We start from the raw sequence: 70,489 nt of genomic DNA on the forward strand, positions 1-70,489 counted from the left end.
ACGAATAGAAGAGTGTTTAACTACAGGAGAAAATATTTCCTTATAGTCAATTCCCTCTCGTTGACAATAGCCCTTAGCTACTAACCTGGCCTTATATCTAAAATCCTGATGACTGGCTCCCTCTTTATTCTTGAAGATCCATTTGCAGCCTATTGCCTTCTTGCCCTCTGGTAATCTGACTAATTTCCAAGTCTGATTCTTCTCTAAAGATTGTAATTCTTCAACCATAGCCATGGTCCATTGTTCAGCCTGCGGACAACTAATAGCCTCCTGATATGTGGTCGGCTCATCACCAATAGTGTCTGCAATGCTCAGAGCATAATAAACTAACCCAGCACAAGCTGAATCCTCAAAACCATACCTTTGTGGTGTTCTGATCTGACGCCTGGGTCTACGAGTGGCAATGCTATCAATCTGATCCTGACCTTCCATGGTAACCTCCTCCTGAGTCTGTATCTCTGCATCTGTCTGCTGTTGCTGCTCATTCAGAATTAAAGTATCTTCATTTGCCTGCTGCTGCTGTGATCTGATAGTCTGATCAATATTCATAACAGTCCTATCCATCTGATCCTGACCCTGATCTCTCTCAGAAGAACTTGGCTGTAGCTGCCTTAAAGGAGTAGCTATCTCATGAAATGTCACATCCCTACTGACTAAAAAACCTTGGGATCCAGGCTGTGTGCACCATAATCTGTAGCCTTTTACCCCAGATGCGTATCCAAGAAATACGCACTTCTTAGCCCTAGGGTCCAACTTTCCATCTCTTACATGTGCATAAGCTGGACACCCAAAGACTCTGAGTACTGAATAGTCTGCAGGTCTTCCTGTCCACATTTCTTCCGGAGTTTTCATGCCCAATGCTGATGCTGGAGATCGGTTTATAATGTAGCAGGCTGTGTGAGCGGCCTCTGCCCAAAAATCTCTAGTTAATCCAGAATTAGATAGCATAGATCTGACTCTCTCAATTAGTGTGCGATTCATGCATTCAGCCACACCATTCTGTTGAGGTGTACCCACTGTGGTTCTGTGTCTGACAATGCCCTCTAATTTGCAAAAGTCATTAAACTCAGTAGAACAAAATTCTAATCCATTGTCAGTTCGGAAGGTTTTCAACTTTCTATCAGTATGCCTCTCGACCATAGCCTTCCACTTCTTGAATGTGTCAAACACATCACTCTTATTTCTGATAGTGTATATCCAGACTTTGCGAGAGTAGTCATCAATAAAAGTGAGTAAATACCTAGATCCACCCTTGGATGTAATTGGGGCTGGTCCCCATAGGTCAGAATGAATATAATCTAATATACCAGCTGTCCTGTGCACGCCTGTAGAAAAGCTGACCCTGTGTTGTTTTCCGAACACACAATGCTCACAGAATCCAAGTGCACCAACCTTCTGACCACTTAGCAAACCACGTCTGCTCAGCTCCTGTAAACCCTTGTCTGAGATGTGGCCCAATCTCTGATGCCACAGGTGTGTCAACTGCTCAGTAGAAGACTGTACTGCTGAAGCCTATCCAACTATTGTACTACCATCCAAATAGTAAAGGGTCCCACACAATTTCCCTTTCAATAAAGTCAATACTCCTTTATTGATAGTTATTGATCCTCTACCCCATCTGCCCTCGAAACCTGCACTATCGAAGGCATGTACTGAGAGAAGGTTTCTCTTTAGTTGAGGAACATATCTTACATCGTCCAAAGTCACCACAGTGTTTGCATTAGATTTAATTTGAACTGTACCAACACCTTCCACTTTGCAAATACCATCATCTCCAAGAAGAACGGTGCCCCCCTCACATGATCTAAAAGAAGAGAACCATTCCTTATGAGGTGTCATGTGGAAAGATGCTCCAGAGTCCACAATCCAAGTATCAGGATGACTGACACTGCAAGCAGCTGTAAATACTGCATCATTATCATTACTGTTGTGACCTGCTGATGAAACTGCAACCGTTGCCGAATCTGAGACGGTTCCTTTATCCTTTTGTTCCTTCTCTTTCTTAGACTGTAGTAGTCTACATTCTGATTTCCAGTGGCCTGGTTTCTTACAATAGTGACAAACACCTGGTCTTCTGGACCTAGACTTTGATCTGGTTTTGGATTTGCTTCTACCTTGTCCACCTTTCTTCTGCTCATCTCTACCTCTAACTATAAGTCCTTGAGCTGGAGTCTGAACTTGATGTTGTAACTGTACTTTCAATCTAAGCTCATTGGATAACAAAGTAGCTTCTACCTCTTCAAGACTTATTGTCTCTTTTCCATAGAGCATAGTAGTAGTAATATGCTCAAAGGACTTAGGCAATGAGTAGATAAGGATCAAAGCCTTGTCTTCTTCATCTACTTCAACACCAATATTTGATAAATCAAGTAGGAGCTTATTATACTCATCCAAGTGATCTTTGAGTGAAGTCCCTTCTGCCATACGAAATGTATGCAATTTTTTCCTCAAGTACAATCTATTAGTAAGGGATTTTGCCATATATAGACTCTCCAATTTTTCCCATACTCCCTTAGCTGTATCAAGATCCACAACATTTCGCAGGACTTTATCACTCAAATCCGAAAACAAAGTTCCTAGTGCTCTCTCATTAATCTCTTCTTTGACAGCCTCATTATCTCCTAGGATTGCATCCATACCCTTGAGGGCTTTTGCTACACCCTCTTTAACCAACAAGTATTTCATTCTTACCTTCCATAGTGAGAAGTCTCCTGTGCCATCAAATACAGCCACTTCATGCCTTATGGTAGTGGAATGAGAAACAGAAGCCGAATCGTTAGCCCTAGATGAATTTTGTTGCCCAACAGTAGCCATAGCTCTGATACCAATTGTTGGGATTAATGGGCACAAACTCACTGTATCCGGCTTACCAATTAAGAATTGGACTCATTCAGACATTCCATCAAACACATCACAGGCATGAAAAGATAAGCACAAAGACACCAAATTTACGTGGTCCGGCAGCAAGTGCCTACATCCACGGGGAGGAGGAGCAATCCACTATATCAATCTTCCCAATAGGGTACAAACATAGATACATAAGAGCCCAAAATATGGACTGCCAAATGATCACAATATGAGGCAATATAAAACCAAATATAAAGCAAGAAACAACCTGATCGGATCACCCTTCTGCAGCCACAATGATAGATCAAAAGTGTAGTATGCAAATCAACCTTTCTACGGCTCCAATGGTAGATCAAATGAGTATCAAAACCATACCTTCCCTTGTTGCAATTTCTGTGAACAGCAAAGAAGAAAGGGGCTCACGGAAACAGGGAAGCCACAGGAAGAAGCCACGGTTGAAGAAGGAAGAAGGAAGAAAGCCTCCAGCGAGTGAAGACAGAAGGGAAACCAAGTCAGATGTTGCCAGGAGACCGAGAGCGTACGAGAGGAAGAAGATGGGAGCGGCGGCGGCTGAAAAAACCCTTTCAACCTAAAAACAAAACAAAGCCCTTCATCCCACGGGAAACAGGTAACATGTACCTTTTATATGATGAAATGTCATTTTGCAAATAGGTCCCTCTCAAAGCCAATATTTGGAGCAAAGTCCAAAATAGTCAACAGTGAGCTAGGTTGGAATCATGCTTGCCTCGCGCATGAGTTGCATGTAAACCATTCCATGAAAAGTTTATGACAGTTCTTTTTTCCCTCTTGAAATTCTTAGTTCTTTCTCATGTCTAGATTATATGGATTTCAGTTGAATTCACTGACTTTGGTTACAAAAGTGGAATGCGGGGAGAAGATACCGAATGGATGAAAGCGGTGCTTCGATGTCCCAATCCAATTCATGATGATTGGATTGGAGTGTTCTCCCCTGCAAAATTCAAGTAACTCGCTCAATATTTATTATCCTTTCAGATTAAATAAGGTACCAAAAAAATAGGTTTGGAATTAATCTAAAAATCATGTAGTATGAGCGAACCTTGATAAGTATTTTATCTTATATTCTTATGTTTAGTAAATGAGAATGGTTATGCATTGTTTTTTCTATTTCTCAGTTCATCTACTTGTCCTGCCGAGAATGGTAATGGCAGAGAGCAAGAGCCATTGATATTCTCAGCTCTTCAGCTTTTCAATGACCGGTCCAATCTTTGTAGCAGCAAGCATGGAAAAATGTGACACAAAATCAAGTGATTGCCTCCATTTCTTTCTGATACATGATTTCAGCTGTGGCACGCCTTACTTCTTGCTGCACACATATTTTGGTTTTTTTGGTGTGCCGAGGCTGCTTTATCATGTCAGGTTCTGTGTTGCTAGAACACCTGAGGTTCTCTCTTTATTAGCCTTTTTCTGTGCCTTCGGGTTGCATGGTTCGACTGACTTTGTAGACGGGTGTGGACTAGTTTTCCAAATCTCTGTTTCTAAAACCTATTCAAAACTATGAAAACGTAGAGGGGGAGGAGAGAAGAACTTTGAGAATATTGTCATATATTTTGTATATTTCAACGAGTACAAGAGCCCACCTTTTATAGTTGAACTCATCTAATCAACCCTATAAATAATCAATTATAGCTTATATACACCAACAAAATATGGCTAAACATGGCAATCCTGGATCATACAGCTCATATACACCAGCATCCTCCTTCATACAACTCATATACACCAACACAATATAGCTAAATATGGCAATCCTAGATCATACAGCTCATAAACACCAACATACAGCTCATATACACCAACATTCATCCTCAAACTCAAGATAGTAGCGAAGATGCCAACTTGACTTTGCTAACCAAATCACGGTGATGCCCTGATAGATGGGCTTTCGTAAAAATATCTGCAAGCTGATCCGCAGAAGCAACATATATTAATTAAATAGTGCCCTGCCTGATATGATGCTGAATGAAGCGACAATATATACACTAATGTATTTTGTGTATAAGGAAATGAAATCAGATAATACTCCTTTCTTCCTGAAAACTCTATTCTTTCTCTTCTCTTCCTCTCATGCACGTAAGTCGCCATCTTCAAGAACCCTAGGGCACGTAGCCATCAAAGGAGAAGTCCTTCACGTCCAAGGACTTGAACCAACCATCAGCTGCGCGGCGGTAAGGGAGAAGTCCTAACCTGAATAGGACTTGTGTTCGGCTATAAGCAAGAAGAGCCTATTTCCGCTTGGCTCTAGTTCTCTTCCACCATCAAAGAACCAGTGATCCATACCTCAATCAGCAAGGGGATGCCCTAGGTGCTGAGGTTTCAGAGGCGGTTCATCCCCCCACAATTGGGATCATAGCTTTCTATTTCCTACAAACTTGAGATCGTTGGCGTTTCTTTGCTCATTCAACTCGATGAGATGGTACAAGAATGACAGCTTCCATGTTGAAGGTAAGGTTGAAAGGTGGCTCCTTACTTGGTGTCCGTCGAGTGGTATAGTAGGCCCACAATATGATGGGCAGCTCGTCCACCCATAGGCCTTTAGCTCGATCAAACCTAATCTTTATCATAAAATACTCTTGATCCTAAAAAATACTGTAGAAGATTCTGTTATGCATGTTAGTCATATAGATCATGTTTCTACCTCTTCATTATCTCTAACTAACATTTATTTAATTCCTAAACTTACTTTAAATCTTATTTTTATCTGTCAATTGTGCGAACTTGGTCTTGATGTCTATTTCTCTGGTAATAGTTATTGTGTGCAAGATCATCAAATGGGTTAGCCTCTTGGGACTGCCCGTGTGACTGGACACATGTTTGAGCTCATCAATCTCCACATTCTTCTCAATTAGTTGCATTTACCTCATCTAATTCATCTTTGATTTTTTGGCACTCTCATTTGGGCCATGTTTTTTTTTTGAATAAATTGCGTACTTTATTCTCCACTGATTTGTTATGGTCAGTTAAAATAAAAATATTGATTGTTTATCTTGTCTACTTGTTAAAAAATTGTTTTACGCTTTAATAATAATAATTCCGTTTCTTTTGCACCATTTGATTTGGTTCATTGTGATATCTGGAGCCTTTCGCCCCATGCTATCGTAGGAGAGTCAATATTTTATGATATTTGTTGATGATTACTCTTATTTTACATAATTATATCTCATGCATCGTATATCTAAGTTACCTAACATTTATTATGATTTTATCTATAGTGTTAAATCTTAATTCTTTTGTCATATTAAGGTATTTCATTCAGATAATGCCATAGAAAATAGAGAAATAGAATTTCTTAACTTTCTTCATTAGCAAGGCATCATTCCTTAATGTTCTTGTCCAAGAACATCCCAACAGAATGGGAGTGCTTAATGTAAACATAGGCATATCATCGAAACTATTTGCGCCTTGCTCATATTCTCTTCTTATCTTGAATGCTTCTAAGGTGAAGCAACTCTTATTGTTGTCTAGACAATTAATTGCCTTTCTTCATTCAGATAATACCATAGAAAATAGATAAATGGAATTTCTTAACTTTCTTCATTAGCAAGGCATCATTCCTTAATGTTCTTGTCCAAGAACATCCCAACAGAATGGGAGTGCTTAACGTAAACATAGGCATATCATCAAAACTGTTTGCGCCTTGCTCATATTCTCTTCTTATCTTGAATGCTTCTAAGGTGAAGCAACTCTTACCGTTGTCTAGACAATTAATTGCCTTTCTTCATTCAGATAATGCCATAGAAAATAGATAAATGGAATTTCTTAACTTTTTTATTAGCAAAGCATCGGTCCTCAATATTTTTGTCCAAGAACAACTCAACAGAATGGGAGTTCTAACAAAAACATAGGCATATCATGGAAACTATTTGCACCTTGCTCATATTCTCTTTTTGTCTTGAATGCTTCTAAGGTGAAACAACTCTAACTATTGTCTACACAATTAACTGTTTTTCCTAACTTATCCTTGTCAACCAATCTCTATATGAACATCTATATAGTACCCCTCTTAACTACAGTACTCTTAAGGGCCCATTCTTTTGAGGTTAAATATCATGGGAAAGTTCATCAACTTTCCCATTAACCAACTTATCCATGTTCTTAAGCTCCTCCCAAAATAGTGATGTTACTAAGTTACTTTCTCATAAGGAGCATTTAACCATGAAATGGACAGAAACACCTACCCAACTGAAAGATAGGTAAATTGGTTTCCCATCAGCCAGTAAGGTGGCCCTATTTTTTTACTAAAATACCCCCTTTATGATGATACACCAACAAATCTTGACCTCTCATTTACTTTTTTCATCTGTAATGAATTCTAATCCAAGTAGCAACGCTGTAATCCCCAGCCAATTTTTAGCCATAAGATCGGTGGATTCCGATGAGTCTTTCATAGTTTTTAAGTTAAATTTTTATGATTGATTTGGTGAGATTCTACCTTTTTTTTAAGTTCTATTTCATAATGGCATTCAGTCCTTGAAACCTAGAGGACTAGTATTTTGTTGTGAAAAGGTCACTTGAGAAATGATGATATGTTCTCTTTTAGTTTCTTTCATACCTAAGCATTTTAAGTTCTATGTTAGACATTCTCAAATTTGTACAAATGTCCACTTCTTGGCTCATTGTTGTAGCTCTTATTTTAGTTTGGAAAACCTAATATGGGTTGTAATTTTTTACTTTTGGTAAATCCTAATTCTAGATGGGACTTAAATGTCACGTTAGAAATTTTTTTAAAAAAAATTGACCAAACTAGCCTTAACTGATATAATATCTATCTATGGAGGAGAACAACTGTAAGGCACCATGGGTTTCGAGTTTAATTTTGACAAACCATCTAAAAAAAGCCATGTGCTAAAGAAAAAGCAATCTAGATCTCTCAGGCAAGTGCATGCCTCTAATATTTTCTGCTATAGAGAGCTTGTGTCAAGAGTTTTGTCACTTGAGCCAGCCTGTTCATAGTCCATGCCAGGCCATGGAACAACTGATGCACCCTTCAAAAAGAAGGGTTCTCACGTATCTACTAATTTGGATCTTTTTGATGACACACTGCCAAAGCTATCATAGTTCCATTTATAGACATAGAAATCTTTATCCACAACGACAATATTAAAAAATCATGTCTATGGTATTGGACAAGTAGAACTAGGAATTAACAAATAATGTACTAGCATCTCCAATCTCTATGACGTGGTAGATGGACTGTGAAGTGAGAACAAAACCAGATCAGGAAGGACACCCGTTGTTGGATGTTGGTTAAGAAGGATGCTCGTTGTCGGATGCCGGTTGGAAAGGAAGCTTAGTATTGGTCGCTTGTCGGAAAAGGACGCTTGTGGTCGAGTGGCAAAGCGAGAAAGAAATCTTAGTTACCCAATCTCGAAAAGAAGAAGATTCTTGAAGACGGAAGACTTCGAAGAGATCCAAAAGTCAAAAAAGTGAAAGAGGAGCCTTATTTTTTTTATAGAAATAATTTTGACTTTTCACAATAGATAAATGGTTTCACTAACATTATAAATTTAACTAGGAGTATGTAAAAGTTTAAGTATAATAAATCTAAACTTTAGAGGGTTTTTGTAATTTACTCATATATTTTCTTATGTCCTTAAATAGTTGTTACATCACGTAGGGCTATTTTGGTTAATTATTTTTTTTTGAGGTGGCATTTGAATTTCATTAAAAGTTAATGTTTGACTAACGTTCTATTAAGTTATGGATTAAAGTATTGGATAAAAATAAACCTAAACGGATAATTATAGATTTTTTATATTATTAGGTATAAATATAATTTACCTTGAAGATTTTTATAATTTATTTTTTTTACTATGTTAAATGTTATTCTGCTATCATATACCAGGTTAGATATGAGATCGACCAAAATTCTTGGGAGGTGAAAACTGTTGTGTAAGGGTTCTGAATGAAAAAAAAAACCTCTACGTAGGAGGAGATTCCCATACCTCAAGAGGTCAGTTCATATTTGGCTCTGGTTCATAACACCAAAGATTATATTATCCCTTTAGCAAAAAAAATAAATAAATTATATTATCCATGTGAGTCATTGGACGGGGATCTTAGCAGCACTACAGGAAAACCAACTTTTTCCGGCGCTTTTGGCGACCTTTAGCGACGCTAATAAGCGTCGGCTAAAATACCACTGACGCAAACAGAAGCGTCGCCAAAGCGTTGGCAATACTGAAGTGGGAAAAATTTTTCCCGACGCTCTTGAGAAGCGTTGTAAAAGGTGGATTTTTAGCGACGCTTTTTAGCGACCCTTAAAAGCGTCGCTAAAACTACCTACGCCGACGCTTATAAGCGTCGGCTTTGGCCCCAAGTTTTTTTAAAAAAATATTTTTCATCAGGGACTTGGTGTCCCCGATGGTTGTTGGCTTAACTCCCTTCCTCATAATGGCTATCCTCTCATTTCCAGCTGCAGCTCTCCGATTTCCCATCTTCTTCCTCGCAGCTATCTCCAGCAGTAATGGAGATTGTGTGGCCAGCACCAGCTAGTTGAAGAGGGGTTTGGGGAGAACCAGACTGGGAAGCACTCTTCTGTGAAGCAGAATAGTGCTCCTGGGGAACCCATAAATCTCCCATAACGACAACAGGATGGTTCACTGCCGTCGAAGCATTCGGCACCCTTTAAGAAGCAAGAAGCAAAGAGGCAATCAAATTGAATCCAAACCTACCTGCAAATGGCTCTTCACTTCATCATTGGTGAGCCCGTCAACCTTCATCAGTTCTCTGATCTGCTTTGGGGTAGCCACTGCATCAAGAGAAACTTCAATCAGATCAAAAGAACGGAATTGCGCTGTTCTAATTACTGGGAATTGCAAATACCTTGGTGTACCCTTGTCCCCGATGGTGACCAGGAGAAGCTTCATGGCAACCTCATCTTCCACAGAATCTTCCCCGGTCTTGGAACTCCATCGCCCTCAGATGCGCCGATCTGCAGGGTTCCAGAATCAAGAAAATGAAAAACAAAAAACCATTAACAATTAAAATGAAACTTTGGATGCCAAAAGGAACTAGAAAGAACATACCGGAAAAATTAAAGAATTAGAACATACTCATCTCTCTGATCTCTTTCTCTAGCCGCCTCCGAGGCCTTTGAACGTTCCTCGGGGCCTGATCGAACTTTGGATGCCACGAGCCGCGGCCTGGGCCTCCGATGAGGGGAGGGTGAGAGGAGGAGGAGTTTTTGGAGGAAGATGGGGCTGCAAGGCTGGATGGAGAGGTGAGGGGGAGATGAAACTCACGAGATGGACGGGGGCCTCCATTTGCCTGCATCCATGGCCACTCATCGCGTCGGACCACAGCCCGCCTGCCGTCACCGCCGTATCCTCAGCTCGGAGGGGTAGAACACCTTTCTCGACGGCCACCATCGTCCTCGAAGCTCGGAGGGGGAGGGGGATCCGAAGAAGAACAAGTTGGATCGGGGAGGAAGAAGGGGGGATGGCGGCTGGGTGGAAGGGTTAGGGTTTGCTCCGCGTGCGAGAGAGAGAGAGAGAGGGCAGGGGATCGGGGATGAAAAAGGAGGGATCGGGGGATCGGGGATGAAAAAGGAGGAATTGGAGGTGTTGGGCCCCTTTTGGTCTCCGACGACGCTTTAAAGCGTCGTCGTATCCAAATTTCACCCGACGCTAACAAAAAGCATCGCCAAATTTGGCCCCCGCTCGAAATGGGCCGACGCTGTTTGATAGCGTCGGTGATGAATAGTCGGCAAAGCCCTACTTTCTTGTAGTGCAGGTATATTATCCATGTGAGTCATTGGACAGTGATCTTAGCAGGTGACCTGATTTGTGCTGGCATCACCACTAAAGCTGAGAACACTCACCAGCTAACTTTAGGAGCTAGCGAATACAAGATGTCCTACTTGATGGGTCACCGTGATCAGCTGCTGCTGTCGTTGTTTGCATATTAAATGCTGTCGTTGGTTGCATATTAAATGCTGTCGTATAAAGTAAATAAGCAGCTGGGACCTGTGAACTGACGGAAACTTACATGAATCAAAATGTTTATTTCCTGTATTCACCATAACGTTGGTCAAGTGGTCTCTCTCTCGCTCTCTCTCGGCTTCCAGCTGGTAATAGGTATTGGTTGTTCCAATCTTTACCACTTTGGCCTCTGGTGCAAGCTGTCCATGAGTATTTGTGAGTTGGGACAGGACAGATGCTGAAAGCCAAGCAGAGGTATGAAGGTGGTGGTTTTCCATTGAAGTGGAATTTATGAGGAACAAAAGATTAAGTACTCTAGCGTATCTGTGTCATCATTTGTGGAGTTATGCTTTTTATTGTAGAAGTATCCCCTAGTTTGAAGTGAGTAGACAGGATGTAATACTAGAGTTTCCAGACAGTTTTACCGATCCATCGTTATCATGAAGAATTCGCCTGCCATCGTCTCAGTCCGTAACTTACTGGCTTCACAAGTTTAGCTTTTTTTGGTCAACATTCATCTCTTCGGACGGCAGCTCTTACTCCTAGCTCACTTGCTTTCCAGACTTTTTTTTTTTTTTTTTTCCATCATGAATTTTTAAGGCAGGTACTTTCCTGCTGCTTTGTGTCAGCTCTAGAGGTTTTGGCAGATAGAATTGGGCTGATAAAGCAGTGGTGATGTCTTGATTCGCCTGCGTCTTGTCAAGCACGGAAGGTTGTTTCCTTCTACAGAGATAAGCCAGCCGAGGCTTGGCCCATCTTTGTCAACTTGAGGGTGTCTATAATTGTGCCACGTGGTGGCATTCTAGAGAGACAACCATTCTTTTTTATCATGTTGCTTCATTGCTTGCTAATTAATTGGTTGTTTGTTTACGTTTCTCAAAAAAGTTTAATTGATTGATTATGCTACGTATAACTTGATCTCATGGCGGATGCTTATGAGGTTTGCCTCCAAAAGTATTAGTTCCCCTTCTTGGATTCCCGCAGTGCAAATCCGAGTCCACGCTCGTTTCAGTTACAGCCAAATGGGAAAAGGTTGAAGGATGACTTCAATACACTTAAATTCGACAATAGTGATGGAGTGGACTCATTATCATGACTGAATACAATACTTGTAATTCTCTTTGTCGAGAAACAAATTAGATAGATTAAAAATTTTTACGGTATTTTTATATTTTTAGATTTATCCAGCCTGTGCTTGGATTTGGTTTATGTCTGTCTTAATTTAGTGTGAAATATGGATGGGAAGATGTTAATGGAGTGAAATAATGGAGTGCCCTGCCCATGAAAAAAAATAAATAATGGAGTAAAAAACAAGAAAGCTAGTGGTACGGACGAAGAAGGCAGTAATGGCGGGTAAGGTCAAAAATTTTTTATAGGACTAGAATTATTTATGTGGTTTTAAGAGTATTACGTGAGCGACTGCCAACCATAAAGGCTGTCCGATTCATAAATGCCGGCCAAAGTTGTTGCGCCAAAGTTTTTGTTTTAAATTGCCGACAAGCTAGCTCCAACGGCCTTCCCGAATTGCTTCCTCCCACAGCCCAAACTTAATTTATAGCTCTGAACAAGCCACCGAACTCCCTCTACTTCCCATCTTCTCCAACCTATTTTCACTGGAGGCTGTGTGCTCTTTAAATGACAGCTAAATCTTCTCCACGCTAATCGAACGCCATACACCGGACCGGACAAAAGGCAAGATAACTGGGGGAAGACATGGAAGTTTATTCCGTTGAGGTGGAGGAGTCGAGACCGGCCGCCGGAAACAAGCCTTCCGCCGGTCCGGTTTATCGGTCCATCTATGCAAGAGACGGTCTCTTGGAACTGCCCGCTGGCATCGATTCCCCCTGGGACTTCCTTAGGTTGGATTTTTCCGGTTAATTTATTTGTGTGTCTGCGCTCTTCATGATTATAATCTTCGTTCATCAACATATTTCTTGTGCACTGTGGTTCCTTTTGCTAAGTTTCCATTCTCAAGTGCTTCTTGGGTTTCCATTGATTGCTTTTGCTCCATTTGCTTGAAAAGCATGGATGAAGTGAGAGTTAATGAGAATGTTTTGTTCTTTTATGCATTCTTTAATTTCTTCCCTTCTTACAATGACCCATTTTTTCAAGGAAAAAAATGGTTTTTAAATATTTAAGGGAAGCTTTTTTTTTTTTTTTTGGCCACAAGTTGAATGTGGGCGGTGCACAACAACATTTTTTGCTCTTTGAGGATTTCTAGTTGTATTAGATCAGATGATATCCTGTCGAAGACTCCTGAGTTAGCACTTGCCCAATTTGGCAGAGCATTGATTTGAGTTCACGACTTCTTTCTTTTCTTTTCTTTCTTGTGTATATTTCCAGTTTCCCAATAAACTGATCATATCTACAACAGGTCCGACGAAAAACAATGTACGATAAACATGGGAAAGGATTTCTTTAGAGAGAGAAATTTGTTTTGAAATGGAGGAGGCATGCATTTGAACTTCTCTTTGTTACCGTTAAATTATGTGACTTACTATGTTTTGTCTCTGTTTTCTTGCAGTGGATCAGTTAAAAGATGTCCTCAGAACCAAATGCTTGGTCATCGCGAAGTCATTAATGGGAAGGTAATTGGCATATCTTTACATACGCAAGTATCCATAGAAAGTGCATAAATCGTTTTAGAGAAACACAGTGATCAAGTCACCAACATTTCATTAAAGGGAGAAAAAGTGCGTATGCGCAAATGGATGCATGGATATGCATAAAGGTACAGTATAAGTTTGTTTTTGCATGGTGAAGAATGTTCCTTCCAACTGATGGCCTTTGTCATCCGTATTTGCTTATTACATGATAATCCCGAATGCAGCTGAATTGAGACATCTATTTATGGGTTTATGGGTTTCTCTCTTTCTAATCCACCAAAATTAGAGCAAAATCATAACTTATACTTGGCCTAGTTAATTTTCATAATCCATAAATGCTTTATACAATATAAAGAATGTTGTTGTATCAATTGTGCACAACAGCCTATTGCTATTACTGCTACTGCTGCATAGTGGCAACAATACTCAGTGACTAAAGAGAAGCTGAATTTGTAGGTCGGTCAGTATGCATGGCAGACGTATGGAGAGGTCTATGACATAGCTATCAAGATTGGATCTGCCATTCGAGGGCTTGGCATTAACCCTGTAAGCCAACCTAAATGCTTCTATTACATGTGACTCTTAACTTTAGGTGGTGCATACTTGACTGGGTTTGCATATGATGTGATAAGATTTTTGTTTGCATGAGGCTATATAACAAAATACTTACAAGATGCTATTTTATTCTTAGGGAGATCGTTGTGGCATATATGGATCCAACAGCCCTGAATGGGTGATTTCCATGGAGGTATAGTTTTTCTCTGTTATTGTGCATCTTATGTTAGTCATACATTTCATAAGAGCCATGTCCACCTGTACGAAAAATGGAAAAGTGATGTTGAGTGCATTTTTTTTTTGTTACACCAGTTATATGATTTATAATGTTTTTGCATAATGGGGGTGAGGAATACAAAATTGTTTCTTAGACATTTTCTAATCGTGAGAAAATAATTAATATAGGCCCACATAGCGTGTTAAAACTGTTCTTGAATTATTAGCTCGCTCTTGTTAGTAGTTCTTAGTTTTAATACATCGTGGATTTTGCAGGCCTGTAATAGCCAGGGAATCTGTTATGTGCCTCTGTATGACACCCTTGGTAGGTGCTTACTTTCTTTTCTCATGGAATAATTCAAATGGCTTATTCTGATTTATTTGCATCATAAACATGAATATCTATTCTGCTGCAAAAGCTTAAAATACAAAGAGTCATACTAGATTGTAGAATTTAGGTGGGTATCTCTCGAGAAAGATGATATGTTGTTGACTGTTGTCAGCATCAAGTGATTCCAGTGCCCCATGTTTGTATTAATATATTCCATAAAACTATACCATATAATATATATGTCAGATCTGAAGCATAAAAAACTTTTACCCAGTTAAGGCACTATGCTATATTGTTTAGCAAAATGCTTGCTTATCAAAAGAAACAAAAAGAACTAATTGGTTTATTTTCCAATATCATTATTCATAATAGTAGCATGTTCAAGTTTGAACCATGCATATGGTGGTTATTCAAAGATTCCTCGGAAGATTCGGTGACGTGACTATGAGAATCTACTCTCTTCATCTTTACATGACATTCATACACTTAATTTTTCAGACTTTAAGTCTTAGCATTTTTTCATTAGTTTTACATCTTGGAATGCAGGTGCTAATGCAGTGGAGTTCATCATCAACCATGCAGAAGTCTCAATAGCTTTTGTTCAAGAAAACAAAATAAAATCTGTATGTTGAAATTATTTTCTTACCTCCCAAGTTATGTCAATTAGTATTTATTAACAACCTTCACATGCCAGTGGTTGCTGAGACAGTTTCAACCTACCTCTTGACTCTTTCAATCAAGATATATAGGTTTGTTTCGTAATAAATATGGATATTGTCTGAATTTGACCAGATTAAGATTATATTTGTCCCTTTATTAAGTTTTACATGTGCATTTGCTGAAACCTGTTCTGGTGGTAAAGAGCAGTTTCACTGCTGCACTACTAAGAAAATTTGCAAATTAGTTAGAGCTTTAACTATAGAATATTTTCACATTTTATAACATATTATACTCAGCCTGAACTGCATGTACTTTCTAAGCTAATCCGACCACCGGTTCATATGCATATTTGTGGATTTCTTCATGTTGTAGCATTATGCTGACCACTAAGAGCTCAGTCAGTGTGTTGCATCCTCGTGCCCGTCAGTTGGCATCATGAGGAAGTTTTTATTTGGGTCAGAGTTAATAAGTTTAATATCTTGTTTTGCCATTGTTGATGTGTTGAATTTTATCCATTAAAAATGATAGAACAGGGGGAACCTTTGTTTGGTTTTATATTGTTTCTCATGCTTCCAAAGCTACACAACCACAAGTCCTAAATCATATTCTTGTAAAGGAAAAATTTGCTTACAAGCTTGACTTATTATATCAAGAAATCCTAAATATACTCATAGTGTTGGTCGGGCCTGAGCATAATCAACATCATTAACCCCTCCTTTTATGTTATATGTATCTCACAATTTGACTCTATGTTATTCAGATATTGATGTGCCTACCAAAATGTGCCATGTATCTCAAGAGTATGTTGAGCAGCAATCTTGTATTTCAATATCTATGCATTACAATGCTTCGGGGCAATAACATCTTTATTATGCATTATTAAATCCAGCAATTGTTAGCTTTGGAATGGTGACCGATGAACAAAAAAGAGAATGTGAACAAGTTGGGGTATCTTGCTTTTCTTGGGAGGACTTGATCTCTTCGGTAGTATCTTTACACTTCCTAATGTTAGAGTTACATATTTTAAATTCTTTATTTACCTTTGCTCATTGCTCTTGAAGATGCTAGTTAGTTTTTACATTTTTAACAAAGCATATATCCAAATCAATAATACTTCTGCTGGTTATCCCCTTCTTCATGGCATGATACCTCCCAAGTGTATTAAGTCTGCAACTATCATGTATATAATGCGTGCTATTTCTAATGTGCCATTAGAAGGTATGTAAATCTTTGTATTCTTAATTCAGACAGCAGATTTATACATGCTACTCTTATTTGCAGATTTACAAGTGATAAAATCAAACATAAACTATATCTGCAGTAGAAACTTCATTCATATGATTTTGACAAAAATCTGGACCTTTTTGTTTTTCAGGGTAGTGCTAACTGTAAACTTCCTCCAAAACACAAGGATGATATATGCACAATTATGTATACTAGTGGAACAACTGGAGACCCAAAAGGTGTCATGCTGACAAACAAGGCTGTTATTGCTGAAGTCATTACCACAGAACATCTACTTCTAGAAACAGATAAAGTGGTAAATACTTAGCTCCCAACACTTGTAATGATATACAGATTTTATTGTTCTCTTTCGGAGAGCTTTTCCACTAGGGTAGCTTCAAGAACCTAGCTCTTTTGCTTAAAGAAGGGTAGAAAGGAACTCCAAACTCCAATTTCGCGTTTCCTATTACAGCATAGCTGACTTTTATGTAACTGAAAAATTAAGTAATTTCCAATTGGGATGGATGCTATTTGGCGACTAGCGTGGCATCACATTTTCTCCATGTTTACCCATTTTTCAATTTCGCATTTCCTATTACAACATAGCTCCCTTTATTTAACCTAAAAATTAAGTGATTTTCCTTTTAGATGTTGCCGCTCGGAATTGGTTCGACTCTGGCGCTGAGTTGGTGGGGGTCGCTGGAGATCCTGGCTTGTCTGCTGTCTGAGTTGGAGAGATTGGATGGGATTGCTACACACCTCCATGGCGATGCTCCGGTGGACTACTGTGCTTGATTTGCGGTGATCCTAACGTCGAGCACCCACAAGTCGGCATTAGATAGTGGCGGAATGGCTTCGAGTGGTGCTCCGACACTACCTCTGATCTAAAATAGAAAAAATAAAGAAATCCATCTTTCGGAGCATGTTCAGTAGGGCGCCCTCCAATGCCTAAGAAAGATACAACTCTCAGAGAATAGGAGGCCTGAGAGGGACAAAAAGGCAGCGCAAAGAGTCGAAAGAGAATTTACTTGGAGGGCCATCAGGAACATAATATATAGGCGAGAACCAAAACCTGTCGCTAAGTGGTTTGGGGCTATATGCTGGTTGATTGCTTGTGAATCTCACCCATGCTTCTTGGTTGTAGGATTTGTTTCAGTACCATATTTGTTAGAAAATAGTTAATGATACAGCCGAGTTGTTGCCAGTTGTGGAAAGAGTTTGAGACATAGAGGACTCTTTGCATGCTCTTTGAGTCGGACATGTGGTAAGCTTTCAATGGTCAGCTTATGGCTAGGTGGCGAGTTTTCATTGGTCGGTTTGCCTTGTCAGCATAGGTTGGTTCTGAGGTATATCACTTGCCCCCCACTTCTAAGGCCAAGGGATCGGCTCGAGCAAAGGAAGTGCTTTCCTCAGGCAAAACCGGTTAATTAAGACAAGTTGCAAAGTTGATCAGTCGGGCTATCTCGTTAGCTTCGAAAGCCTTTGGAAGATTGCATCCTTGGGGCAATCCCGACCTTGAGAGGTCAGTTGGCTCGCCAGATCATTGGTGTGGGTGCTGGTACAGGATAGAGATGTTGCCTCCTTAGGGCTGTGGAATGGCTCTCCCGACCTGTGCACCCGAGCTGTCTCGACCTTGAGAGGTTGATTGACTCGTCAGGTCTTCAGCATGAGGGCTAGTTCAAGATGAAGGTTTTGTCTCCTCAGGGTTGTAAAATGGCATGTTCGTCCTATGCACCCAAGTCATCATCCCAACCTTGAGAGCTAGGTTAGCTCACCAAGTCTTTGGCACGATGATCGGTTCAGGACTAGGTGTTGCCTACGTGGGGTTGTAGAATGGTTCACTCGAACTGTTATACTCAAAGGCGCTTTCGTCGATGATCACTAGAAAGACTTGCTCGACAATATAATCCATGACTGGCATTCATCGGAAAGGATGCCTAACTAGGGTGTTCTAGGCACACACACCCATTATGGGTATTGCAGTCAACAATCTTTAAGGGACACGCTTGATCCCCTTTAGCTTATTGTAGAGTAAGTTACCTAATCTGAAACACTCTTGATAATTTTTGGAGAAACAATGTTTCATTTATTGAGATTAGGTTTACATTGCAATAAGACATTTCTTATTGATAATACATTCAAAGATTGGTTGAATTCCATATCTAAGTTACAGGTGTCCCATCAAGATGTTGTAGATGATAAATTCCGAGGTGAATGGCCTCCGTTACTTGGTATGATCCTTTCCAATTTGGAGTGAACTTGCCTTGTTCTGCTGGTTGAATCACCTTAGTCCTTTTGAGCATTCTCAAAGTTGGAAGAACTTAACTTTTACCTGGGTATTGTAATACCGAGCTACTCGTTGTTGATACGTGTCCATTAAGATCCGAGCTTGTTTCCTTGTCTCTTCTAGCAAATCCAAGTTATCTTGGAGGCCTTCCAAATTTCTTTGCTCGTCGAAGAAGTCCACTACTGGGAGGGTAGACTGATCTCCAAAGGGATCATAGCTTCGTTGCCGAAGGCGAGGTTGAAGAGTATTTCTTCCTTTAGAGTTTGGTTAGTAGTCCGGTAAGCCTATAGAATACTACGGAGCTCGTCCACCCAAAGCCCCTTTGTTCAATCTAGCCATACCTTTAGATTCTACGGGATGGTCCTGTTGGTTACCTTGGCTACTCCATTGGCCGTGAAGATATCCGACTAAGGTGAGCCGATGATCTATGTGGAGGTTAGTGTAGAACTCTCTGAAGTGGATGTCGTCGAACTCCCTTCCATTATTAGTGATGATGGCCCAAGAAAGCTCGAACCAACATATGATGAACTTCTATACGAAGTTCTGGGTGTTCTTGGTGATCCGGGCTAATTACTCAGCCTTGACCTACTTGGTGAAGTAGTTGATGGCCGCTATTAGGAACTTTCTTTATTCGGTTGCCTATAGGAATGGTTTAAGGATGTTCATCCCCCAGAAGGCAAAAGGTTGAGGAGCACTGATCGGTGTGAGAGAGGCAACTCGTTGTCGCTGGATGTTTGCATGTCGCTGTCATTGGTCGCACTTCTTCATGAAGTTAGCTGCATCCTTGTGGATGGTCAGCTTGTAATAGCCTTGTCGGAGGATCTTATAAGCTAAGGCCCTGCCCCCTAAGTAGTTCCTGCAAATTTCTTCATGGACTTTTTTGAGTGCATATTTAGCTTCGAAAGGTCGGAGACATTGAAGGAGAGGTAGGGTGAATGATCTCTTGTAGAGCTTCCACTCCAGGAAGATGGAACATGAGGATTGATTCTTGAGCCCTCGAGCTTCCTTCCTATCCTTGGAAAGTCTTTTGTCTTGAAGGTAATCAACGAGGAGGTTGATCTAGATCAGCTCAAGATTAGCTTGTGGAACTAAAGCTGGCTCCTCAATGTTTGGCTTGTCAAGCACTTCAAGGTAGGCCATCCTCGGTAGATCAACACATTCTAAGGTGGCGAGCTTCAAAGGTAGGTTAGTCATAGCATTTTCCGATCGAGGAATCTGTAGGATCTCAAACTCCTTAGAGGGCAAATTGATGTTCTTGACTTTTTGAAGGTATCTTGACATCATGGGCACCCTTGCATCTAAGTCGCCTTGAACTTAACTGATGACTCATTGGGAGTTGTTGAGAGCCTTTAGGCACCAAACTCTAAATTCTTGGGTTATCTTAAGGCCGATGAGGAGGGTCTCATACTCGGCTTCAATGTTAGACGCCTTAAAGCTTAAACGCAAGGCATACTCCGCCACGACTTCGTCTGGACTAGTGAGGATTAGCTTGGCTCCACTTGTATTTGGGTTGGAGGATCTGTCTATGTAGAGCATCTAGTAATCTTCCAGTTTGTGCTTCTTTAGCTTTGTGTTAACCTCTGCATCTTTGGCTTCTGCATGACTTGCCTTAATGGTTGGTCAGTTGGCATGGTGATGGAATAGGCTTGAAATTGGAGCCAAAGTCTCCTAGCCCAGGTGATGAGAGTAGAGGCTACCTTTTCAAGCTTAAGGTACCTTGTCTCGGCGCCTCAGAGGACTCAGCTCACATAATAGATTGGCCTCTATACTTCATCTTCTTTATGAATGGGAATTGAGCTTGCAGTGGAAGGAGATACCGCAAGTTAGAGATAAAGCATATCTTTTAGATTTGGTTTGGTGAGGAGGGGTGGTGAGTTGAGGTACTGCTTGAGTTGGTCAAAGATGGTCTGAGACTCCTCGGACCATTAAAAGTCTTTAATCTGCCTTAGCACTTTGAAGAAAGATAAACATTTCTTGGTTGATCTTGCCACGAACTTGCTCAATATCGCGATCCGACCTGCCAAGTGTTGGACCACCTTCTTCATCTTCTAGGGCATCATTTCCATCATGTAGATACTTTCTTGCATTGACTCCAAAAGGGACTTGCTTGGATTAAGCTTCATGCAATACTTTCTTAATGCTGTGAATGCCTGTTGTAGGTCGATCATGTGTTGTTTGGTCTCATTGCCCTTTATCAGTATGTCATCAACGTAGATATCCATATTGTGATTGATCCGGTTCTTGAAGATCTTATTGACCAAGCATTGGTAAGTTGCTCCAATGTTCTTGAGTCTGAACGATATGACCTTGTAGCAGTATAGCCCTTTACCAGTGATGAAGGAGGTTTTTTCTTCATCCTTCGGTACCATCGGTATTTGATTATAGCCCGAGAATGCATCCATGAAGCTTAGCATTCAGTACCCTGATGTCGCATCGATGAGCTGGTCGCTCCTCAGCAATAGGAAGCTTTCTTTAGGACAAGCTTGGCTGAGGTCGATGAGATCAATATATGTACGCCACTTTCCATTAGCCTTCTTCATGAGGATGACATTTGCTAACCAGTCGGGGTAAGAGACTTCTTGAATGAAGCCGGCTGTAACGAGCTTGTCTACCTCTTCATCAATGGCCTATTGTCTCTTAGGAGCAAAGCTCCTTTTCTTATACCGAACTGGTCTAAATGTTGGGTCCATACTTGTGAAAAAACATATCAGGGCTTATATCTGGCATACCAGAGGCTGATCAAGTGAAGATGTTGGCATTGGTCCAAAGGAAATCCATCGGCTACACTTTGGTAATTTCATTGAGGTTGGCTCCGATCTGTACTATCCTTCTTGGGACCGCTTCGCTGAGAGAGAATTGGAGGGGTTTCTCGGCCGGTTTTCATTGCTTCTGCTTTTGCTTGTCACAAGTATCGAATCCTTCAAATGTAGTGCTTCTGTAAGATTCTTTTTTTGGAGAGTTGCCACATGGCATTGACGACCAAATGTTTGGTCCCCCCGGACTTCTTGTGTATTGTCTAGTTGGAAACTTCATGACTAGGTGGTAGGTAGATACTACGATGCAAAAGGTGTTCGACTTAGGTCGGTCCAAGATGGCATTGTACTCTAAGAGGACTTTTACGACTAGAAAATCGAGCATCACAATTGCTTGCTTTGGGGTCCAGCCAGCTATGACTGGAAGGAAAATAAACCCCTCTATGGAGATGGGGTCCTCCAAGAATCCGATCAGAGAAAAGTTTATCCTCTTTAATCGGTCAGTAGGCATATTTATCTTGCAAAAAGCCTTATAAAATAATACTTCCATCGAGCTTCCATTATGCACTAAAACATATTTTACATTATAATTAGTGATGGTTAAGGAAACTACAATGGTGTTATCATGCGGAGTTCGTACATCCTTTATATTAGCATTCGAGAAGGAAATCACCATGTCCGTCCTCTGCCTTTTCGAATCAAAGCTTCTTGCTTGGGTAGAGCGCTCACAGTTCCTTCGCACAGACGAGATCATTCCACCTACTGTTGGATCATCCAAGATAGTGTTGATGATGCCGCAGTAGGCTAGTTGATTTGGTGCTCGGCGGCAAGCAACTCTCGCTAATGTTGTTTCAACCTTGCAAGTGGTCGATGAAGCACCCAAGGTACTCTTGCTGGATGAGATCCTCGATCTCATTCTTGAGATGCTAATAGTCTTTGGATGATGAAGGATCAATAGATTTTGCAGAATTTCTTTTATCCTTTTTGGCAGCTTCCATCATATTCTGAGACCATTTCACATAGCCTCGATTCTCGATCTCCATCAAGATCTACGTTCGGGGGGTATTAAGAGAGGTGTACCTCTCAAATTGTCAAGGTGGACTCCTCGACTGATGGGGACCTCGATTAACTATTGTTTGCTTCTTCCCGAGCTCATTTTCATTCTTCTGAGCTCGTTTATTCTTCTTCTTTCCAGACTTGTTCCTGTTCGACTCTCACCAAGCTATCATAGCTTTTTCTGCATTTAAATACTTCTCAGCATAGGTGAGGATCTTCGAATAACTTTTTGAGGACAACTTCGTTAAGAATAGGATGGGATTCTTCCATGATCTTCGTTAAGAATGAAGAGTCGGTTATGAAGTCAACTTCGTCCTCGAGCTCGACGTTGCGGCCTCTTAAGGCCTTAAGACACTGATCCATCTCCTTGAATCTATGGTCGAGGTTAACCACCCTCCTGGAGATCCTCTCGAATGGTGGTGGGATGAATGTCCCGGCGTTGATCCCCCTCGAGACTGCAAACTTGGGGACCAATGCCGCCTCCCTTGCCCTAACTCCTTAGGAGAGAATAGTGATTGTGTCGGGCCTGTCCTAGACTTTGAGGATGGGAATAATGACTCGACTGCACCGGATGGTCCGGATCCTCGTGATCTCATGGTTGTTGTCATTGTGGTTGCTGCTAATGCTGGTTAGCAGCCATCTGCTGCAGGTTCTAGATGGTAGGGGTTAGTATTTGAACCTGCTGCATGAGTAGAATGGATTTGCTTAGCTGTGACCAATGGGTTAGGCTGTGGCTCCTGCTGAAGAGGAGCACTCCAAGGGCTCTGTAAAGAGCCGTCAGACTCTAGGGCTACATTCTGCTGGGTGACTGTAGTCACTGCACGTGTTCTTGATTTCATAGTTGTGTCATCCACTCGATCGATTAGATCTCCAAAGATGGGGATTAAAGATCCTTCTTTTAACACCAATTTGTTGCCGCAGAGAACCGGTCCAACCTAGTGCCCAGTTGGTGGAGATCGCTGGAGATCCTGGCTTGTCTATCGTCTGGATCAGAAAATCGGATGGGTTCGCTGCACGCCTCTATGGCGATGCTTTGCTGGACTGCTGCACTTGATCGGCGATGATCCCGACGTCGAGCACCCACAAGTCGACATTGGAAGGCAGAGGAATGGCTTTGGGTGGCGCTCTGACCTAAAACAATAAAAACAAAAAAGTCCACCTATCGGAGCTTGTCTGACGGGGACCTTTTGATGTCTAAGTCAAACACAAATCTCAAGAAATAGGAGGCTTGAGAGGGGTAGAGAGGCATCACAAGAGAGTCGAATGAGAACTTTCTTAGAGGGCCCCCGAGAACGCAATATATAGGTGAGAGCCAGAACCTGTTGCTAAGTAGTTTGGGTATATACACTAGTTGACAAGGCAACAAATTGCATATTTTGCCCATGAATCTCGCTCACGCTTCTTGGTTGCGGGATTTGCTTGAGTACCCCATTTATTAGAAAACAGTTAGTGATATGGCCAAGTTGTTACCAGCTATGAGCAGAATTGGACATACAGAGAACTTTCTACAAGCTTTTTGATTCGGCCATGTGGCAAGCTTTGAATGGTCAGTCTGCGGCTAGATGGCGAGCTTTAATTGGTCTGTTTGCCTTGTTAGTGTAGGTAGGTCCTGAGGTATATCAGGATGGATGCTATTTGGTGATTGACATAGTATTATATTTTCACTTGTTTATACATTTTCTCCTAGATTACTATATCATATAAATCATTTTCAACTCCTCAAGATACCTCCATGTTTGTACATAATTTGGAGAAATCTTCCTGTTTTTAACATTAAAAAAATTGCCTGTTCTATGGCATACTAATTTGGCAATATGGAATGAATATCTGGGGATCTACTCATGCCTGAAATTTGCTAGGTTATTTTGATAGTGGTATTGTTGTTTCTTCAATGAAAACTAAGGTATTTTAAGAATTTACTGTATTTTATTTGGCATATTAGTAATAGATAGTCATTTCGCTGCATCAACATCTGCAAGATCTCATCTTATTTACAGGGCAAAGTGTCCAATGCTTAAAATGTCCAAAGATTTAAAAATTGTTGTCCCAGCAATATAATTCTGTTTCAAAAAGAATTACAATTAAATTTTGATAATAAGATTGGTTAGACATCTAGTCTCTAAGCTTATGAGAAATAGATTTCTTAGTGAAAATCTGAATTATCTCTTCAACTACATGTTTGAGATGTCTGTTTGGAAACAATCTTAGACTTTCTTCTTTTCATGTAATTTCTTCCTAACCTATAAAAGAAATAAAAACATGTTGCCATGTAGTCATTTGCAACAACTTGGTTCCAACGCAAGGGGTGTGCCAAATAAATGATTTTTGATTTTAGAGGTAGTATATCATATTCGTTAGATCATATCTTCGTTTTTAAAAACCCCCATCTTCAAATGTCACCCAATTGGATTTTGTATCAAACCCAGTTAATCTCACCACTACATCTGTATATTTTTATCTATCCACAAAAAGACATACATTTGATGTCTTTCTATCAATCTCGATGTCTTTTTCTATAAATTATGCTAGCAAGACTTGAAACCATACTACAAAATACACACTTCTGATATGGAAATTGAGCAGCATAGACATGTTGTATTATCTGCATGCCTGCCACTTGGATCTGCAATTTAAGCATTTTAATTTCATGTGCTTTATATGACATGATTCAAGGTTTACCACAAATTTGGATGCCTAGATTTAGATTGATCTCCAAGAAGAGTAAACTAATGTTCTTTAGACAATCTATCTATTGTCAGATTGAGAGATCATGAATTTTGTGCCTATAGGTGACTGAGGAAGACTCATACTTCTCATTCCTTCCCTTAGCCCATATATTTGATCAGATAATTGAGAACTACTGCATCTTTAAGGGTGCCTTCATAGGATTCTGGCAAGGGGTATGACCTATGTATCTTTGCTATAACCTCCCTTTGTTATGATGACTTTCTATTCCCCTGATTTTCTCTCAATTAATTTGCACTTGTTGTTTTCTTTCGTAGGATGTTCGATATTTGATGGAGGACATTCAGGAACTGAAACCCACTTTATTTTGTGGTGTACCTCGAGTTTATGACCGTATATACACAGGTCCACTGCTTATAGTTTATAGTTTTTGGTTAACTTCTTAAGCAACTTACTGTCAGAATTTCCTTATTCAATTTTCCACCTTGACATTGTGAGGTGTATGTGACTGAAGGTATAAATCAGAAAATTTCATCTGGAGGAATGTTAACAAAGAAGTTATTCCAGTATGCTTATGACTAGTACGTTTTTCAGAGTGCAGCCTCATGGCACTGTCCTTCTGATTGCTGTTGTTGATTTGCATTTCATAGAACATTCTTTCAATCTAGATTCCAGCAAATTTTTTGATAAATATCTATATTTTATTTATGTTGTATGGCATCGCTGTGCTTTCATCAGCAAATTGAAAAATTTGAGGAGAGGGATGAAACAAAATGAAGCATCACCTTTCTTCGACAGATTAGTCTTTGATAAAGTATGTGCCAACTTTCAGCCCCTCCTCCATGACTTCTTGAGATGAGAATGTTTAGATTTCCCTTTTCTTGATCATCACCACAGATCAAACAAGGACTCGGGGGCCGAGTGCGCATCATGATATCTGGAGCTGCGCCGTTACCTAGACATATTGAGGAGTTCCTCAGAGTCGTATGCTGCAGTGTCTTTATACAAGGATATGGTAATGGTGAACTACCCTTTTGGTGCATGTAATCTTAAGAAACATTGTCATATGTTGTATAGATCTTGTGCTGTACTTTCACTGCTCTTGGAAGAAGCCCATTCTCCACATTGTGATATATCTTCTGCATATAATTGAACACAAGACAGATCTTCTATGCATAATTTTTAGTACTTCTATTATATTTGGCTTGCAGGTCTTACAGAAAGTTGCTCTGGGTGCTTCACATCTATAGCCAACGTACTCCCAATGATGGGAACAGTGGGAGTCCCTGTCACGACCATAGAGGCAAGACTTGAGTCAGTGCCGGAAATGGGGTATGATGCTCTTTCCCATGTACCTCGCGGGGAGATTTGCTTGAGGGGTAAAACCTTATTCTCCAGTTACTACAAGCACCAGGAGCTTACGAGTGAAGCTATCGTAGATGGCTGGTTTCATACAGGTTAAAAGAACTCTATCTATCCCCTCTTCTGTATATCAAAAATAAGCATCAATCTGTTCAGCATCTTGCAGACCGTTCTAGTTGAGATTCACACTAGTGGAAGAATGCGTGACCGAGTTCTTCTTAAAGCTCTGACATCAGCTTAATGAGTTGGGAAAATCAATTAGAGCAATTCAGAAAGATGGATTTCCACTTACACTAGCTAGATTTCTCCTGCAACTATAAGTTTCAGGGACTGCAAAGCAAATTTATATATAATGGCATTTGCTTTAGGCTTTTAGCTATGCTGGTGGTAGTTATTTTAGTCTTTATTATGCAGGTGACATTGGAGAATGGCAACCCAATGGTGCAATGAAGATCATCGACAGAAAAAAGAATATCTTTAAATTGTCTCAAGGAGAATATATTGCTGTGGAGAACCTTGAAAGCACATACATGCAGTGCCCTCTTGTCGCATCGGTAGTAATACTAGCATATTTATCTGCAGATTTGAAATATGTTATCATCTTACGTAGTTTATATCGTGTAGGTTTGGGTCTACGGAAACAGTTTCGAGTCCTTTCTCGTGGGCGTGGTTGTTCCAGAAAAGAAGCTGGTAGAGGAGTGGGCAGCAGTCAATGATGTCATTGGTGCATTTGAAGAGTTGTGCAAGCATCCAAAAGCAAGAAAATACATTCTTGATGAGCTCAATAATACCGGTCGAAGACATGAAGTACGTCATTAATCATTGGCATTTCAAAACACTTAATGATACTGCAAAACATGACTTGACTGATATAAAATTCGATCACCGCAGCTTAAAGGATTCGAGCTGCTGAAAGCAGTTCATCTCGAACCAACACCATTTGACATGGAGAGAGATCTGATTACTCCGACCTTTAAATTGAAGAGGCCGCAGTTGCTCAAATATTACAAGGTAGTAAGACTCAAACTGATGCAGTGCTTTCTTGGTGATTTACAATTTTTATATATCATTTGTAATTTTTTTCAATTATTTCTCATCATGGGAAACAACGATTAATTACAGGACTTTATCGATGGACTGTATCAAGAAGCGAAGGAAACAAAGGCATGATTCCTTTAGCCATGTAAAAACTACTGTATTATGGTCACCCAGACGAAGTACGTTCATCTGAAAAGTTTCTCTTCCCTCATATTTAGATGTAAACGAAGGTTGGGAGAAAACTAACAAAAAAAATAAGGTTTCTCGGTTCTGTTTTCTCTGTAATTCCTGCTTTTCATACTTACTGCTTTATCACTGCGTCAGTTTCTGTCAAGTTTCTCAGCCCCACCAAAAAAAAAGAGAAAAAAAAACTGTGATTGATTAATTACGACACTTGAATAAAATTTGGATTGAATAATTCTGATCCTCTGAGAAGTATCCTGCAGTTGTTTTTCTAATCTGGTAGCCTGTGATGAATTATATCCATGCACTTTTGCTTCGTTGCATTGTGAGCTTCGAAAGGAGGAAAACACAAGCTGAGGAGATGAATACAGCTCCGGCAAAGCAAGCTAGATCCAAGCCACTGGCCAAGGTCACGTTCTTGAACTTTTCTAACATCCCTGTTTGAAGTATCAAAAGTATGGCATGCCCAATTTTTGATTTTGCCTCTGATATCGACTGCATCTCCATACTCTTTGCAAGCATCTGAAAACGATTTAGCAATATTATGAGATTCCTGCTGAAATGTTTCTCAGTTAAATCCAAATATCTAACCTGAAGGTTAAATGAGCCAAGGCTGGACTCGGCAATTTGCCATCCTCTGTTCTGTTTAGTGTCGGCAGAGCCGGAAAACATGACATACAACCCCATCCCGAACGTAAGCAGAGCAGTTCCAACAAGAAACGTATCTGTCAGGGATATTGGTCGAGACCATGAACTCGTTACTGTGTGAATAATGAAGTAAAAATTTGATTTAAAGATCAAAGGAGCTCCAAGTAATCGATGATTTGGAAGTATGGGGAATTTGTACCTATGGCTTCGATGAGTAGCTGTATGATACCTCCTTCAGCCAGCCGTTGTGATATCATATGGAAGTACTGGAAAAATGCCTCCAGAACAAGGAAGCAACCCTGAAATCCATCAAGTACACGTGCATTTTTTTTTCAAGTTAAGAAGGGGGGGAAAAAAAAACTCTCTGTGAATCAGCAATTCCATAGAAATACCTCAACGAAACACAAGACCGAGCCGATCAGGGATCCTGCAACCGCGATTAGTGTGAAGGATTGGCATCCAGCGATCCCCTGCTTGAAGCAAGCAGATAGGTGAGGAGATGGATTCCGCAAGATGAGAAAGCAGCAGTAGTAATGGTAGAAGTAGTAGTGCTAGTAGTAGTAGTAGTAGTACGGTTTCGACGAGCATCTCGGAATGCGCAGAAGAAAATCCCTCTGGAGCCTCCTGCCGCGATGGAACGAAGAGTGTGAGAGCCAGCTTTGCTACCTGAGCTACGCGGGAAGATGAGAGATCCATAATCTCCATCCCCTTTTCGAAAAAAGAAGGCTCGTGCTTCTTTTCAGGTGAGGTCACCGCGGTGCCCGGAGAGACGGGCACCCTCTTCCTTCCCCGGCAGTCTTGTGGAAGAATGCTCTTCGCTCCTCGACCGGTCAGAAACTTGGGACACGGGAGACGACAAAAATTGGAAGAAGAAGAGGAAAATGGAGGGTGGTGATCTGATTGGAGAGCTCTGCTAGTCCTTAGCAATCTGCTTGCTCCTGCCATTTTTGTTGCTTTTGTGCTTTTCTTGGAACCCCTCTCTCTACTTATTCCAAACTCCCCGTGTTTACTTGCTGCCGTATTTATTCACGCGTATCATAGATTCGGGGGATGGAGAGGGCGCTGGAGGGTAGGTGGAGGTGTGGGAGGGGAGAGGGGAAGATTCGAGGCATATCTGTGGGCCCATCGGCCGAGCGAGGAGATTCGGCGGGATCCGACCGAGAGGACGGAGAGGGAGAGAAGTAGTCGGCATGGAATTCAATGCAAAGAAAGCAAGTACAAGTTTCCATCGTCCTGGGTGGGCCCGCGAGAGCTCAGAGTCGGACGCGTGTCGTAGAGCGGAGCCTCTTTTCTGCGACGTTATTCTCCCGACTTTTCCCCGGCCTTTCCACTTCCACGGGACCGGAGGAAGGCAAGAATGGGTGGCCGCTCGGTTTGGTTAACCAAAAATAAATAAATAAATAAATAAGGAAAAACACGTGCAAAGCTCGGTCTCTCTCTCGTATTGGACGGTCTGGAAGCGAAGTTTCTCTCCCACCCCTTCAAAACGTGCGAAGGCTGATCGCGGCTTATTGGAAGTTTCCAAACCGAAGAATGGCTCAGACACGGCCGCGTCTAGCAACTACTTGTGCTTCAAGCTTCCAAGTCTAGACTCCGCGTATCATAATGGTCGACATCGTTAGCAATCATAGAGATGCGCTTTTTTTTTCAGAAAGCCTTCTATAATTTCCTTTACGGATAGCTATGGTAGCTTGAAACTTCTCCCTGCTGGATCCTGCATCCTCCCATGGCATGGAATCCAATACCGGATGTCCCCGCATTTTTAGAAAAATGATGAAAAAATTTTACCTTAAAAATGTATTTAAAAATAATTTATCTAGCTTTCTGAGATGCAAAATTACTAATCAAACTTTCTACTTAAGATTCAATAAAGTACTATTTTCAATCGATAATATAGCTAATCTATTTAATTTTTTTTGTGATATAGTTTACCGCAAATAATATTTTATTAACTTTAATTTTGAAAAACTTCTTTTAGTAGAAGCAACTGTTACATGCATTGTTAACAATATCCTGTAAGCAATGCATGCATTTGGAAAAGAATTTACTTTTTTCATAAAACGTAAAAGATCAATAGGGATACTAGTTTTCATTTGTAAAACTTGTTTTAAAACTTTTAACTCTGAAAATAGATCAAGACCATCAATATCAGAATATTCACCATGTTTTCAAGATGAAGACAATACTTTCTCAAATCCTCTTCATTCAAAGATTTTAACTTTCTAAAATTAAACCAAAAACCAAAAATATTTTCATATATTGTGAATTGTTCAAACCTATTTTGAATTGAAGAAATAGCTTGATTTACTATATATAAAAAGTAATCAATTCTAAACGATCCTTCAGCTGATCTTGCTGTCTCATCATCACTATTTTCATCAAAATTGTTTTTTCTATGGATCACATATTTTTTACGAAATGTAGAAGCTCTATTTTTATTTTATTTGCAATTTCTTTAGATGAAATTAAAGCAGTCATGAATCCATTTTCTCTATAACTTTTTAAATAAGAAAGAAGACCGTTTAACTGATTTATAGCAACATCAATATGCATACTTCAGATTGTAAGTTCTTACTAACTGAGTTAACAGCAAACAATATATCATATCAAATATTCATGCCCAATAAGAATTCAAAATTCTCAATCTCATATATAGCTAAGAATGTGGCTTCACTCTTTGTTTTAGGATCTTCACTAGTTTTCGCTAATTGAACTAAGGCATCTCTTATTTTAGGAGCTTGGTATTTAATTGCTTTTACACTTTCAATATGACTTTTCCAACCTGTCTGTGACAACGACTTAAGAGACAATGTGCATACATTATCTTATAAAATATTTCATCATTTTATAGAAGAAGAAAATAAGGTATAAATTCATTGTATCACTCTAGAAAAAGATATAGCCTTAGGACATAAGTTAGCAGTATCATATAATACTAAATTCAAGTTATGACATCCACATAGTATATAAAATGCTCTAGGATTTATATCCAATAATCTTTTTTGTACATATTGATGTTTTTTTTAATATAAGATCCGCTGTCATACCCTTGTCCTCTTATATCATTAACCTAAAATTTATGTTTTTGTATTATATTTATAAGTTTACTAAAAAGGCCTTTTAAAAATTCTAAAAAATATTCTTCTATTTTTACTGGACTTGTTGAAGTATCTACACATCTTAAAATTAGGATCATTTGTTCTTGATGGCTTGCATTAGGAGTGTAATCAAGTAGTACAGCGAAATATTTTACTTCTTTAAGTTTTTTAATTATTAAATTTTAATTTCAGATGCTAACATTTGAATTAATTCATTTTGAATCTTATGACCTAAATAATAATTGTGAATTTCACCATGTTGAATATGTCGCACATGTTCTTGCATTACTAAATCAAATTCTGCAATTATTTCAATAAGACTTAAAAAAATTTCATTATTGCCTTAGTAGATCTTTTTATTTTTTTTCCAAAATACTAAATTATTTTTTGCAAGATTTTTTACGACAACAATTATTCTCAATAGTACTTTTTTCAATGATCCTTCTCATGGTTTATTTGTTCTTGGAGATTTTTGTTAGTTGTTCTATTTTTCAACATTCTCACTTCTAAATCAATCCAGTTATTCTCAATAGATTTTACTGTCCTAATCACAATACGAGAATTGTGGAATCGGAAATGCTAGATTCCTTCAAAAGGGTGAAATCAGTGGGAGTGATACACCACGAAATGTGGTGATTCAAAAAGTTAGGATACCAGTCCTAGTACCCATACCTTCAGAAAATATTGTTGCTCCAACTATTGTGGATCAGTTTGACGATGTTGAACAACAATCTACTGATCAATCACTCTAGAGTGAGATTGTCACCAATGAACCGATTGTAGAATAACCATATGAAGTAGCATTAAGAAGGTCGCAAAGAGAAAGAAGATTGGGTATTTCGGATGATAATGTGGTTTATCTACAAGAATCTGATTATGACATTCGGACTAGTAAGGATCCGGTTTCATTTTCATAGGCCATATAATTCAACGATTCAAAGAAATGGATTAATGCCATTAATGAAGAGTTGAAATCATGGAACAAAATGAAGTCTGGGATCTCGTCGAATTGCCTGAAGGATTTAACACAGTCGGTTGTACGTGGGTCTTTATGACCAAGTTTGACTCTAATAGCAATATCGAACGACATAAAGTTAAACATGTTGCCAAAGGTTTCACTAAAAAAGGGAGGCATTGATTATAAAGAGACCTTCTCTCTCGTTTCTAGGAAGGACTCATTCAAAAACATCATAGCATTGGTAGCTTATTTTGATTTGGAGTTACATCAAATGGATGTGAAACTTTTCTGAATGGAAGTTTAGAGGAAAAAATCTATATGGATCACCTCGAGGGTTTCTCAATAAAAGAAAAAGAGTAAATGGTTTGCAAATTAAAGAAGTCAATATATGCACTTAATCAAGCTTCCAGACAATGGTACCTTAAGTTTCATGATACTGTTGTTTCTTTCGGATTTAAGAAAAATACCATTGATTGGTGTATATATTTGAAGGTTAGTGGGAGCAAGTTTATATTTTTGATTCTATATGTTGATGATATCTTGCTTGCCAGTAGTGATCTTGGTCTAATGTCTGAAACCAAGAAATTTCTCTCTACAAACTTTGAAATAAAAGATATAGGAGAGGCAGCTGCATGATAGGAATTGAAATATTCCTGATAGATTACGAGGATTATTAGGATTGTCTCAAGAAGCCTATATTGAAAGAATTTTAGAAAGATTTAACATGAAGAACTGTTCAGCTAGTGTTGCTCCAGTGTAGGAAGAGGACAAATTAAGTCTCATGCAATGTCCACAGAATGAATGGAAACATAAATGGATGGAAGCAATTTCTTATGCATATGCAGTTGGAAGCTTGATGTATGCACAGACTTTCACAAGGCCATATATTAGTTTTGCTGTTAGTTTATTGGGAAGATATCAAAGCAATCATGGAATGGAGCACTAGAAAGCTGTAAAGAAAGTTATGAGATACTTGAGAGGCACGAAAGATTTTATGCTCACATATAAGAGGTCTGATCATTTGCAGGTGATTGGTTACTCCGACTCAGACTTCACCGGATGTGTTGATAGTAAAAAGTCCACGTTTAGCTATTTGTTCCTGTTAGCTGGAAGAGCAATCTTATAGAAAAGTGCCAAATAGATTATTATTGCAACATCTACTATGGAAGCCGAATATGTGGCATGTTTTGAGGCCACAGTTAATGGATTGTGGTTGCGAAACTTTATCTCAGGACTTGGAATTATCGACAGTATTGCCAAGCCACTGAAAATTTATTGTGATAATTCGGTCGCAGTGTTTTTCTCCAAGAACGACAAATATTCTAATGGTGCTAAGCATATGGAGCTCAAATATTTTGCCTTTAAGGAGGAAGTTCAGAAACAGAGAGTGTCTATTAAGCATATCAAGACTGAGCTCATGATTGCTGATCCCCAACGAAGGGTTTACCACCAAAGACATTTAAGGAACATGTTAACAGAATGGGCTTGGTTATAACTTGTAAAGATTGTGAATCAATTAATGATTGTTTATGCTAATGATATTTTTGAAATCTCATTACCGTGTTTTTGATTTTTCTGTTTCCCTATTGTGTATATACCTTATATTAAGGGCTAATGTTAACAGGAATTGTCTTACACAAAGACCTTATATGGACCTTATGTTTGAACTTCTCACTTATGGATCATGGTTAAACAATTTGCTTGTATTGTAGTACATGGAAGGGACTATGTCGGTTTAATGATGTACAACCGCCATGACTCGCACTAATCAGTTGTTTGATTATGATATTACGATGACCATATTAAGATTAAGTTGAATTGAATTTATTGTGCGCCTTATGTTAGCCTTGTATTTGTCTTGTCATATGGGCCAAGTGGGAGAATGAAAGATCTTTTATGTCCCACGTGACCAAAAAAAAAAAAAAATGTTGAATGACTTTTGATTTACTTGACTCTTAAGTTATTTGGCTCTTTCAATTCCTCATAAAGTTTGTTAATGCTCATAAAGTGTGTTAATGGCCATAAAATGGGCTAATGGTCAAATTTGTGAGAGGTTAATTTCCTCTTAAAACTCCCACTTTGATGGACGGTGGAGAGGCTTACGGTATGTAAAAGGTTGGAAATATGGTCCTCTATCTACCCTGTAAATGAACACTATCTCCAGCATTTTGGTGCATCTGAATTGAGGGCTAAGTGAGAGAAATCATTGCTGTAAAGATTTCAACAACAAGAATAGGACTTATTCTCATGGATTCAGGTATGTCCTCTAAATTACTTGAGCCTTATGTTTTTATTTGTGAAAATCGTGATGGTTGAAGGTCTTGGGGTTTATGTTTATTAGATCTCTTATATGTTTAGATCTATCTTATTGATTAACAATGTGCAGTGAGCTTCGCTATATGAGCCATCCCTCTCCATCCCTTAGTTTTATATCCACAAGGTCTGTTTGAGGATGATGATGTCAGCAAAATCAGTTAGTTTGTTTAACAGAAAGTTAATTGTAGGAGGTTATGTGATATGTATATAGTAAAACTTAAGTAGTGGAATGAGTATTTTGAAAACATTCGCTGGAAATCTATAATTACTCTAAATCTCGAGAGATTATTTTCAAACTAACAGAAAGTTAATTGTAGGAGGTCAGTGTAGTTTACTCTACAATTTATGATATTTTCAAACTAATAGAAAACTTTTATCCTAAATACTTTACTTGGCAAGAGACAGGATCGATATTTGAGATATTATTTTGCAATACCGTAGATGTGGTGTGCCACATTACTCGGAATTAAAAAAATGTGTCATCAATTAGTGAGGACAAGAATATTAGAGATGTACCCCCCCGTACATATCATTGGATTAGACTTGTTGGGGGGAATAAAGTTTCCCCCCAAATGACATAAATGCCCCTAAGAAGCCGTACAACCTCCGACCCCGGACAGCCGAAGTCAGCGTCCGACCTCGGAACGCTCGGCCACAAGACGACCGACCCCGAAACCTCCGACCTAAGAGAAACCCCGATGTCCGAGGACCGTACTCTAACACCCCTCCGGCATTTATTGCGCATGGCCGCTGTAATCTTCCGGCACACTCAACAATAAATGCGGATCTCCGGCTTACTCCACCATTAATGCGGATCTCCGGCTTACTCCATAATAAATGCGGATCTCCGACTTACTCCACAATAAATGCGCATAGCTCCTGACATCTACGGATCCCTAGCTCTCCACGGCAAATCGACCCAGCAGGGTCTAGTCGACTATGATAAGTCTCTGATCTCGGCCATACCGCCGACATCAGTGCAATGATTCGCCTGACCGAGCGCCGACTTGAACAACATGCCAAGCCGTACTACGGCCTCGCCCTGTTACATCACAGGTAAACCGACTCCCGCATATAAAAGGGAGCCTTGGCCTCTCAAGAGGGGATGGGAACATTCATACACCCAAAAATCACTGTTTATCTCCTTCTCCCCACTATTTGCCCCCTCCCTGACTTGAGCGTCGGAGGGCCGGCGCCGGAGAACCCGGCCACCGGTTCGTGTGCAGGCACCCGGACGGAGGACGCCGCCAGCCAACGGATCGCCGCCCCGCTGCGAGGACCTGCTGTTCCTTCTCTCCGACCGCCCCGGACGGTGGACGCCGCCCGCCGACAGACCGCCGCCCCGCCGTGAGGACTAACAGTCGCTCCCTCTCCTCGACCGAAGATTGCCCCCGGGTCCAATTTCCAGCAACAGTTGGCGCTAGAGGAAGGGACCGAGTAGCAGTCATGAAGTTGAGAAGTAAGGGAGCCTCTAACGTCTCCCGGCGTCCCCCGCAAAGTCCTGGACACTCCGTCCAGAATTCTCCAACTCCGGCTGACCCAGCTCCTCAGGTCCAGCCGGAACAGTTCAATGCCCTGGTACAGCAAGTCCAGGCCCTGGCCGCCGCCGTTCAGGGCCTGCGGCGCGTGGAGGCTTTACCGGCACTTCCTCCGCAGGCCCAGGCCCCGCCGGAGTGTCTCCCCAACGGCCCGGTTCTCCCCAGCCAAAATTTGCATGGCTCCTCCAGAGCCAACAATGGAGAACGAGCTTCTCCCCGGAGAGAGTTACCGGGAGAAGGCTTCGACCGGAGACCCCAACTTTCTGAGGCGGAGTCAGCCCCGGATCACCGTGAGCTGGCGCAAACCACAGCGACAATCCCACGGGTGGGGGAGCTCGACCGAAAAGTCGAGCATCTGGAGCGCCAGATTGCGGCACTCCACAGCAAGAAGGCAAGACAGGAAGGGGACTTTGAGTTCACTACCAAGTCCCCCTTCTCCCGCCAGATCGAGGACGAGCCAGTTCCCGCGAGGTTCAAAATGCCTCAGGTGGAGCCCTACAGCGGAATCACCGACCCCCTCGACCACTTGGAGAGTTATCGGGCCCTCATGGCCCTACAAGGGTCCTCGGAGGCCATACTCTGCAAGGCCTTCCCAGCAACCCTCCGAGGGACCGCTCGGCTTTGGTTCTCTGGTCTGAAGCCGAACACGGTGTCCTCTTTTGAGCAGCTCGGCAGGCAGTTCGCCACCAACTTTGCTGCCAGCCGGCGCCAGCGACGGACATCAGACTCCCTCCTAGACATCAAGCAGAAGGAGGGGGAGTCCCTCAAAGAGTACCTGGACCGCTTTACCGCCGCCACATGGGAGGTTCGCGAGCTAGACCAGTCGATAGCCATGTCGGCTCTGAAGACTGGGGTCCGCTCCTACCGATTCCTCTTCTCCATCGAGAAGAGCTTCCCGGCCGACTTCACCGAAATGCTGGCCCGAGCCCGGAAGTACGCCAAGGCCGAGGAGGCAGTCGCCTCCAGGCGGGGGGCAATCGAGCCCACCTCGAAGAAGCGGAAGAAGCACCGCGAGGAGCGCGGTCGACAAAGGAGCCGGTCTCCCCGCCGAGAGAAGAATCTCCCCAGACTGAGGAGCCCGCCCCGTCAGCAGGGGCGACCTCAGCAGAGGACACCTCGTCCGAGGTCTCCACCACGGCCCCGGACGTACCAGGCGAGGTACGAGAACTATACACCCGTCAATGCTCCTTGGGCCGAGATCCTGATGGAAATTGAGGGTCGGGACTTCTTCCGACCCCCGCCTCCTATGCGAGACACGGGATTTCCCCGAAATTCCAGGAAGTACTGCCGCTTCCACCGAGATCGCGGGCACGACACGGAGGACTGCTTCCAACTCCGGGACGAGATAGAAGCGCTCATCAGACGGGAAGTACTCAACCGGTTCGTGAGGAACCGACATGAGGAAAGGAGGCCGGCGGAGAATGTCGCACCAACCGAAAATCCTGGCGGCAACAGGCCTATCGCCGGCACCATCAACATGATTGGGCGGACCTCGGCAGGAACAACCGCCCAGGGAGCACCCCCGAAGCGCCCACGCACTGATGAAGTCATCTCGTTCTCGGACGAGGACTTAGAAGGGGTCGAGACCCCTCACGATGACGCTGTGGTCATCTCAATGATTGTAAATAGGTTTGATGTAAAGCGTGTCCTAGTTGACAATGGAAGCTCAGCCAACATTTTGTACTACCATGCCTACCAAAAAATGGGGTTGACAGAAGGACACCTCCGGAGAATCAATGCCCCGCTGGTCGGGTTTACCGGAGATGCGGTCCCGGTTGAAGGTGAGGCTAGCTTCCTTGTCACAGTTGGCCTCGCCCCCCGGGAGAGCACTGTGAGGATGGACTTCCTGGTGGTCCGTCTGCCCTCGGTCTACAACGCCATCCTTGGGCGCCCAGGGTTAAACGCCCTTCGAGCCGTGGTTTCAACTCGCCATTTGCTCATGCGGTTCCCCACCGGCCAAGGAGTGGGCGAGGTCCACGGAGACCAACTGGTCGCCAAGCAATGCTACATGGCGGCCCACACAGTAAAGCAACCAGCCGAGGCACCAGACCGCCCGATGGGCCCTTCACTGCCCATAGAAACCCTCGATGCGAGGGACACTCTCTGGAAGAAGCAAGTAGAGCCCGGTGAGCTCCTTATTCAAATCCCACTACAAGAAAATTTTTCCGAGCTAACCGTGCAGGTTGGCTCCGGCCTCGGCGCCCATGAGAGGAATCGCCTCGTCAGCTTCCTGCGGGACAACGCTGACGTCTTCGCCTGGTCGCCCGCGGACGTGCCAGGAATTGACCCCGAGGTCATGGTCCACCGACTCCAGGTGAGGCCAACCAGCAGGCCTGTAAAGCAGAAGAAAAGAGGCTCCGCCCCTGAGCGACAACGAGCTGCGGCCGAGGAGGTGGACAAACTCCTCGGAGCCGGCTTCATCCGGGAGGTCTCCTACCCGGATTGGCTCGCCAACGTAGTCCTCGTAAAGAAGGCCAACGGAAAATGGCGTATGTGCGTGGACTACACCGACCTGAACAAGGCCTGCCCAAAAGACAGTTTCCCTCTCCCGAGCATCGACCAGCTCGTCGACTCCACTTCAGGACACCAACTGCTAACTTTTATGGACGCCTTTTCAGGATACAACCAAATCCGAATGGCGCCAGAAGACGAGGAGAGGACGGCCTTCATCACCGACAAGGGCACCTACTGCTACAAGGTGATGCCCTTTGGCCTGAAAAACGCTGGGGCCACCTATCAGAGACTGGTCAGCCAAATCTTTAAAGACCAGATCGGCCGAAACATGGAAGTCTATGTGGACGACATGCTGGTAAAGAGCCAAGCGGCGGAACACCACATAGCCGATCTCAACGAGACATTCGCCAAGCTCAGAAAATACCAAATGAAACTCAATCCGGCGAAGTGCGCGTTCGGGGTCACCTCGGGCAAGTTCCTGGGTTTCATAGTGACCCAACGCGGAATTGAAGCCAACCCGGAGAAAATCCGGGCACTGCAAGAGATGTCGCCTCCAAAGACAGTTAAGGAGGTGCAGCGGCTCGCGGGGCGGGTAGCCGCCCTGGGAAGGTTTGTTTCTCGATCAGCCGAGCGTTGCCTCCCCTTCTTCAAGAGCCTCAAACGGCCGAAAGACTTCCGGTGGACAGAAGAATGCCAGCAAGCCTTTGAAGAGCTTCGGAGCCTTCTGGCCTCTCCCCCGCTGCTCACCAAGCCCCAGAAGGGCGAAATTCTTTACTTATATCTGGCCGTCTCCCCAGCTGCAGTAAGCTCGGTCCTCGTCCGGAAAGAAGACAAGCTCCAAAAGCCGGTCTATTACACCAGCCGGGTTCTCAGGGATGCTGAGACCCGATATTCTAAACTTGAGAAGACCATCTTCGCTCTCATCATCTCGGCTCGGAGACTCAGGCCTTACTTCCAAGCCCACACGATAGCTATATTAATCGACCAGCCTATGAAGCAGATATTGCAGAGGTCGGATCGTGCGGGGAGGATCGCCAAATGGGCGGTCGAGCTCGGGGAATTCGACCTAGAATATCGCCCAGGCCGGCTAACAAAGCTCAGATACTCGCCGACTTCATCGTGGAGTGCACCCTTCCGGACGACCCCGAGCCGCCATCTGAGTCCGTGGAGGAGACCCCGAAGCAGCCATGGGTCCTGCACTCGGATGGGTCTTCGACCCCGGGGGGCAGCGGGGCCGGACTTATCCTCACCAGTCCAGATGGAGTGGTGGCCGAGCAAGCTCTGCGCCTCGAGTTTCCGGCCTCGAACAATGAGGCCGAGTATGAGGCTCTCATCGCCGGGCTCAAGCTGGCGAAAGAACTAAAAGTGGGAGACCTGACGGCCTTCAGCGACTCCCAGCTGGTGGTGAACGAGGTCCAAGGAGATTTTGAAGCTAAAGAGCCATCCATGCAAAAGTATCTCCAAAAGGTGCGGGAACTCACATCTGCCCTGAATTCTTTCAATATTCAGTATATTCCCAGAGCGGAAAACCTCAGGGCAGACCAGCTATCCAAACTGGCCACCTCCCGCATGAGCGAGCTTCCCAAGGAAAAAGCGCTCGAGTATCTTTGGGTCCCCAGCACGGAGGAACCCGAGCCCACTATGTGCGTCGACTCCGAGCCAAGCTGGATCGACGGGCTCGTCTGCTATCTTCAGGACGGAACTCTACCTCATGACGAGACGGAGACTCGCCGAATCAAGCGCCAGGCTCCCCGGTATGTCTTGTACGAGAATAAACTCTATCGACGATCATTTACTTCTCCCCTTCTCAGATGCCTCCGCCCCTCCGAGGCGGACTACGCCCTCCGAGAGGTCCATGAAGGGATCTGCGGAAATCACCTGGGGGGTCGAGCCTTGGCCCATAAGATCCTGCGGCAGGGATACTACTGGCCCACACTCCAGAAGGACGCAACAGATTTCGTCCGCAAGTGCGATCGGTGCCAACGAAACGCCAATATCCAGCGCCGACCTTCAGCTCTACTGACCTCCATCATCGCCCCCTGGCCGTTTGCCCAATGGGGGATCGACATCCTGGGGCCCTTTCCCCTGGCCACCGGACAGAGAAAGTTCCTGGTCGTCTCCATCGACTACTTCACCAAATGGGTCGAGGCCGAACCTGTTGCCCGGATCACCGAGCAAAAGATGCGGGACTTCATGTGGAAGTCTATAATCTGCCGATTCGGACTACCCCGTATCCTTATATCTGACAATGGTCGACAATTTGACAATGTTCATTTCAGGGAGTTTTGCTCTGAGCTCGGCATTGATCATCGCTTCACCTCGGTTGCCCATCCCCAGACAAACGGGGAAACTAAGGTAACTAACCGAACTATTTTGCAGGGACTCAAAGCTAGGCTTGATCGGTCCAAAGGACAGTGGGTCGAGGACTTGTACAATGTCCTTTGGGCGTACCGGACCACGTTCCGACTGCCCACGGGAGAGACCCCCTTCAACCTAGCATACGGCACTGAGGCCGTCATCCCATTGGAGATCGGCTTGCCTTCTCCGAGGGTGGAGCATTACGACCCCGATACCAATTCCTCCCAGCTCAGGAGCAATTTGGACCTCGTCGAAGAGACAAGAGAGGTCGCCCGGGTGCGCATGGCGAGATATCAACAGCGAACGGCCCAATACTACAACTCCAGAGTTAAGCCCAAGCTCTTCAAAGTAGGGGACCTCGTCCTCAGGAAAGCCGAGGCTTCTCAACCAACCGAGCAAGGAAAGCTCGCCCCAAACTGGGAAGGACCGTATCAAATCGCCCGGGTACAACGGCCAGGGGCGTACAAATTGAAGTCCCTGGAAGGGACTCTGATCCCACGAAGCTGGAACTCCGAGAATTTACGAATGTACTACCAGTGAAACCCCAAGGGGTTCAAGATAATCAGGATAATGGACTCAGCTCCTTTTTCTGCAAATATTTCTCTCATTTTGATGACTGTAATCCTCTTCTAATATTGGGTCGTCTGTGATCCTCAGATTCCCCGGCCAAAATCGGGATGCCTCGAGGCTCGACCGTAGAGTCCCAAACTCCCTCGACCTCGGAAAGAATCGCAGGACGGTGAAACGTCGACTGGTGCAAGATTCCTCGACTAAGGTCGAGATGCCCCGAGTGTCGACAGTGCGTGCCCAGACCCCTCGACACTTCGGGAAGACGGGGTAGTACCTTCGCAGTCCCCCGTGGCGCTCAACACCAACAATGGGGTAGTACCTTCGCGGCCCCCCGTAGCGCCTCCTCGACTAAGGTCGGGATGCCCCGAGGGTCGACCGTAGAGAACCAGACTCCCTCGACCTCGGGAAGGCGCCGTGAGGGGTGGAAAGGGTGGCTCCACCCGGGGCGCCACAAAGTGGACCCCCGGGAGCGGTCGACGATCCCCGATCCCCGAAGCGAGCGATCCCTCGACTAAGGTCGGGATGCCCCGAGGGTCGACCGTAGAGAACCAGACTCCCTCGACCTCGGGAAGCGTCGCCGGTCGGTAGAGCGTGCCCAGACCAGCCGACCTGACGAACGATCCCTCGACTAAGGTCGGGATGCCCGGAGGGTCGACCGTAGAGAACCAGACTCCCTCGACCTTGGGAAGGCGCCGTGAGGGGTGGAAAGGGTGGCTCCACCCGGGGTGCCACAAAGTGGACCCCCGGGAGCGGTCGACGATCCCCGATCCCCGAAGCGAGCGATCCCTCGACTAAGGTCGGGATGCCCCGAGGGTCGACCGTAGAGAACCAGACTCCCTCGACCTCGGGAAGCGTCGCCGGTCGGTAGAGCGTGCCCAGACCAGCCGACCTGACGAACGATCCCTCGACTAAGGTCGGGATGCCCCGAGGGTCGACCGTAGAGAACCAGACTCCCTCGACCTCGGGAAGGCGCCGTGAGGGGTGGAAAGGGTGGCTCCACCCGGGGCGCCACAAAGTGGACCCCCGGGAGCGGTCGACGATCCCCGATCCCCGAAGCGAGCGATCCCTCGACTAAGGTCGGGATGCCCCGAGGGTCGACCGTAGAGAACCAAACTCCCTCGACCTCGGGAAGCGTCGCCGGTCGGTAGAGCGTGCCCAGACCAGCCGACCTGATGAACGATCCCTCGACTAAGGTCGGGATGCCCCGAGGGTCGACCGTAGAGAACCAGACTCCCTCGACCTCGGGAAGGCGCCGTGAGGGGTGGAAAGGGTGGCTCCACCCGGGGCGCCGCAAAGTGGACCCCCGGAAGCGGTCGACGATCCCCGATCCCCGAAGCGAACGATCCCTCGACTAAGGTCGGGATGCCCCGAGGGTCGACCGTAGAGAACCAGACTCCCTCGATCTCGGAAAGCGTCGCCGGTCGGTAGAGCGTGCCCAGACCAGCCGACCTGACGAACGGTCCCTCGACTAAGGTCGGGATGCCCCGAGGGTCGACCGTAGAGAACCAGACTCCCTCGACCTCGGGAGGTATCACAGGTCAGCAAAGCGTCCACGAACCCGCCGACCTGACGTGAGATCCCTCGACCAAGGTTGAGGCGCTCCGAGGTCCGACCATAGGGTCTTAAGCCCCCTCGATCTCAAAAAGGGCTACAAATCAACAGAGCCTCCCCAGATCCTCTCAACTCCGGCAGGAGTCGCCGGGTCCATGGGAAGCCCGAGCCCCTTTTACAAGTCAAAAATGACTCCGGAGGTCGACGAGGAAGGGAAGCGACCTACTCCACCATGCGAAGCATGACCCCGAGAATGCAAGAGGTACACCCAACTAGACGCCCTCCTTGTCAAATTTTATCTACATATTGCCGAGCGGGATCTCGTCCAATGTTGGAGTCTTATTTTGCCCCAAAGCCGGGCTTCTTCGCTGGGTCGGCTTAAGACCGACCTCCCAACTTCATTATGCCTGCTCTGTTCGTCAAGTCTCCGCAATCCGTACTAAGGCTTCATAAAGTAGGGCCCAACTCGGCTCTTCTAAGTAAACTCCGACGTCCAGCTGAGAAAGTGGTCCCGGCCACGAATGTACCAGCCAAGCACAGGTACCAAGGCAATCTTTGGGAATCCCAGCCTTGTTCACCGAAATCTCGGCAGGGTCCGAGAACGATAACTATGAAAACCTTCGGCAATAAATTATTTATTAGCCCGCGCTCCCTATGAGAGGTTCGGAGTTGAGTTCGGAAACCCGACTAAACTCCCCGAATAGCGGCACGAATAGACCTATTCCGGTCCCACTTGAAGGGCTAAGGCCCGACCTCGGTGCCTTAAGATTTTCCTAAAGGCCAAACGTGGCAACTCTCACGACTCTAAGATCCGAGTTATAGGACTTAGAGAAATTTTCTAGAAACCTAAGCTCGGAGCTCCCTTTGGTCGAGACGACTGGAATCCGAGAAGGCTAAGATATAGCCAGGGAAAAGGGCAGCTTCGTTAAGCAGCCCAAAGATTAAAATACGAAGTTAGAGGTCGTCGAGGCGGTTAGCTAAGGTTCTAGCCTCATCCACGACAACAGAGGGAAAGATGAACACAGAATGACAAAAACATTTCTTCATTAACAAAGGGCCGGAAGGCCAATTACAAAATTGGAAGTCGGCCACTCAAGGGCCGACCCCGGATACAATGAAAAAGAAAAGAAAAATATGCTAAGTCCTAAGCGGCGGGAGCCACATCCGGGGGGTCATCCGGCACATTGATGACCTCATGATCTTCCTCCGGAACAGGCTCGGGGCCGGGAGCAGGAGCTTCGGGCGCCGCCTCCGGGACAGCGTCGATCTCGGCCGCCGGAGCCGCCTCCATGACACCGTCCGCCTCGGCTACCCCCGTCGAAGGCTCGGCGGGGTCCTGCTCGTATATTCCCGCCTCGGACGTCAGGATGGCAGGAAGGGCTTGCACGTCGGACCCCCAGCCCCGGTCCTCCCTCGGACGGACCGTCGAGAAGTCGTACTGAGGGCAGTACCGGCGCACCTGCTCCCGGAAGTTCTCGAAGCCTCGAAGGAAACCGTCGACCGTCTCCTCCTCCAACATGTCGCGAAACTCTTGCGACTCTTTGAAGAGTTCCACAGCATGCTCGGCTCGTTCGAGGGCCCTCCTCTCCCGGGCCTCAAGTTGCCCGAGTCGGAGGTGGAAGACCCCCTCCTCATACTCGAGGGCCGCGACCCTGGCCTGGACCTCCCCTAAGCGCGCCTCCGTGCCGCGCATGGTTGCCCTGGTCAGGGCATGAGCCGCCTTCTCCTCCTCGAGCGCCCCCACCATGGCAAGGCGCTCAGCCTCGGTGGCTGTCCACCGAGCCTCGGCCGCGGCCAACGCCGCCTCCAGCTCGGCGACTCTTTTCTTGGCCGGCTCCAGTTGCTGGCCGAGCTGTTGAACTTCTTCCCGATACCCATGAGCGATGAATGCCATGGTGTCGAGCTTGAGAATATGCTGAAAAGAAAGAAACGAGGGTATTGTGAGTTGAAAAGCACATATGTACGCTAAAAACTCGGGGAAATTAAGAAGGAAGCTTACCCGGGCGGTGTTGCAGTAAGCACTGCCGACGACCTCCTCCAGCGAAATACCCCGGAACACGGCCCGGTCCGCTGGAAGCACCGCACGCCGCAACATGGAGCGTGCGACCTCGGCATCTTGAAAGGCCGAGCGCCCCTCGGGAATAGAAGAGTCCGGCTCGACCGACTCTTCTCGCAAAGCCCGGAAAGAGCTCGGCACGATCGAACCCGAGGACCCGGAGCCGCTCGCCTCGGTGCCTCGGGTAAGCCCGGGTCCTGGCTGCTGCGGCCGGACCACGGACGGCTCCCCCCGCTGGGCAAGGGGGGTAGGGCAAGGAGGGGCCGACGGGCCCGCATCACCAACAACCCGCTCCCGCCTCGGGTCGGCTGCAGGGGCCCCCGCCTCGGGGCCACTCGTCCCGGCCGACGAAGAAGCGTCGTCCGTCCTCACCCTCTTCCGAGGCTGGGGCGCAGCACCCCCGGCCTCGGCCTCTCGCCTCCTCAGGCGAGAGAAAAGTGATGTGTTGCTGGTCGGCATGCGTGGAATATCTGAAATCAAGAATTTTGTTAAGAGTCAGACCAGTGACCGTAAAGACGGAGAACAAGAAATAAATAAATAGAATAATGCAACCGCCCTTACCCTCGGGGCGCGCCGAGCTCAGACCCACGCTCGCCAGGGCGTCCTCCCGCAGGAGCTCGGTCAGGTCGTTGCCCCTCCCGAGGGCTCGCAAAGAGTCCAGGGTCCTCAGCTCCCTCCCCGTGGGCTCGGAGAGTTTGTTGAGGGCCTTCAGCCGAGGGTGTCCCCACCTTGGCTCGAACCCCCAAGGCGCCGCAGACGCCAGAAAGAAAAACTTCCTCTTCCACTCGTGAATCGAGGAAGGGGCGCCCCGGAAGAGTGACATACCGCCCCGAAAGGCGAAATATAACCACCCTACGTCCGCCGGGTTTTTCTTTAACAGAAAACACCGGCGAAAAAGGCCTACCGAAATCGGGATCCCGTGCCCGAGGCACAGGGATAAAAACCCGATTATGGTCCTCCATGAGTTCGGAGCCAACTGCGCCGGGACGAGCTGGTACTCGGCCAGCAAGTTGCTCACGAACTCATGGGCGGGAAAACGCAGGCCCGCCCAAAGTGTCTCGCGGTAAACCGCGATCCGACCTGGGGGCGGCTGCGTCACCCTGTCTTCCGGCCCTGCGGTTTCAAGGCGAAACCCGGGCTGGAAGAAGAAACGGGAGCGGATTAACTCCAGCTCCTCTTCCGACAGACTCGACCCAACCTCTTCGGGACCGGAACCCATTCTCACGGAAGAGTGGAGCAAAAGTTAAGAGTAGAAAATGGAAGTTGACGAGGAGGAGAAAAGAGGAAACCCTAGTGAAAACAGGAAGAAAACCTACTGGACATTGCCGGAAATCGCTCCGGGCACCACCAGCAAGATTCAGCTGAGGGAGGAAGCCGGGGGGAAAGACGACGAAAATAAGAGGCAGCCAAACAAGACCTTTAGGGCAGACTCGTGGGGTTTATATAGACCCCCCTGACGGCCCAGATCGACGGGGTCGGTTCCCATCCCCCCGACCGGGTTGCGCCACGTGTCGACCTCGGAAGCCGAGGCACCGTACTCACTCCGGTTTAATAAATCGGATACGAAATCGAAGCGTTGTCCCATCGGATCTCGGGGCCTCATCATGGGTCCACAGAATCAAATCGTCTTGAGGAACGAGCGGACGTAACCCCCGCTCCCCTCGTTTAATAAGATCTGGGACACGTGGAGCCCCGATGAGGCCTCCACTTCTTCGGAATTATGATCCAGTAACATGAAATCGAAAGCGTCCGACCTCGGGTCGCGCCGCGTGTCCGTTTCAAACCCCGTAACGGCACACTCATTAATGAGCCAGAAACGTCGATTACGGAATCGAGACACCGCCTCGACGAGCTCGAGGTCCCCCATCATTAATCCGCCGTAAAATGATCCTGGCGATTCAAGAAGCATGATGATACGAGCTCCATCATTAGCTCACCGAATAAAGCAGCCTCGAGACGCCAAAGGGCGCATATCTCACCATGAAAGCTCCGGAAAGCACAAGGGGGCGGGCGAGACCTTCCCCCCAACCTTAGTGACAGACTTTACTTCCCACGTCCGAGCCCCACAAGCCGCTCGAACTCGAAAGTCGGGGGGTAGTGTTGGGGGGAATAAAGTTTCCCCCCAAATGACATAAATGCCCCTAAGAAGCCGTACAACCTCCGACCCCGGACAGCCGAAGTCAGCGTCCGACCTCGGAACGCTCGGCCACAAGACGACCGACCCCGAAACCTCCGACCTAAGAGAAACCCCGATGTCCGAGGACCGTACTCTAACACCCCTCCGGCATTTATTGCGCATGGCCGCTGTAATCTTCCGGCACACTCAACAATAAATGCGGATCTCCGGCTTACTCCACCATTAATGCGGATCTCCGGCTTACTCCATAATAAATGCGGATCTCCGACTTACTCCACAATAAATGCGCATGGCTCCTGACATCTACGGATCCCCAGCTCTCCACGGCAAATCGACCCAGCAGGGTCTAGTCGACTATGATAAGTCTCTGATCTCGGCCATACCGCCGACATCAGTGCAATGATTCGCCTGACCGAGCGCCGACCTGAACAACATGCCAAGCCGTACTACGGCCTCGCCCTGTTACATCACAGGTAAACCGACCCCCGCATATAAAAGGGAGCCTTGGCCTCTCAAGAGGGGATGGGAACATTCATACACCCAAAAATCACTGTTTATCTCCTTCTCCCCACTATTTGCCCCCTCCCTGACTTGAGCGTCGGAGGGCCGGCGCCGGAGAACCCGGCCACCGGTTCGTGTGCAGGCACCCGGACGGAGGACGCCGCCAGCCAACGGATCGCCGCCCCGCTGCGAGGACCTGCTGTTCCTTCTCTCCGACCGCCCCGGACGGTGGACGCCGCCTGCCGACAGACCGCCGCCCCGCCGTGAGGACTAACAATCGCTCCCTCTCCTCGACCGAAGATTGCCCCCGGGTCCAATTTCCAGCAACAAGACTCATTTTGATTCTTCCAGTTTCAACAATGACTACAGAAAGGAAACTCCCAGAGATAATGAATTTGAAAACACAGATCTTGGGAATAAAATTGAGGATGGATTTCTTACTGGTTATCCAAGTGTCTATATTGAAATGAAACAATTAGGAGGTTTGATACAGATCAATATAGATGAATTTTAGTGTATGACACAACTTAGATAATTTTTCACTGCACATTGTTATCAATAAAGTTTCTATTTTTTTCTCAAATATGTAAATTTTATTTGTAAAATATATTTTGAATATTTTTAATAAAAAAGTTGCCGGCATTCCTAGCGTTGCGCAAGCTGCTGGTGCTAGATTCTTGTATTTTTGCACTCTTGCAAACTTGGGAAATTTAAAGGTACAAATATTGGTAATGGCTCAGCAAGCTATGACGTAGCACGGCTTGGCTTGCAGGAACCCATGCGAGACTTAGCTGTCCCATCTCTGTCTCATTGCATTTTAAGGTTTAGAAAGGAAAAAGGAGTAGAGGAGAGATTCCGTCCCCTGCTCGCTGCCAACAAAAGTTGGACGGGCGTGGCTGGAAGGCGAGCTCGCAGAGTCCGGAGCCGACGCGTCCAAAAGGTTCGAAGGAACCGGACGGAGGGCCGGCGCTCGGAGTCTCCACAAGAAAATTGCCCTGGAACATATGCTTATTATAAGATACTTTAAAAAACAAAGTAAGACGACCTTGCTATACAAGCAAGGTGGGCTTTCATACGTGGTAACAAAAAAAACGTAACAAAGAGCCAAAGCCGTCCCGTGTTTGTTCCGGCCGTCCCGCACTGTCTACGGGCTGAGCTCCTCCAAGCGGGAGGACTTGGACTCCACCACCGTGCGCTCGTGCGAGTCGCACACCTGCGTGCTGAACCTGCACCCCAGCCTCGACATCCTCGTCCCCCTCCTTCTTGCTCCACCCACGCCCGGCCTCCCACCACCTCTGCGGCCGGGCCCGTCCATCTTGGCGATGGCCTTCTTCATGCTGGCGCACTCCCGCTCCAACTCCTGCACGCGGCTCCGCATGCTGTCCATGTCCAGCCTCAGCACCTGGTTCTCCCGCTCCGCCGTTCGCCGCGACAACGAGGCTGCCGACGTGTCCCCGCCGCCGCCGACGACGCGTCCGCCGCCCCTTGTCCTCCCGGCGCTCGCCGCCGCCGACGCCTCCTGCTCCGCCGCCAGCAGCGTCCCCGCGATGGCCTGCCGGAGCTGGAGCTGCTCGAAGAAGAGCACCTGCACCACCGCCCGCAGCGGCAGCCGCTCGTTCTGGGCCGCGTGGGTGCACGCCTCCAGCGTCAGCTTCCGGCAGTCCACCACGCCGCATACCCGCTCCCGCTCCTCCTCCCTCATCCGCGGGTGCGCCTGCGAATGAACGATGTCACGTTGCTCCTCCCCTTTTACTGTTCTCGTTGTTATTGCATGCAGTCGAAATTTTGACTTGGGATTCAACCCATCGATCCGGGGACAGACAAAAAACAAAAGCAAAATAGAAAGAAAAAGAAAAACAGGATGAAAAGAAAAAACCCCGTGAATGAAGGATATCCTGAACGAAACGTACCGTACCTTCAGATAGATATCAACGGCCCGATAGAGCCCGTCGTAGAAGACCCGCGCGCGATCGGGGAGGGCCAACGCCAGCTCGCAGAAACCGTCGGGAGTCAGATTGGTGTCCGACGCGATCTCCGCCAGGTACCCGTCCACGAGCTTTCCCACCGCCGTCAGCTTGCCGGCACGCGGCAATATCCTCGCGCCCCTATCCTCCTCCTCCTCCTCGTCGGCGGCGAACACCGCCGACGAGCTCTCCTCCTCCGCCTCTGCCTCCTGTAACCCCTGGAGGAAGTGGCCCAAGATCCGCTGCACGCAGTCTACGTCGTAGAGCGTCTCGGCCAGGTAGGAGAAGCTCGGGATCAGCAGATCGTCCAGCGTCGCCTGTTCCAGCTGCGACGCGATCTTCCGCTCCAGAGCCGTTCTCGAAGCTTCCGAGGCCCGCAGGATGTTGACCGTCCGCAGGAGCCCGAAGAGGAGTCGGGTGGTCGTCCGCCCCAAGCGCAAGCTCTTCTCCGGGGGCAGATTGGTGATTACGGTCTCGAGGAGTTCCCTCTGCTCCGTTTCCGAGGCCACGGGCGCGGAGGCGTGCCGCCGGGTGGTGGTTGACCGGGAGAGCCCCGGGATGGATCTCTTGGCGTAGGACACGAGCGCCGCCTCCATGGCCTCCGAGCCCAGATCACGGGCCTTCAAGGCCGCGATCACGCGCTTGTACATCGGCAGACTCAGGATCGTCAGAGCCTCGAACCAGGAGTCCGCCGAGGAGGCGGCGGCGGCGGCGGCAGCGGAGGAGGAGGAGGATAGGATCCCGCCCCTCCGGCGGATGCCGGTGTCGATCCCGTTCCAGAGGACGGCGTTCGAGGCGCCGCCGTGCCTGTCATTGACCGGCCACCCGAAGAGGGAGCCGGGATCGGACGAGGTGGCCCTGGCGGCGATCGAATCGATGCATCGCTGTACGATGCCCAGGTCCTCCGCCAGGGGAACCAGGTCCTCGCAGGACTTGAGGGCTCGGACCGATTCCCGGAGGTTGCGGAGAATGGATTGGGCGAGAAACCGCTCGGTACGGGAGACGAGGTTGTCCTCTGCGAATTCCTCGGTCATCTCAAGGTACTCCGCCGCGCAGCGGAGGGGGGCGACGTTCCACGACGTGAGCTCGACGTTGACGCCGTAGCAGAACTTGGCGGCCCCCTCGAACGTCTCCGGCCCGCCGGGGAAGTCCGGGAGGCAGATGGGGCGCGTCCCCGGTTCCTCCCCTTCCTTCTCTTCTTTGATCTCATCTTCTTCTGCTTCTCGTTGTCCCTCCTCCGCCTCCTCCGCCTCCTCCTCCTCCTTCTCCTCCTCCTCTCTTGATTCAGCATCATCGTCTCCTCCGTTCTGCGCTCTTCTTATTCTTCCACGCTCTCCAGGGTTTTCTTCCTGCTCTGTTATCAGCCGATGGAGCTTTCTGCTCTTGGACATCAAAGGGAACTGCCGCCACGGAGGCCAAAAAGAGGGAGAAAAAGATCTGTAAGTCTTCTGGGGATCATTTTATAATCTTTCCTTGAACTCCAGACTACAAGCAGTAGAAACCAAACAGAGCAAGAGATGAGAATTCTCGATCACCTTGTGGACATGGAAGATCATCTCTTCGACTTTGACGACGACATCGCTCGGCAATCCAGTGGTACAGAACCTGCCGATGGAAGTGAATAAGGTTCCACCATCTTGGAGGTAGCCGAAGAGAATGGGGCAAAGGAAACGAGCAAGAAGGAGCGTTCTGAATGTAACAGGGAAATTTTCTTACCAAGCCTGGCCTTTGGAACCGAGCTTCTCTGCCACCATTTTTCTCTAGCCCGAGTTCTTCGGAATGTGCCCCTCTACCTCCTCCTCCTCCTCCTCCTCCTCCTGCTGCTGCTGCTGCTGCTAGCACCAGAACCCGTCAGTCCCGCAGAACCGAGTCCCCTCTTTCTCCAAACAACATCTCTTCTTTGGATGATCCAAGTTGTGGAACGAGAGCCTGGTGATTTCTGGGATAGGCTGGAAGCCGTGTGCATCCGCGGCGACTCTTGAAGCCAGGAGATTCCACAGGCAAAGCGTCCTCTTTTTAAAAAGCAGAGGAATTCCACTGGGGAGCGCAAACAAATGGAACATGGCAGAGCTCGAAAAAGACCCCGCCCGCAAAACACAATTATTGTCATCCTTTATTTTAATTCATTACTCGAACATCGATCATTGCCTATAGCTGTTCCTCTTGCAGGCTTAATTATAATTACCTCAGAATCCCACTCCTGGTAGTTATTACAGAGGTGTCAAGAATCAGTGGGAAAGCTCATTCCTTCCTTTCCAACATTTTCATATGCACAAGCTAATCATCCTTCCCTTTGGTAAAATATAATCTTCTTAGTTTCATATGCTTTCTTCCTTTTTACTTGTCTTCCGTTTTTTTATTTATTTTCAATTGTTTTCCTTTTGCCGGTGTTTATTTTCCGTATTTGGGACTTGCAAGTCACGAGACTTTTCAGGTTTCTGCAGCCGCTCATAAATATCCCATCTACCGTTCGATATGGCGCGTTGAAGAGAGGGGGACCGAACGGGAGAGGCGCGGGAAACAAACTACAAATTTGAAAGGGGCATCCAATGCAATGCATGCCCTCAGGATCCAAAAATGTAATTTTCCAATTCGAATTGCGAGTACTGCTGCTGCCAAAATACGATCTGATAATCTGAAGTTATAGAGAATGCTGATCGATCTGCCACGGTAGAAGATGAAGTACCTATCTGCATTAAAAAAAAAAGAAAAGAGTAAAGAAGGCTGCCAGAGTTGATCCGGCCGAGAAGCCTTGAATGCTCAACTCTAACAGAACTTAACGAAATGGGATATATAGAAAATCGAGGAGGAAGGGAAATTATCGAGCTTGCAGCTTCATGGTCATACGTAAGGCTTTGAGTTCCTTTTGTAGACAAAGAGTTTGTTCCATCAGAGTTGGGCTCTAAAATTTAGAGTTCATAGAGAGTTGATTTCCGATTTTTCTTAACTTGATCAATCTAAAAATATGAGTCCAACTGATCCTCTGCTTTGCCACATGTTAACCCACGATTGGCTAGTCCGATTTTGGCCAAATTACATACCCCCTACTTCCGTGTCTTAGCTATTCTGTCTACTCGGGCTAAGAAAGTAATTATATGATTTAATAATAAGCCGAGTAGGGTTCACCTCAGCTTGCCTATTTATGTAGGCCACAGGTCATCCATCACATTCAGAGAAAATTGAGTGCAGATATGAAATTTTTGGCAGGCAATTTAAGCAAGCATTTTGAAATCTGAAAAGGCTTTATGGTTGATGTTGTGATTCAAATCTAGCCTGAGGGTGACCATACCGATGGAGTCGAGGGAGCTGTCGGTGTGAAGAGGGGAAGACGGAAACCACTTCCTACACGACGGCCGTAGATCTGCACAAAGCCTCACCGGTTTTTTCGGTGAGGGTCCTCCGACGATCAAATTAGAGTAGGCAAATTTTGGTCCAGCCAAGAGAGTCCCCTAGGGATGACCTGACCGAGCTATTTATAGCCTCGGTGGAGTGGCCCAGGTGACGAAGGTGCTGTCAGTCCCCATCATGAGGGGGTATGGTTCTAAGCCGGATGGCGTGCAGCACAGCCCATTCTTAAGAAGGGTAGGGCTTTGTCAGTTACAGCAGGGTATGGCCGGAGTAGTCAATGTGTCGTCGGACTGCTGTTGGCCGGTTATGGAGATATGACACGGTAGTGTGGTGGAGTACGGCCTCGTAGGTGGGCGTAAGCCTGCACGTGGATGTGGTTGTTGGGAAGGCCGAGCTCGTTAAGTAGTTGCGTCAGGCGTTTAGTGAGGCTGGCTCGATGTAGACTGGGAGGGCTCGGTTTTTCGGTTTCCAAGGTGTACTCGAGGGAGCGCTCCGAGCTCAAGGGTCGGAGCGTATGTGGTGTATTGCTGGGGTCGGCTTCTCGAACTTGGTCGGGACGGGTCGGCGTTTGCCTGGAGGCACCCCGAACTTGGTCGGGGGGTTGGCGAATGTTCGGAGTTGGTGGAGTTCCGAGGACGAGCTGGCTCTGGGCCGAAGTGAATGTTTAGTCATTCATTGTTGGTGTTTACTGGGCCGAAACGGGGCGGCCTTTTAGTTGTGGGCTGGACGATCCATTTTTTCCTCTATCATTTGCCCCCCACTTCCGAGGTCGAGCTGCCTTGCTGCTCGGACGATGGAAGTAGTCGGACTCCTGATCGTCCAGTACCTTAAATTCATAAGAAGAGGCACGTACTGGACTGGGTAGGCTTCGACACACTCCTTGGTTGAGAGCTCGGCGCTAGATTCGGGGTGTCCAAGCTGCTAGATTTTTCGAGAATAGAATTCGCCGCGGAAATTTTTCGGGGTTTCACGTAGGTGTCTCTTTCTGGAAAGTGGTTGAATTGGGATGAGGAGGGTTTCGACCATTAATTCCCCATCCCCCGAAGCATTCCTTTTGGCGGAGCATGAAGAGTCAGCCATTAATACTCCCTTCTCCGATGCGTCTCATCCGGCGGAAGGCAAGAGGTCAATCATCAATATTTCGAGCTCCAGAGTGCCCTTCATAATGATCCGCATTTAGTGAGGCGATTCAGAGAGATTTGTTGAGGCCGTCTTAGGGCTCGCCACATGGTTGATTCCGAACCGTATGATCATTTAGGTCGCTCGATCGGAGCCGTTGCAATGGCCTATATAAGGCCTGAAGAAGGGGTCGTAGGATCGTTACTTGACCTTCCTCCTACCCTGGTCTAGCCGCCGTTACCGGAGTGTTGGAATTCTCTTCCGAGGGATCCTGGGAGTTCTCGGCTAGCCTTTGCGTCATCCGTCGTTTTTCCATTTCGGGGGTCATTCTTCTTCTTTGCTCATCCATCTTTTCCGACGAGTTTTCGGGTAGGCATTTTATCCTTTATTTCGGTCGCTCGAAGAGTTTTTCGATTTCCTCCTCCTTTTTAGTTTCAGAGCCTGGGCAATGGACTCGCCGACGAGGGCATCGATGTTCGATGCAGGTCCATCGCGAATTCCGACTTCTTCTGAGATGGAAGAGGTCGGAGTAGAGGTGGGCCCAAGCCCATATGGAACTAGCTCGCTCATGACCGATGAGGATCTAGGCTCGGTTTGAGCCCGATTTTTCATTCCTTTGGAGTTCGTCCTTGAACTCCCAAACCTTGGGGGCCGAGTTACCAACCCCCCAAATGGTTGGGTCGGAGTGTATGTAGTACACTCCAAGCAAGGCTGAGTTTTCCTTTTCATAAGTTCGTGGGCGAGCTTCTGACGGTGTACGGCCTGGTGCCCGCGTAGCTTGCCCCGAACTTATGGAGGCTAATTATTGGTTTCCTCGCCCTCTGCCTAGCACATAGCTTGCCCCCCTTAGTGAACGTGTTCAGGAGCTGCTTTATATTAAAAGGCAACCCTGTAGATAAAGGGTGGTGGTACTTCTCCCCTTGAGGAGGCCGCAAGCTATTTGGGGGCCTGCCCACTTCCATCCATGGATGGAAGGATAACTTTTTCTATATCTCCTTTGAGCAGTCATAGGATTTAATCCGACCTGGAGCTTACCGTTAGTCTCGGTGAATAATAGGCTCCCGTAGTTATCGCAGTCCGAGCAGTGAACCCTAGATAGTTTGCTCGGATTGAAAGAGACTCCTTAGCTTACTGACCTGCTCAGCAAGGAGGCCTTGGTGAATCTTGGCTTGAGTCCAACCCGTCCCGAGGGTAAGAGCAATTTGACTTTTTCTTTTTCCATTCTTATGTTAGGGATGCTGACAAAACTTTTTGTTTTTAAATATCGCAGGGATGATTTTCGACACCAAGACGCTGGTGGCCATATGTAAGAGGAAGAGGGTCGCCCCCGAAGGGGTCCGTCTTGAGGTGAGGCCGAAGAAGGCAAGAATTGCTTCCGGCCTTGAGGTCGGGCAGGGAGAAGTCATCACCCCTGCTTTGGTCAGGCCTAGCTGGGGGCCTGTAGGGGAGGCCGAGGTGCCCCAGTCGACGACTGGGGGAGATCTCCCTGGCCGGGCGGCGGTCGTGCCAACTGACCAAGTCCCGGAGATTGCCGCCGCAGCTCAACCGTCCGGGCTGGATTCTGAGCCGACGTGTGGGCCTAGGACTTCAGTTCCTCCCACATTCTTGGTGTGCGTCGAGGCTGTAACTCCCTCCGAGGCTCCAGCCTTGGGGAGAATTGAGCCAATGATTACCCAGTTCGGTGGGGAGTCATCGCAGCGCGTACCTAAGGGCGATTCGACCCTCGGATCCGAAGAGGTCGCCCGTGGACTCATGCGCAGCATCATGCTTCCGTGTGACCGTATACTGATGGAGGGTGACCTTGGTGACCTCGTCGATCATGTCTATTCAGCGAGCATACGGGTAAGTGATGCTCATTCTTTTGTCCTTTTTGTTTTATGGATGTTTAACTTTTGCTGATACTTCCCTTTCTGTGCCAGTCTCTTCACGTGGTCAACGTGTTGATGTCCAACATACTCGCCGACCGGGAGGAGCTGAAGGTACTCCGATTGAGGACAGAGCTTGCCGAGCTCTAAAGTCAAGAGGCTGAAGGCCGGGCAGCGTCTGCTGTGCAACGCTAGCGTGAAGCCGAGGGTCGATTGGCAGCCACCAAGCAGCAGCGGCATGAAGCCATGGAGAAAGCTGCTGCCACTGAACGACAGCTTCGGAAGACCAAGAAGAAGGCACGCGCTTCCGAAGCTGTAATAAAAGATAAGGTTGCTCAAATTCAAGTCATGGAGGCTGAGCACTCCCAAGCCTGCTCCTCCTCAGCAAGCCATATTGCTGAGCTCGAAGCCGCTCTAGCCCGCCTTCGGGGCGAGGCGGAATAGCGAGAGCTGAAGATCGAGAAGCTCGAGGGCCTAGTGGAATCGTCCACCTGCGAAGCCATCGAGAAGTTTCGTCAGTCAGGGAAATATATCGCCGAACTGGCGGAAGGGTTTGCTGCCGCCATGATCCAAGGTTTCGACAATTGTTGTTTCCAAGTTCAGTAGCTCTTCCCCAAAGTCGACCTCGGCGGCCTTGAACCGAATACGGATAGGGCCGCTGAGGAAGGAGAGGACGCCGCCAAAGTTGCTAGCAAGACCAGGCCAAAGATTTCCTTCATAGGTGCCAATGGGATGGAATCATCAGCCATTCCTCAGGCCGACCCTAGAGCCAAAGCCACCGCAGTGGGTGGGGACGGTGCTCCCGAAGTTGCAGCCGAGCCAGAGGCTGCGATCGATAATAACGTGGAGGTCATCCACGTCGATTGATTCTTATTTTTGTAAGGCTGGCCACTTGGGTCCTTTGTAATTCTCCTGACCATGAGGTTGGGTGCTCTTGTATTCGGCCTTTGGCCTTTTTTGCCAATAAAAATCCTTTTTCTGTCAATTAGTGCTTTGAGTTCGCTCTGTCTTGTGCTTAGATATAAAGATTCGAATTATGTGACCCAAACTCGGGCAAGTCTTTCATAGCAAGGGCTGCACTTAGTACTTGGAGGAACTCTGAGTTTGGTACACCCCAAGGATAAACCTTGTGTGAAACGAGCCCGCAGCTCTTCGTTTAATAGCGCGAGCCGTTTGAAGCCTTGCCAGGGAGAGTGAAAGAAGCGATCGTAAATTACCTTAAGGATAGCAGCTCGTCCGAGGGCTTTTGTCAACTCAGGGGCGTACGTAAGTTTGGAGATACGCATTTACCCGAACGCGGAAACCTGCTCGAGGGGCCAAAGCCTCCTTGAGTCTTAGAAATCCACCCGAGGGGCCGAAGCCACTTCGAAAATAATAAGTTCGGGGATAAGCATCCATCCGAATGTAGAAACCTGCTCAAGGGGCTGAAGCCACCTCGAGACTTAGAAATTTGCCCGAGGGGCCGAAGCCACCTCGGGAATAATAAGTTCGGGGATAGACATCCACCCGAACGTAGAAATTTGCTCGAGGGACCGAAGCCACCTCAAGGCTTGGAAATCCATCCGAGGGGCCGAAGCCACCTCGAGAATAATAAGTTCGGGAATAGACATCCATCCGAATGTAGAAACCTGCTTGAGGAGCCGAAGCTACCTCGAGACTTAGAAATCCGCCCGAGGGGCCAAAGTCACCTCGGGAATAATAAGTTCAGGGATAAGCATCCACCCGAACGTAGAAACCAACTCGAGGGGCCGAAGCTACCTTGAAACCTAGAAATCTGCCCGAGGGGCCGAAGCCACCTCGGAAATAATAAGTTCAGGGATAAGCATCCACCCGAACGTAGAAACCTGTTCGAGGAGCCGAAGCCACCTCGAGTCTTAGAAATCCACCCTGTTGCCCAAGGTGACAAGCCAAGAGAGGGGGGGTGAATTGGTTTCTCTTAATTTTTACTATCTTACTTTAGTCAATTGATGAGTGAGTGAAATTAGAACAATGCACAATACAAACACACAAGAAGTATAGTGGTTTGGTGCTCTCCTAAGCACCTACGTCCACTCCCCAAGCGACCCCTTGGAAATTCACTATAATCCCGTGGATTACAGTTGGATTGTTTTCCAGGCTCACAATCCAAAAACCTTTATACTTTGGTTTTTCGGGATCACCAAGAACCTATGTTGGTTTTACGGGCTCACCAACGAACCTTCACAATTGGTTTTACGGGTTCACCAATAAACCTACACCGTTGGTTTTACGGGCTCACCAACAAACCTTTACAAGGTGATTAAAAAGAAAGAAGAATGTTGAAACTCCTAGATGAACAAATATAACATTTATAAGCTACAAAGAAGAGTTTAGAGAATAGTTATCGCTTGATGAAACTTCTCTCTTCTTTGTCAGGAATGCTTCACTCTTCAAGGGTGGATGGAGCTCTTAATATCTCTTGGAATCTGCTCAACTACTTTCTTTTGACTCTTGAATGAAGCACTTGGATGAAGAAGATTAGGGCACTTGTCTTTCTTGTGTAAGCTTTGATATTTTGCAAAAGGATGTTTCCTCTGATGAATAGTGTCACTTTAAATAGTTTCCTTCATCCATTGGACAAGCCCCAATGGTTAGAATTCAAAAACTAGCCGTTACTCACTGTTGGGAGGTCTGAAAGTACTTCTGCAGAACTAGCCGTTATGCTTCTGCCCGTGATTGGGTCGACTCAACTTTTACTGGGGTCGACCCAACTTTCACTTGGGTCGACTCAAGCAACATTGGGGTCGACCCTCTTAGAAACCACAGAACTTTGTATTTCAGCCTTCCTTCACTTGGGTTGACTCAACACTTTTTGGGTCGACTCAAGGTTCAGTTGGGTCGACTCAACTTCCAGTTGGGTCGACCCTCTCAGGATTTCTAGAGAACCTATTTTTGAATGCCATTGCCTTTGGGTCGACTCATGTTAACTCGGGGTCGACTCAAGTTTGGGTCGACTCAAGTTTCATTTGGGTCGACCCTCTCAGGGTTTTCAGAGAACTGTTTTCTTAAGGCTTGAGGATTGGGTCGACTCATCCTTTGCTTGGGTCGACCCAAGTATTGTTCATCCGTGCCATTTTTGCAGAAGTGTGCCAGATGGTTTCTTGATGTGCCGGGGTCGACTCAATCAATCTTGGGGTCGACTCAATAAATCTTGGGGTCGACTCAATCCACACTTTGCTGCAACTTAAGGTTAGATTCATCCATATAATCAATGAAATAAACTTTAAACAATTTTAAATATATGTCATGGTAGTGCTACATACTCCAAACAATGAAAATTACTATTGTCCACTTAAGAGTATGTTTCACTTAAAACTTTGCCGAATTAGAATTTAGAATTCACTATCCCTTTCCTATCGCAAATTTTATCTCATTAATAATCATTGAAATACATCTTAATCTCATTATACTAATGTATCGAGAGTGACAGACTTATTAATGATGTATCGAATTAACTTGTAACATACTCTTAATCATTGTATTAATCATCAAAATACCACTATCATCCTCAATCGCCCCTTTTTTGATGATTACAAAATATTGAGTACGAGCCTATTGATACTTATCTTAAAATTAGTTTTAGAAGGGCTCAAGTTGCTGAATTTCAGCTTTTCAAATTTGAGAGTGAAGTCTCCCCCTATTTTATCCAAATGTTTCCAATTTGACCTTTTGAATTACTCCCCCTTTCTTTTATATTTCATTAAAGATGAAACTTCAAAAATTTGAGATAAAGCATGAGTTTCAGATTATGTATCGAGGTGTGAAAGGTATGTGCCAAATTCTGAAATTCTATGTGCCAAATTCTAAAATTCGATTTAAATCTTAGACTTTAACATTTTCATTGTTACAGATTACTCCCCCTTAAATGTACAGTCTTTCCTAATATAATGTTCAACCTTGTTTGTCAACTCATTTCTCTTTCCTTGCTTACTCATTTCTCTTTCCTTGCTTCTCTCCCTTTTTGTTATCATCAAATAGACACAATAAGTAGACATAATAAATAATAAACAGTTCAATTTCATTGATCAAAATGGAACATTGTAATACATTAATGCCAAAACAAAACAATGTTCCTCAATCAAAGTACAAAGTACATGATCAACACAAAATACATATGAGAACTAGATAAATCCTAGGCACTAATACCAAAGGTGCTAACATCAGCCTAGGGGGTATCTAATGGCTGTGATCTAGTCCTCATCCTCCTAGCATAAGTGGCGAGGGGAGGTCGAGCCTGATGGGACTGAGTCTGGCGTGGAGCTCGGTGAGCTGGATGACTCTGTGCTGAAATCTCTGACTCAGCTGCCTGGGGCACAGATGGTCCATGAACCTCTCTCTCTCTCTCCGTAGAGCTCCTACCTGCTCTCTAAGATCGCTAATCTCGGCAGTCATAATATCCAATCTGCTCGTCAGTCCATCAGTGATAGTTCTCGCCTGAGCTGACATAAGCTCAGTCATCCTACTCCAAAACTCATCTGTGTATCCCGCAGGAACAGATGACGAAGGTCCAGCCTCTGAAGGTGCCGTAGGATGATCCGTAGGCTCCTCATTCTCAGGGATGGGGTCTCCAATCTCTGGTGCATCACCCTCTGGTGCATCACCCTGAATTCTAGCTCCTGCACGTACCCACTGCCCGTTCACCTTCTCATAACCCATGCGAATAAGGGATCGTGCAGTGTATATGTCAGTGAATAGTAGATGCCTGGAGATCTCTCCCTCTACTGATATGTCATGCTGTTGGAAGATCAGGGTGAGTATCATACCATAAGGCAGAAAGACTCTCAAATTGCATATGACCTTTCTCATCTGCCTAAGTATCATAGCTGGGAGGTTCAGGAGAATGCCCTGAATAATGTGCTCCATGACGACCAGGTCTCGCTCAAAAATGAGATCAAATCTCCTACTTTTCGAAAACAAAATCCGACCTATGAAGTTGTGCAACAACCTCATTTCAACTGAAAGAGAGCTTGTTATTACATTTTTGGAATAGTCAAAATCATCATCCTCAAGAATCAACTGTAGAGCTCTCAACTTATTTTCAGGCTTTTCTGGAGTTGCTCCTTCGCAGGGGAGATGAAGCAACTCACTTAAACTTTCTTCGGAAACCCTAACCCTTACTCCTCGGACTTCAGATATAAGCCCTCCCATTCTAGTTTTCAGGAAGGCATAGAACTCACGAACCAATTCTGGGTAGATCACCACATCTAGGGAGCAAAGATACTCCCAACCTTGCCTTCGGATCCAATCACCCAACCGAAACCCTTCTTGATCCAAAAATTCGGAGTGGATCCTTCTTCCCGTGGTAACCGGTCTCCCCGCAAATTTCGCAAGTTGGACTGAAGGGGAGGGAGGAGGAGGAGGCTCTACACGTGTCTCACCTTGTGGAGACACTGTAGAAGGCTCTGTAGCATCTCTTTCAACACGGGTGGTCCGTGAAACCCTCCCGGATCGCTTGGCTACGGCTTTCTTGGGTCCCATTTCTTCAAGATCTTGATCTAACGGCTTGGGGAAGCTTCCTTCTACTGTTTGGAGATGATTGGAAGAGATTTGAGAGTGGGAAATAGGGTTTTTGGAAGAGGACAAAGTGAAAACAGTGTCCTAGATTGCTCACGGGTCTCCTTTTTAACAGTGGGGTCCCGTTGTTGGGTCGACCCTTGATTTTTCTTGGGTCGACTCAACGTTGGGTCGACCCCATTCTTGGTTGGGTCGACCCTAGTTCAGAAATTTTTCTTTCTCTTCCTTTTTCCTTTTAAAAATTTTCCTTTCTTCCAATCCTTACAAATTCTTACTGGGACAATGATACATGAGTAAGGAATCTATAGATGACTAGTTTGACTAATGTTTCATGGGTTTTTAGAAATGGGAGGAGAGTATCATGAGACAGCTTGCTCCTTTTTATATCTCCTCAATCAAAAGGATCACATATGCCTAATTCCCTCCTAAGCATGCAAAATCTATCTTCACTCAAAGGTTTTGTGAATATGTCAGCTAATTGTTTCTCAGTACATACATGCTCAATACATATGTTTCCATTTTGCACATGATCTCTAATAAAATGATATCTTATTTCAATGTGTTTGGCTTTAGAGTGCTGAACCGAATTTTTAGTAAGGTTGATGGCACTAGTATTATCACACTTTATAGAAATGCTATCTAATTTAACTCCATAGTCCTCTAGTTGTTGCTTAAGCTATAGTACTTGAGCACAATAACAGCCGGCAGCTATATATTCAGCTTCAGCCGTTGACAGTGCTACTGAATTCTGCTTTTTGCTAAACCATGATACTAAGTTATTTCCTAAAAATTGACATGTTCACTAGTGCTCTTCCTATCTAATTTACATCCAGCAAAATCTGCATCTGAGTAGGCAAGCAAATCTAGACAGGAGTCTCTTGAGTACCATAATCCTATGTTTGTAGTTCCTCTTAAATATCTAAGGATTCTTTTAACAACACTTAAATGTGACTCCTTAGGATCTGAACTCTTTAAGGTTGTAACCCAGAAAATGGGAAAAGATGATAATATCCCCTCACTCAGAGAATAAATTCCAACTAACCATTCTGCATTGAATTTTTGCATGTTTGGGGAAATATAGATGAGTCATTGACCAAGGTTTGCGTATTGTAAGTGGCAATGTTGAATCTCTGTTTTGTGGTTGCCTTATGTTTTATAAGAACAATTGCTGAATAAGGATTATCAAATCCAACCATTAATAGTTTGGTCAAGACTCTATGGTCTACTAGCAGTAAGGTAGAGCAAAGATCCAATTAAGCCTCTATAAAGCTTCATATCTATACTTTTTCTTTTCTCATCTTTGTCTAGCTTACTAGTGGGATTCATTGGGGTGCCTATTCCCTTGTGATTTTCATTCCCAAACTTCTTTAATATTTCCTTTGTATACTTAGTTTGATGAATGAAAATACCTTCTTTGGCTTGCTTGATTTGTAATCCGAGAAAGAAACTTAGTTCTCCCATCAAACTCATCTCGAATTCTCCGTGCATTAAATTAGCAAACTCTTTGCAAAGATTATCATTTGTGGCACCAAAGATTATGTCATATACATATATTTGTACCACTAGCAGATTTTTATCTTTTCTTTTGAGAAAAAGTGTTTTATCTACATTTCCTCTACTGAAGTCATTATTTAGTAGAAATTTGCTTAGTCGATCATACCAAGCCCTAGAAGCTTGCTTCAATCCATATAATGCCTTATGTAGTCTAAACACATGATTTGGCAATTCATGATTCTCAAAATCAGGAGGTTGCTCTACATATACTTCTTCCTCTATAAAACCGTTTAAGAAGGCACTTTTTACATCCATTTGATACAATTTGAAATCCATGAAACATGCAAAAGCTAGAAGTAATCTAGTAGCCTCTAATCTAGCTACGGAAGCAAATGTTTTCTCAAAATCTATCCCTTCTTCTTGATTGTATCCCTTAGCTACAAGTCTAGCTTTATTTCTTATAACTACCCCATTTTCATCTAATTTATTTCTAAAGATCCATTTTGTTCCAATTATAGAGTTATGCTTTGGTCTCTCAGTTAATGTCCATACATTACTTCTTTTGAATTGATTTAATTCTTCTTGCATAGCATTTATCCAATTGGTATCTTTTTCAGCTTCTTCATAAGTCTTAGGTTCTAACTGTGAAACAAAAGCATGATAATCATTTAAATTTCTAAGAGAGGATCGAGTTCTTACCCCTTGAGATGGATCACCAATGATTAAGTCTTTAGGGTGTCCATATGCATACCTCCATTCCTTTGGCAAGTCTTGAGATTATGGTGGCACGCGATCATTTTTCTTATCTTGATTTGGCACGTCATCAAGATTCAATTTTTTTCAAAGTTAATAATTCCTGCATCATCATCAAGGATATTTTCTTTCCTAGCAGACTCACTATCAGACTCATCAAATATGATATTAACTGACTCTTCGACTACAAGAGTTCTTTTATTAAACACTCTGTATGCCCTGCTAGATGTGGAGTATCCTAAGAAGATACCTTCATCTAACTTGGCATCAAATTTACTTAAATCCTCCTTGCCATTGTTTAAAATGAAACATCTACATCCAAATACTCTAAGGTATTTAGCGGTTGGTTTCTTATTCTTCCAAAGTTCATAAGGAGTTTTCTTGGTTATAGGTCGTATTAAAACCCGATTTAGAATATGGCAAGCAGTGCTTATAGCTTCAGCCCAAAAGTACTTTGGAAGATTTGACTCGCACAACATCGTGCGTGCCGTTTCTGCCAAGGTCCTATTTTTTCTTTCAACAACCCCATTTTGTTGAGGTGTTCTAGGTGCTGAAAATTGATGTGAGATATCCATTTTCATTACAAAATTCTTCAAAGTGTTGATTTTCAAATTCAGTTCCATGATCACTTCAAATTGTTATTAAGGTGAGCTTCTTTTCATTTATGATATTATTATAATATTTCAAGAATGCTGAAAATGCTTCATTCTTATGTGCCAAAAATGAAACCCATGTATATCTTGAAAAATCATCTACTATAACTAGTCCATACTTCTTCCCTCCTATAGTCGCAGTTCTAGTGGGTCCAAATAGATCCATATATATAAGTTCAAAAGGCCTAGTTGTTGATACTATATTCTTTGATTTGAAGGATGATTTTGTTTATTTTCCTAATGAGCATGGTCCACAAATTTTGTCCTTTTCAAAGATCAATCAGTAGGGTCGAGTGAATAATTGGATACAGCAACCAAAAATATTTTGGCACATCTTTTATTAATTCCTTCTTGATTAGTTTTGATATTAAATCCATACTAGCATGTCCTAGTCTACGATGCCAAAGCCAACTTATTTCATTTTTTTTTCTTCATTAGTAATTAAACATAATCCATTTTTCTTGCCTAATTCATGAAGATCTACCATGTAAATATTTCTTTGCCTTTGTCCTATAAGTACAATGCTATTATCTTTAGGATTTGTGATTATGCATACTGATGCTTCAAATGTGACTTTAAACCCTTTATCACAAAATTGACTTATGCTAAGTAGGTTATGTTTCAAACCATTAACTAATAAGACATTTTCTATGAAGGTAGATGGAGTAATTAAAATTTTACCCTTTCCAATGATATACCCTTTTCCATTGTCTCCATAGGTTACTACTCCACCCTTCTTAGACTCCAAGGTGACAAATTGGTCTACGTCACCGGTCATGTGTCTTGAACAGCCGCTATCTAGATACCATCGTTTATCCACCTTATTAGCTGCAAGACACCCCTGCAATCAAGATCAAGAATGAGCTTTAGGTACCCAAACTATGTTGGGTCCTTTAGGGTTAGTACTTGATGTTCCTTTTGGAATCCAAACTTTCTTGGATTTAAGCTTATAATTATTACTCAATTTGTTGTAGCTAGACTTTCTATAGTTACATTCATATGCTTTATGTCCTAATTTATTGCAATAATGACAAGTTATATTTTCATTTTTAGCTTTTACAAATATGTTCTTTAAGTATTTTTGTTTTCTATTTGTTTTATATCCTAATCCAGCTTTATCATATACAGCTTTTTGACTATTAAGAATCATATTTTATTTGGTTGAGCTAAGTGTAAACTTGTCTACTAAGGATTTATATTTTTCAGCATCTTCTTTTAACTTGACATTTTCAGCAATTAGATTCTTGGCTTCATTTGTGAGTCTCCTACTTAATGTTTCATAGTTATTAGATAGTTTCAGCTTATTTTTGATAAGAGATTGATTTTCTTCTTTTAGAACTTTATTTTTATTGATCAGTTTTTTGTGTTCTTCCATGAGTTTTAAAAATGCATCATGTAATTCATCTACAGTAAAATCACATTCAAGTTCAGAATCTATCTCATCGTCATTAGGCCATATGGCAGATTTGGGCTGTCTCTTGATGATCTTCCTCTTCCGAACTTGACTCCTCACTTTCACTCCATTCAGCCATGAAGTTCTTCTTCTTAAGTTTTCTTGCCATCCACTTTAATTCCGGGCAATCTATCTTGAAATGCCCAGGCTTGTTACATTCATAACAAATTGGTGTTTTCTTTTCTTTCTCTTTGTCCTTACCCTTTTCTTTGCTTGAGCTACCTTTGAAGAAGGGTTTCTTTTTATGAAATCTCTTCTTACCTCTCATAAATTTTTTGAATTTTCTTCCAAGCATAGCCATTCCTTCTTCATCAAATTCATCATCATCATCAGATTCTTCCGATTCAGTTTTTTGGAGTGGTAGACTTTAGGGCAATGGTCTTTCTTCTCTTGACCTCATCTTCAGAATTTTGCCTTATGGTCAACTCATGGGTCATGAGTGATCCTAGAAGTTCCTCCAATTGCAGTGTATTGAGGTCCTTTGCTTCCTGAATTGCGGTTACCTTGGCCTCCCAAACTCTTGGTAGAGACCTGAGAATTTTTCGCACCAATTCAGAGTTAGTATAAGACTTTCCTAGACTCTTTAGCCCATTTATGATTTCCGTGAAACGAGTAAACATTTTAGTTATGGACTCTGTGGATTCCATTTTAAACAACTCATACTTATGTACTAATATGTTTATTTTTGACTCCTTAACTTGATTAGTTCCTTCATGTGTGACCTCAAGTTTATCCCAAATTTCTTTTGCGGAGATGCATGTAGATATTCTATTGAATTCACTTACATCTAGTGAACAGTAAAGTACATTTATTGCTTTAGCATTTAATTATGCTAGTCTTCTATCATTCTCATTCCAATCCATTTCTCGTTTGGGAATGATAGTGCCCTCTATACTAATTGTGGGTGTGTGAGGTCCTCTAGTTATAATATACCACAATTCATAGTCTAGAGCTTGAATGAATATCCTCATCCTAGCTTTCCAGTATGTGTAATTAGTGCCATTAAATAGAAGAGGTCTATTTGTGGATTGCCCCTCACTCATAGAACATCCCACTTGGGTTGTCATGATCTTTGTCTCTTGATTGTGAGATCAACAAATACTATATGAGCACCTCGCTCTGATACCACTTGTTGCCCAAGGTGACAAGCCAAGAGGGGGGGGGTGGGGTGAATTGGTTTCTCTTAATTTTTACTATTTTACTTTAGTCAATTGATGAGTGAGTGAAATTAGAACAATGCACAATACAAACACACAAGAAGTATAGTGGTTCGGTGCTCTCCTAAGCACCTACGTCCACTCCCCAAGCGACCCCTTGGGAATTCACTATAATCCCGCGGATTATAGTTGGATTGTTTTCCGGGCTCACAATCCAAAAACCTTTACACTTTGGTTTTTCGGGATCACCAAGAACCTATGTTGGTTTTACGGGCTCACCAACGAACCTTCACAATTGGTTTTACGGGTTCACCAATAAACCTTCACTGTTGGTTTTACGGGCTCACCAACAAACCTTTACAAGGTGATTAAAAAGAAAGAAGAATGTTGAAACTCCTAGATGAGCAAATATAACATTTATAAGCTACAAAGAAGAGTTTAGAGAATAGTTATCGCTTGATGAAACTTCTCTATTCTTTGTCAGGAATGCTTCACTGTTCAAGGATGGATGGAGCTCTTAATATCTCTTAGAATCTGCTCAACCACTTCTTTTTGGCTCTTGAATGAAGCAATTGGATGAAGAAGATTAGGGCACTTGTCTTTCTTGTGTAAGCTTTGATATTTTGCAAAAGGATGTTTTCTCTGATGAATAGTGTCACTTTAAATAGTTTCCTTCATCCATTAGACAAGCCCCAATGGTTAGAATTCAAAAACTAGCCGTTACTCACTGTTGGGAGGTCTGAAAGTACTTCTGCAGAACTAGCCGTTATGCTTCTGCCCGTGCTTGGGTCGACTCAACTTTTACTGGGGTCGATCCAACTTTCACTTGGGTCGACTCAAGCAACATTGGGGTCGACCCTCTCAGAAACTACAGAACCTTGTATTTCAGCCTTCCTTCACTTGGGTCGACTCAACACTTTTTGGGTCAACTCAAGGTTTAGTTGGGTCGACTCAACTTCCACTTGGGTCGACCCTCTCAGGGTTTCCAGAGAACCTATTTTTGAATGTCATTGCCTTTGGGTCGACTCATGTTAACTCGGGGTCGACTCAAGTTTGGGTCGACTCAAGTTTCATTTGGGTTGACCCTCTCAGGGTTTTCAGAGAACTGTTTTCTTGAGGCTTAAGGATTGGGTCGACTCATCCTTTGCTTGGGTCGACCCAAGTACTATTCATCCGTGCCATTTTTGCAGAAGTGTGCCAGATGGTTTCTTGATGTGTCGGGGTCGACTCAATCAATCTTGGGGTCGACTCAATCAATCTTGGGGTCGACTCAATCCACACTTTGCTGCAACTTAAGGTTAGATTCATCCATATAATCAATGAAATAAACTTTAAACAATTTTGAATATATGTCATGGTAGTGCTACATACTCCAAACAATGAAAATTACTATTGTCTACTTAAGAGTATGTTTCACTTGAAACTTTGCCGAATTAGAATTTAGAATTCACTATCCCTTTCCTATCGCAAATTTTATCTCATTAATAATCATTGAAATACATCTTAATCTCATTATACTAATGTATCGAGAGTGACGGACTTATTAATGATGTATCGAATTAACTTGTAACATACTCTTAATCATTGTATTAATCATCAAAATACCACTATCATCCTCACACCCGAGGGGCCGAAGCCACTTCGGGAATAATAAGTTCGGGGATAGACATCTACCCGAACATAGAAATTTGTTCGAGGGGCCGAAACCATCTTGAGACTTAGAAATTCGCCTGAGGGGCCGAAGCCACCTCGGGAATAATAAGTTAGGGGATAAGCATCCACCCGATCGTAGAAACATGTTTTTGGGGCCGAAGCCACCTCGAGACTTAGAAATCCGCCTGAGGGGCCGAAGCCACCTCGAAAATAATAAGTTCGGTGATAAGCATCCACTCTAATGTAGAAACTTGCTCGAGGGGCTGAAGCCATCTCGAGACTTAGAAATCTACCCGAGGGACCGAAGCCACTTCGGAAATAATAAGTTCGGAGATAAGCATCCATCCGATCATAGAAACCTGCTCGAGGGGCCGAAACCACCTTGAGACTTAGAAATCCGCCCGAGAGGCCAAAGCCACCTCGGGAATAATAAGTTTGGGGATAAGTATCCATCCGAACGTAGAAACATTCTTGAGGGGCTGAAGCCACCTCGAGACTTAGAAATCTGCCCGAGTGGCCGAAACCACCTCGCGAATAATAAGTTCGGGGATAAGCATCCACCCAAATGTAGAAACCTGCTCGAGGGGCCAAAGCCACCTTGAGACTTAGAAATCCGCCCGAGGGGTCGAAGCCACCTCGGGAATAATAAGCATCCACCTCGAGACTTACAAATCCACCCGAGGGGCCGAAGCCATCTCGAGACTTAGAAATCCACCCGAGGGACCGAAACCATATTGGGAATAATAAGTTTGGGGATAAATATTCACCCGAACGTAAAAACCTGCCCGAGGGGCCGAAGCCATCTTGAGACTTAGAAATCTGCCTGAGGGGCCGAAGCCACCTCGAGAATAATAAGTTCGGAGATAGACATCCATCCAAACCTAGAAATTTGCTCGAGGGACCGAAGCCACCTCGAGGTTTGAAAATCCATCCGAGGGGCCGAAGCCACCTCGAGAATAATAAGTTCGGGGATAGACATCCACCCGTATGTAGAAACCTACTCGAGGGTTCGAAGCCACCTCGAGATTTAGAAATTCGTCCGAGGGGCCAAAGCCACCTCGAAATTAATAAGTTCGGGGATAGACATCCACCCGAACATAAAAATTTGCTCGAGGGGCCGAAGCCACATCTAGGCTTAGAAATCCACTCGAGGGGCCGAAACCATCTCGGGAATAATAAGTTTGGGGATAGACCTTTACCGAACATAGAAATTTGCTCGAGGGGCCGAAACCATCTCGAGACTTAGAAATCTGCCCGAGGGGTCGAAGCCACCTCAGGAACAATAAGTTCAGGGATAAGCATCCACCCGAACGTAGAAACCTACTCGAGGGGCCGAAGCTACCTTGAGACTTAGAAATCTGCCCGAGGGGCCGAAGCCACCTCGAAAATAATAAGTTCGGGGATAAGCATCCACCCGAACGTAGAAACCTGCTCGAGGAGCCGAAGCCATCTCGAGACTTAGAAATCCACCCGAGGGGTCGAAGCCACTTCGGAAATAATAAGTTCGGGGATAGACATCTATCCGAACATAGAAATTTATTCGAGGGAC

General features: G+C 44.9%; 3 protein-coding genes and 1 long non-coding RNA gene across 7 annotated transcripts; 1 reads left to right on the plus strand and 3 right to left on the minus strand.

Annotated features, from left to right (window-relative positions):
- Nucleotides 1-5,792: 5,792 nt before the first annotated feature.
- On the minus strand, nucleotides 5,793-9,820 carry LOC120107078 (uncharacterized). The gene is made up of 2 exons (XR_005509032.3): nucleotides 9,712-9,820; nucleotides 5,793-9,637 (listed from the first exon to the last, which is right to left on the minus strand). It is a non-coding gene; the product is annotated as an uncharacterized LOC120107078 (long non-coding RNA).
- A 2,446-nt stretch (nucleotides 9,821-12,266) lies between these two features.
- Nucleotides 12,267-27,999, plus strand: LACS2 (long-chain acyl-CoA synthetase 2). Of its 3 annotated transcripts, none has more exons than XM_039120235.3 (19): nucleotides 12,267-12,667; nucleotides 13,333-13,396; nucleotides 13,871-13,960; nucleotides 14,106-14,162; nucleotides 14,462-14,510; nucleotides 15,063-15,139; nucleotides 15,937-15,976; nucleotides 16,066-16,160; nucleotides 16,552-16,716; nucleotides 25,286-25,396; nucleotides 25,499-25,586; nucleotides 25,696-25,762; nucleotides 25,920-25,995; nucleotides 26,079-26,196; nucleotides 26,393-26,638; nucleotides 26,958-27,097; nucleotides 27,168-27,350; nucleotides 27,435-27,554; nucleotides 27,666-27,999. In XM_039120235.3, exons 1-19 carry the CDS (start codon nucleotides 12,522-12,524, stop codon nucleotides 27,711-27,713), a joined length of 1,980 nt encoding a protein of 659 aa, XP_038976163.3. In that variant the 5' UTR covers nucleotides 12,267-12,521; the 3' UTR covers nucleotides 27,714-27,999. The 3 variants fall into 3 exon arrangements, with proteins under 3 accessions (XP_038976163.3, XP_088568065.2, XP_088568066.2); XM_088711940.2 differs by having other exon boundaries at nucleotides 12,424-12,667; nucleotides 13,333-13,539; XM_088711939.2 differs by lacking the exon at nucleotides 16,552-16,716.
- Nucleotides 28,000-28,005: 6 nt separating this feature from the next.
- On the minus strand, nucleotides 28,006-29,478 carry LOC103696925 (uncharacterized). 2 transcript variants are annotated; one of them, XM_008778652.6, is made up of 5 exons: nucleotides 28,986-29,475; nucleotides 28,805-28,882; nucleotides 28,612-28,711; nucleotides 28,356-28,489; nucleotides 28,006-28,286 (listed from the first exon to the last, which is right to left on the minus strand). In XM_008778652.6, exons 1-5 carry the CDS (start codon nucleotides 29,355-29,357, stop codon nucleotides 28,059-28,061), a joined length of 912 nt encoding a protein of 303 aa, XP_008776874.1. In that variant the 5' UTR covers nucleotides 29,358-29,475; the 3' UTR covers nucleotides 28,006-28,058. The 2 variants fall into 2 exon arrangements, with proteins under 2 accessions (XP_008776874.1, XP_038974803.3); XM_039118875.3 differs by having other exon boundaries at nucleotides 28,006-28,489; nucleotides 28,986-29,478.
- A 19,132-nt stretch (nucleotides 29,479-48,610) lies between these two features.
- LOC103696928 (BTB/POZ domain-containing protein At5g66560-like) lies at nucleotides 48,611-52,194 on the minus strand. The gene is made up of 4 exons (XM_008778655.6): nucleotides 51,630-52,194; nucleotides 51,449-51,518; nucleotides 49,865-51,313; nucleotides 48,611-49,663 (listed from the first exon to the last, which is right to left on the minus strand). The coding sequence occupies exons 1-4, from the start codon at nucleotides 51,665-51,667 to the stop codon at nucleotides 49,094-49,096; spliced, it is 2,127 nt and encodes a 708-aa protein (XP_008776877.1). The 5' UTR covers nucleotides 51,668-52,194; the 3' UTR covers nucleotides 48,611-49,093.
- Nucleotides 52,195-70,489: the final 18,295 nt, after the last annotated feature.

Source organism: Phoenix dactylifera, chromosome 15 (assembly GCF_051530095.1).
Source record: "Phoenix dactylifera cultivar Ajwa chromosome 15, Ajwa_hap1_PhDact_Kaust_v1.1, whole genome shotgun sequence".
Classification (NCBI taxonomy): Eukaryota; Viridiplantae; Streptophyta; class Magnoliopsida; order Arecales; family Arecaceae; genus Phoenix; species Phoenix dactylifera.

Excerpts from the sequence above, each read along its gene's own strand:
- LACS2 (XM_039120235.3), top strand. The coding sequence starts at position 12,522 with ATGGAAGTTTATTCCGTTGAGGTGGAGGAGTCGAGACCGGCCGCCGGA. Across the intron at positions 27,351-27,434 it reads ATACCGGTCGAAGACATGAA|CTTAAAGGATTCGAGCTGCT; the intron begins GTACGTCATTAA and ends CGATCACCGCAG. Across the intron at positions 27,555-27,665 it reads AGTTGCTCAAATATTACAAG|GACTTTATCGATGGACTGTA; the intron begins GTAGTAAGACTC and ends GATTAATTACAG.
- LOC103696925 (XM_039118875.3), bottom strand. The coding sequence starts at position 29,357 with ATGGCAGGAGCAAGCAGATTGCTAAGGACTAGCAGAGCTCTCCAATCA. Across the intron at positions 28,712-28,804 it reads CGGTCTTGTGTTTCGTTGAG|GGTTGCTTCCTTGTTCTGGA; the intron begins GTATTTCTATGG and ends GATGGATTTCAG. Across the intron at positions 28,490-28,611 it reads GCTACTCATCGAAGCCATAG|ATACGTTTCTTGTTGGAACT; the intron begins GTACAAATTCCC and ends TATCCCTGACAG.
- LOC103696928 (XM_008778655.6), bottom strand. The coding sequence starts at position 51,667 with ATGGTGGCAGAGAAGCTCGGTTCCAAAGGCCAGGCTTG. Across the intron at positions 51,314-51,448 it reads TGATCTTCCATGTCCACAAG|TTCCCTTTGATGTCCAAGAG; the intron begins GTGATCGAGAAT and ends CCGTGGCGGCAG. Across the intron at positions 49,664-49,864 it reads CCGTTGATATCTATCTGAAG|GCGCACCCGCGGATGAGGGA; the intron begins GTACGGTACGTT and ends GTTCATTCGCAG.